The sequence below is a fragment of the Dreissena polymorpha genome, chromosome 5, assembly GCF_020536995.1.
Source record: "Dreissena polymorpha isolate Duluth1 chromosome 5, UMN_Dpol_1.0, whole genome shotgun sequence".
NCBI lineage: Eukaryota > Metazoa > Mollusca > Bivalvia > Myida > Dreissenidae > Dreissena > Dreissena polymorpha.
In genome coordinates, this window is record NC_068359.1 from 117494874 (window position 1) to 117566962 (window position 72089).

The 72089-nt window shown below is 34.9% G+C and overlaps 2 protein-coding genes and 1 pseudogene across 3 annotated transcripts; 2 read left to right on the plus strand and 1 right to left on the minus strand.

Moving 5' to 3' along the window:
* Positions 1 to 20611: 20611 nt before the first annotated feature.
* Positions 20612 to 23620, plus strand: LOC127832030 (uncharacterized). Its single transcript, XM_052357166.1, has 2 exons — positions 20612 to 21506; positions 22965 to 23620. Exons 1-2 carry the CDS (start codon positions 20930 to 20932, stop codon positions 23522 to 23524), a joined length of 1137 nt encoding a protein of 378 aa, XP_052213126.1. The 5' UTR covers positions 20612 to 20929; the 3' UTR covers positions 23525 to 23620.
* A 5117-nt stretch (positions 23621 to 28737) lies between these two features.
* LOC127881840 (uncharacterized) lies at positions 28738 to 51554 on the minus strand. 2 transcript variants are annotated; one of them, XR_008050309.1, is made up of 6 exons: positions 51467 to 51554; positions 40861 to 41048; positions 39719 to 40152; positions 35716 to 35835; positions 31156 to 34627; positions 28738 to 31067 (listed from the first exon to the last, which is right to left on the minus strand). XR_008050309.1 is itself a non-coding variant. In XM_052429988.1 (5 exons), the coding sequence occupies exons 2-5, from the start codon at positions 40973 to 40975 to the stop codon at positions 34088 to 34090; spliced, it is 1209 nt and encodes a 402-aa protein (XP_052285948.1). In that variant the 5' UTR covers positions 40976 to 41050; positions 51507 to 51549; the 3' UTR covers positions 28738 to 34087. The 2 variants fall into 2 exon arrangements, 1 of the variants encoding a protein (XP_052285948.1); XM_052429988.1 differs by having other exon boundaries at positions 28738 to 34627; positions 40861 to 41050; positions 51507 to 51549.
* A 5180-nt stretch (positions 51555 to 56734) lies between these two features.
* Positions 56735 to 72089, plus strand: part of LOC127881810 (endoglucanase E-4-like) — a 24022-nt pseudogene continuing 8667 nt past the window's right edge.

Sequence of the window (72089 nt, forward strand, 5' to 3'; positions counted from 1 at the left end):
GTAAAAATGTACATTTCACCGTTAAATCCGTGTGACCTCTATGCAATCAACAGCATGGCTTAAAAGGCTGACATTATATCATGATCAGAATGTTTCATCGCTTATTGTACATTTATTGATAAACATGTATTTACATATGCAACTTGCACTTTTTACGTCGGATGTTGTAATCGCTTTGCACATGCGCACTTGCATATTTTGCTGGTCTTATTTTACGCTACACCATAATACTTAACTGAAGCAATTTCTTTAAAGATGGATGCTTACACATATCATTAGGTCTTACACAACGAAATGATCATCATCTTCATCATCATCATCATCGTCATCGTAATCATAATCATCACCACCACCACCTACACCACCACCATCATCATAATCAATATCACAATCATTATCATTATTATCAACATTATCATAATCGTCATCATAAGCATCATCATAATCATCATCATCATCATCATCATCACCATCACCATCATCATTATCATCATCATCATCATCATCGTCATCATCATCATCATTATCATCATCATCATCAGTAACAGCAGCATCACCACCATCATCATCATCATCATAATTATCATCATCATCTTCTTTTTCTCCTTCTTCTTCTGCTTCTTCATCATCATCATAAGCATCATCACCACCACCACCATCATCATCATCATCATCCGCATCATCAACATCATCGGCATTATTATCATCAACAGCGCCACTATCACCATCATCATAATCATCATTATTTCAAACAGCAACATCAACGTCAACAACATAAGCAGCCCCAGCAGCAGCAACAATATAATCGTGATCATCATAATCATCATCAGCATCGCAATATTAGTCATCAGCAAATCAGCAGCAGCATTAGCATCCACCTCCTCATCCCTACAATTTTAATTACACCAACACCATTACCTGCACAATCCTAATTATAATCTTCATTTAACAACCATTTTTATCATCATCATTTATCAGCAGGAACATCGCCATTAATCGTATCACCATCATCTTCATTATCAACAACGTCGAAATTGTATACATCTTTATCATCACGTTCACATTACTGCAACACAATATCGTCACCTTAGTGTAAAACAGTGATAAGTCCATATTTCAAAATTTTACAGGAGAGTAAAAAAACTGATTGTTATAAAAGATTGAGCTTTGATTTTAACACTGTTAACATTTTTATACAGTTTTTTAACTAAAAATATATTAGATAAAATGTATTTCAGTATATTGCTTCCAAGTAATATTATATTTGATGAATTTGCAGATAACTTCATTTGACACTGAAATATTTTTAGTGCAATACTGTAACAAGTGCACTTATTACTATATTGCACTGGACATTCTTTGTGCAATAACTGAATAAGGTAAGTTATTATGGTTTAAAATCAAACAATTTACTGAATTTCTAGTAAAATTAAGAATAAAATGTTTAAGGATATTGAAAACAAAATAATGTTTACACCAATTTTGATGTAAGAAGCAAAATTATGAGCACTGGGGTTCTGCCATGCATAGCATTATGAATCTTCTTAAGATGAAATGAAAAAATTTTCATTTTAAAAGAAACATCTTGCATATTTATGAAAAAATACATGTATTGTTTGATAATTTATAAATCAACTTTAAACAATAATATTACACTGGTATTTCATTTAACATAATTATATTTGTAACAACAAGCATCGAAATTTAATTTGTAAACTTCAGAAAATAATTTCATTGGAACAGGCACAAATTGAGGAGTATGACAACATCACCATACAGTATACTTCGGCTAATATTATTTAATGCGAGTTAAATACAATTTGTCACATTTGAATGACAAAAAGTTTAACCAATAAGACAAACAAGACATCTTTTACTACATGGCTTTTTCTTCTATATTGATGAAACATTACAATTTCATGGCTTCACCTTGGCTGAAGTTTACAGTACTATCATCTTGAATTTTGCTGTCATACTCCCAGTATACAAGTTTTGATATATAAAAAGGTAACCGATAAGCCCACATACACTTTTAATAAAACTGGAGAATTTTGTTGCACTTTTTAACTTTAAGTAGATAAAAGTTCAAGTTTTCTTCTTAAATTTTGTTGCAAAATACCATGATTTCTTACAAAACACTACAGGAAAAAGTATCCAGCATAAATTTGATCATTATTGTAGCTGAGAGTAAAAACAACAGTAAAATTTGATTATCACTCACAGGGCAAATCTTTGTAGAATGCATCACTAGACTGTTATATTTAGGCTGAGGAATGGTCTGCTTGTAACCAGGTCTATAAGTCCTTTCAGGCAAGGCAATTGCAAATATTGTGAGCGGCAGTATCCTTAAGAAGTACAAATGTATTTCCACGCTAAGTAAATAAACAGGGATTTCGAGAAAAGTACTAAGACGGGCCACTGCAAAGGCATTGATGGCTATTCCAAAGAGAAGAAATTTCCTGGAAAGAGAAAGAATCAAAAGGGAGGCGATCAACTTCATGGAGCGACACGAGTTCTGTGCTGAAAACCCAAATACCAAAATATCAAAATCGTTTTTTTGTTGCCTGCATCCTGACTATATACTTTTGACAAAGCTGATAACCTAAAATACATGTTCATGCAGCAAACATAAAAATTTTGCTATGAAATTTAAAAGCATTCGCTCTGTAGGAATTGATATTTCACCAAACCAAGAAACGGTTAGCAAGAAAGTATCTGAACAGGACATGACAGATATGCTAACCAATAAAATACAGGATGACACAGAAGTCGAGTTTGAGGAGTTGAAACGCGTAGGAGAAGAGGGAAAGAAGAAAATGAAATAAGTTAAATCCAAGAACACAAAAGAAGAGTATAATCAAACATACACAACAGCAGTTCCGATATTTCTTACAGCATGTTTCTAGGGTGAAGACGCAATATACGGCCATAAGAAATCTAAAAGCCAACTTGCCAAAAAATGAAATATTGATCCATATGGATTTTGCAGAAAATTTCACATGCAGCAACGGCGATGAATTTCAAAGCGCTTATTGGAACAGTGGAGTTACACTGCACCCGGTAGTTGCTTACTATAAAGAAGAAGAAGAGCTGAAACACAAGAATTTGATTTTTGTTTCTGATGTCACAAACCATAATTCCACAGTGGTGGTCACGATCTTGAAAAAAAACTAGTCCCTGACATGAAAGCATCGAGTATGACTGTGTTTTATAATGAAACTGAGTATGAAACCACAGCAAAAGAACTCGAGATGAAAAAACCGAATTCTGTTTCGGGAACCATAAAGTTGCATGCATTATTTGCTGCACACAATCAGTTATATACCGCCAAGGTCTCATATTATTATGAATCCTGTTCAAAAGGCTGTGGACACTGGAAAATAGACACTGTACCAGAAAAACACAATGTAAGTAACGAAGCCAGCCTACGCGAATGTTCACTTAAACGGAAGTTGATAGATCATGAAGGAAATGTCGATGAAAACAGAAAAAAGTACAGAAGCTAAACATACCTGAAATGTGCGCAGACAGAAATGGCTCTTTACATACATGTATACATATCGCAGATGAAAATGTGTTGCCCAAAGTCTCAGATAAAAATGAATCCCCATTGATCAAACCAGTCAAAGACCAGTGCTCCAGCTAGGTCTTAATTGAAGGATTCCGAACCTCCGCCCTGCCCTTCCTAGGTGCCCCCCTCCCCCTGCCTTTATTTTTTAATTTTTTTTTAAAATTAAATTATGATAATTACCGGTAATGAATCTCTTATTACATTGTTATTTATTTATTCCTCATTGTAGACATTGAATGGTTTAATAATAATGGGAATAATATATTCTAACACTTATTAAAAACATATAAATGAACATGCAGCAGCAACGGGAAGCATTCCAGAGAAGCAAGCGCACTTCAAAGTGCACTTTTGACAAAATACTGCACGTTGAAAGTGTCCTTTTGACAAAAAGCCCTCCCTGCCCTTTTCAAATCCTAGCTGGAGCACTGAAGACGCATACTATCTTGTAAAGTTGGATGATATCGTGGAGGAAACTTAAGGGAAAGGAGATTTGTTTACGTGGCCGTTAAGAGATGACGTACAAGATGTTGAATTTGACCGGTTTGTACGTGAAATCCAAGAGCCAACTGCTTGCAGCAAAAGCAAAAGGCAGTTTAAACTTGAAGATGCCCATTACATGTTTTTTGACACCACTTTCAATAGCCAATGGCTTATAGCAAAAGCAAAAGGCAGTTTATGTAGTTTGTTTTGTGAAAATTGATTGTTTTGACAAAAAGTGTCAGGTATGTGGACTCGAAAATAGTTCTAAGAAGTTTGTATATAAACTACTGTAGAACTCATAAATGGTTGTGTTTATTAAATGTGAACGTTTTAATCATAATGTTTGTTATTTGAAAATGTAAACATAGTTGACTTGGTTGTTATTGCATGTTGTCTATAGGAACGAAATAGACTTGTCAAGCACGTTTAAGGTGCCATCCAACAGATTTTGGCATGTATTGAAGCTTGTCATTAAATGCTTTAAATGCTTTATATTGATAAATTTAAACATTTGAACTAAAAATCGCCTGTAAAAAAACAAGAATACAATTTTAAAAAAGTAAAAAAATAAACCTCAACAGGGCTCGAACCACTGACCCCTGGATTCCTGGAGTAAAAAGCCTCCAGCCTAAACCACTCAACCATCCACGCTCATGTTTTGAGCGGATGTATTTTATAGCTATATAAGCAATCCTCGTAGTTTCCCAAAATATCGTTTCGCGTCGATATGACGCTTTATCTGTTGGACTTTAAGAGTTCTTTAAATCTATGTTTTTCCATGTACATGTGTATTTAAAGATTTTTCAAGTTAAGCCATTAGATTTTTATCATTTTTGTATGAAACATGTGTATCAATGAAACGAATTAGGCATGCTTATAAAGATTCTTTGAATTATACGTATGTACGCTTGATGGTCAGGTACGTTAAAAATCCAAAGGTTGTTAATAACTTGATTTGAGCTGAGATATTATTTTTTTCTTTGTAAGAAAATATTTATGATGTTTTCGTAAAAATGTATGTTTGAATTTGATTTTTAAACCAACGTTGTTCAAATGTCATTTATATAATCATTTAAATGAACAGCATGATTTAACAAACACCCCTTGTGAAAACTTGTTAAGTAATTTTTAAAAAATGATGACATAAATTCAAATGATTAACAAAAAATGAAATAACAGTCAGGAATCTGTTTAGCACAAATTACCACATATAATGATAAATAATAATTGAATCTGTGCGAGTTGATTAAAATGTATTGATGTGTTAAAATGAATATAACGTACCTGACATTAGAATATCAGTGTGTCAATGATTATGCAAATATTATGAAAATTGGATATTTCTAGGTGACCCCGTTGTTATTTTATGTACAGTTTGGTGTTCAAGTTGATTTTAATTAAGTTTATGGTTCAATTGCTTTGTTTTAATTTTCCAACATTCCTCTATGTGTTAATGTCCCTTTAACTGGGATTAAATGCATAGTTTCTAGCTCTGATATCATCATTTGGCCTTGATATATTACACTTATCACTATATTACACCAAATAACTTTTCTGGAAATCAATCTTATTTTGGTGCAATAAGTGAACAAGTGCACTTGTGACTTTCTTGCACAATGCAAAGCAGTTTAAATGAAAAGAACATTGGTGCAGTAAGTAGACAAGTGCACTTATTTACTTACTGCACCAAACAAAATTATGTGTGCAAATATTACAGTATGACATTTTCTTAAAAAGTACCAATTAAACTGGAATACCATTCTGATATTTATTTAGGACATGTATGACATCATTTTAGATCATTTTAAGCAAAAAAGTCATTTTTGAAAAAAATGTCACTTATCACTGTTTTGCGCTAAGGTGACGATATACAAAATGAAAACACAATTTTAAAGCACCAACTGTTAATTTTGTTATTCCTCTCTTCAATAAAAAAAATCTTTATGTTTCATAATATTTGAACCAAACAAAGCTAAATCCCATTCTAAAATATATATGTTATTTTAATATCTTGTTAAAATGACATATTCCAAATAAAAACCCGTGATTAAAGCGACACCGTGTCAATAGAATGTATTCATAACGTATTAAAATTTGATATTTTGGGTGCATTTATTAATAATAAGTTTCGAGCGGAATAGGTTTTCTCAGTAGTGTCCGGTGGTTAACACTCTTGCGTGTTCACGAATGCAATCGGGTAAATTTAATAGAAGTGAGCACATCCATCAATCTCTTGCACGACGGTTACATTATGTGAGAGCAAGGAACGAAAATTCTGCGTGGAGATAGCACATCCATATGTAGATGAACACCAGCAAACAAAACTAACGAGCAATTTATGAAAAAAAGAAAAGTGCTTGAGGTAATTTTGTTTTTTGCTTTAATTGTTTTATATTTAATCAAAATAACAGCAATGATGTTTACCATAATTGGATGAGATATGGAGTAAAGAGTATGCAATGACCCGTAGCTAACACGTTTATATCAGATTTCGGCAGTAAACTTGCTGCAGTTTCGATTGTAACAGGTATGGCCTAGATTACGAAATGTTGAAGTGATATTATGCGCATCTAACAGTATATGCTATGTTTATAGGTGTCTGTCGCAACCGTTGTTTATTTTTGGTGTTTTCACTTCATCTACACTTATATTTGTTAATGCCGCATCAACATACTAAAACAACATCCCGGAAAGAGAAAAATAATGCATTTGAAAATCAACCGTACTTTCGTTTGACAACTGATCATGCATGTACGATGTTAATCTTAATTTAGTTTTAGTGCAGATTCGTTTATACGACACAAAGACACAATTTTTGACGATGCTGGAACAGCAGCGTCCAAGGTTTGATAACCAGTAAAAAAAATCTTCACAATGGCGCCCTATGTGAAAGACCGAGCCAGTCCGATTGAGATAACTCGATTTTTCAGTTACTTCCCTTGGCATTCGCCACTGCGTAGGAGATTGCTCGTTGATATTAATTGATAACATTCTCCTAGCAGAGTTGTCGTTCGTGTTGATAAAGGTAAATATTAATAGAACAGCATATCCTGGGGAAACAGATTCAATAAGTGTATCAGAACGTTAATTTCAAATTAGTAATCTTACATCCATTTTATTTTTATGGACCAATGAAACAACTATATATTTTCTCTATTTTGTTTGATATTTGTTCTCGATTTAGTAAATAAATTGCGAATAAAAACATGTAAAATTAACTTTTTACGTGATCACAAAACTAAAGAATGCGATCGATTTCGAACCTGCAAATTGTAAACGCTGCACTGCTATGATATATATAGATAAAACAACATTTCTTTGCGTAATTGTCCGTCCCGCTAACGCAGTAGTAAGGACGTTCGCTTTTTCACCTTTACGACACCGGTTCGATTTCCGCTCCCGGCGCAATGTTATATTTTGTATGTTTTGTGGTCACCATTCCTGACAGTTTTTTTTTTTCGGAAAATCTCATCCCACCCCCGCAGCATTTGACCATATAAAAAATTAAAAAGTATTTCAGTACAAAACAAATAGCTGGAAATTGCAGCTATCATTCAAAATTCGTCCCAACTGTCGTCGATTAAATCTTATTAGGTAGGAGTGCTGGACACACTCCGGGTCCCAACATTATGCAGCCTCAGCGCGGAGGTAACTCATTACCTTGGAAAAACACAAATACACACACTGGGTGCAGCCTAGGCGCGTATAGACTCTAACATGGCAACAAACTGATGTGCGGGCACAATCATTTAAAATTTACATATTGAATACGATATTCTAACAGAAATTACACAACCACCTAAGTGTACATACCATGTTTGATATTTCGTTCGATTGTTAGATTTCAGCATATACATGTATAAGGTCATTTCGCTATTAGTTAACTTATCCATATGTTCGTGGGCGAACTCGAATAGTCAAGTGCTCATACGATTGAGCTCACATGGTCCGGCTATGTGCTCATACCTACTTTCGAGAATCATCATGAATGTATTGCCATACTTAATGAACAAGAATGTGACCCGCCTCCCAGTTTCGCTCAATGGGTCAAGTTACCCACGGGTACTACTTCCCCGTACCCCTAAACTTTTTTCGTACCAAAAATGTTTCGTACCCACATTTTTTTCGTACCAAATTTTTTTTCGTACCCAAAATTTTCGTACCCAAATTTTTTATCGTACCCAAATATTCGTATCAACATACACAGTTCTGGTGATATAGATAAACTTAAATTGATGTTTTATATCCATCCTCTTCAAAAGCATCGTCACACCAGTACTGCCAGTACTTTGATTTATTTACGGATCATTTTAATTTCCTGCAACGATATCTATTCATACGACACTCCGATCCTAATTAAAATACAGTTCCGCTCGGCTTAGAGGACTGGGACAGTCATGTAAAATTTCGAATATAATATATTTCGTTTTATAAACACCTGGTAGCAAGATAAGTTTCAGATAATTGGTCAGTTACCACATTTTAACTTACTCTTTTGACCTGTTAATTCTTTCAGGTCAAAGCAACAGTGAAAAATGCGCGTAATATCACTTTAAGGAAAACTTGGTAAAATAATTTCCGCCATACTATAATAATAGTATTTTAAATCGGATAGCTTACAATATGGATTTTTTTTTAATTTAATATATTTTCAAATTTATAAATCGAAAACAAATCAAAACTATTAACATGGAGTTTCATTATTTTGACGTGATTCTTAAGTTAGCGTTGTATCATTTACGACATTGTAAATTTACCCATTTATGCCTAGTGGACTCTCCCATCCTTCTAAATTGAATCAATTTCTTTCCAAAATTAGGGATGTCTAGAATACTAATTTCTATATTTAAAATATTTATTACTGAAAATCCTTTTAGCAAACAGCGCAGACCAAGATAAGACGCCGCATCATGCGGCGTCTCATCTGGGTCTACGCTGTTTGCAGTGTCCTATTTTCAGGACGCTAGGCATAAATGGGTTAATGTTTGTCTTTGTTAATTACATTTTAATGTCCTACTGGTGGACATTTTCTAACCGCTAGAATGTTGATATTTATCACTGGATCTTGTTTGCATATTTAAACAATATTGACCATTCCATATTAAATAACAACTTAGTTTGTGTTGGCATGACACCTTCCAAACCTGAAGGCCATTAGGTTTCATTATTTTCTTAACCGTCCGCTAGCGGGTGAATTTCGTGCTCTTTCAGTCGAAAAAACAACAACATGTTGATTAATCTAAAATGAAAAGGCATCCGATCACTCGGAAAACCGATATGTATCTATAGAAAAGTAACCACTTTATTGTTATCCTTTTCTGTCAATGAAATACTTATTTAACAGAGAAGTGAATCGGCATGTGTTGGTAATTATCCTAAAAATATTTCGTATTATAGAAGTCTTCATTTGATCTCATATCGCAACGACTACGATTGATAAAATCTGACAGCGGTTATATCTACTCAGTCATGTGTATACCACACCATTAAAAATGTGCCCTCTAACCTGTGTTATGCTTCGCCTTTAATAAATGTATCCCAATCTTTCTTGTCTCATTTTATTTGTAAATATAGGAACGAACACGCAACTTTTTTTATTTATTTATCTCTAATCATTTTTTAGAGATACAAACAGACTACTTGGTATTAGCACAATATTGTTATATAAATACACGTATTTATATTGGAATGTGTGCTGAATGGATGCTCGTATATAAGTGAAAATAGAACAGTTAATTCAGTTTTAATGTACTCAGTTTACAAATCACAGATTTCCATCAAAGGGAGTACATGTCTTCTATGTTTAGGCCATTCACGCCCTTATCATTTGTGTAGGCTAGCTAAATGTATACAGCAAGCAAGGATTCAGAAATACGTGTTGGTTTTCTCTGTTAAACCTCTCGCTTAACTCCATTTACATGTTTTTCAGAAAATGACTATGTCAATACAAGGACTACGTGCAACACCTTATAGAACAACTTAAAATTCCTTGTAAAATGTATGTATACTTTTATATCAATTACAAAATAGTGAACACATATTGTGAGTTTGTGTATTATCATTTAAGTATAGGATAATTTCCGTTCACGTCCACGTTAAACGTTTTGTGTTGCATTTACACTCTATATATCAATATAAGTTTGTACAAACAATATGTTTCATACGACATGCATGTGCGTTTCTTTTATTGATGTATGATAATTATTCCCTTTTCTATTTTACTGTACTTAAATTAAATACTGATTTTTTCGAAAAATCAAATAAATTAAATCGACTGAATGATAATATAACATACATATTATACAATGTTTAATAAAGAAAGTCATATGATCTTAATATTGTATATGAATGTGCACGATACATATAAATGTGTGTTAAACACGGTATTATTGGAAAGGTGTTTAACGATTATATAGTCCTGATAACGTGTTTTAACACTTAAATACGCAAAGAGGGAACGCGCTTTTAAAATTCGCATTGTAGTTATTTCCATCTTAACAAAACGTGGACACACTACCATAACACAGTCCATGGAAAAATAAGAAAGATCCCTAAATAAAGTTAATAAAGCAAATGCTAAATTAAAAAAAGGATTATGAAACGCCAATCGATTATCACAGCGAAGAATTGTATCACATACTTCGTCTTAAAACGGACTGTCTAAAATAAAATAAAAATACTTTAGTTTGCGGAATTCTTTATTTGCAAACTTTTTTCAGACGGCCGTTATTAACGCCGAAGTTTCAAGATTGTGTGTTTTATTAGTGGTCATCCTACTGACATCAATACGCATTTGCGATGTCAACTGTAAATATCAACTTCAAACTGGCATGTTGTTTACTGAATTTTGAACCCTAGGGTAAACTAATTTACTGTATACGTTCATTATCCTGCCACTCGAGTGTATAACAATAACGTATACCCTTGCTCATGTTTGTACAATAAGTTCATTGCTTCATAAGGTTTCAGATTTCCCTACGTTGGTCATGGACCAGCCAATCGCAACATCGCCAGGTAGCAATCGTTAACAGTTCGTTAAAAACAATAATCGTTCAAAAGCAGATGACAAGGCTGCAAAACAGTCCTGCGGCGATGGTTCATGTGTATAAAAACGGCCAGTTTTCGTTTATTTTCAACATTCCAAACTTACTAGTCTATACTAGGTCCGATATTTATTTCAACAAGCTGCAAAATGAAACATACTGTTTACGCTGTTTTCATCGTTATTGCCACAACCGTTGTTGGTAAGTGATGTTTTGCTTTTAATTGTCAATTGATTATTTGGAATACTTTCGCTCTCGTCTTGTTTGGAAATAGAGATTTCAATTATGAACCCACCTTTGATAAATAACTTCGTTTACAGACAAAAAGAAAAAGTTTACAAATATTCCACATCTGGGTATTAACACACATATTGATGTATTATTTCAGTGAGCGTAAGCGCCCAATGTCCTGAAGGCGTTTTCATGGCCGGCTGTTCCGCCGATCCATGCAGTGGATACACCTGCGACAATCCACCAAATCTAACCTGCAGGTACGACACATTGGAAAATGTAGACTTAATATGCTGGTGGCAGTATTAGAACAATGTTTATAATTGTAAATTTAAATGAGTAATGTTATTGTTGTGTATGGTGATATTTGATTGTTGGAAGTGTATTTCTTAAGTTTAATGAATGTTAATACAAGCATTTTGATATAAATTAGTATAAATTTACAGTTGTTGTCATACACCAAGTTTAAGATCGTTTAAGTTACTTATGCTGTCGGAACAATAATATTGCATATTTTGTAAAGTATGTGTATCATTAGAATGTCCTCAATCCGTTTGTACAAGTATACAGTAAAACAGTTTTGAACACAAATTGCTAATCATAATACTACGTTCTTTACCGTTTTGACTATTTTAAGGTGACAGAAAACACTACGAAAAATTGCATAACAATTGTTTTGTGATGCGTTTACTATTGTAATACTTGTAATACATAGATAAAATGAAAAAAATAATGCCAAGTTTTACTAAAATATTTAAAGGATATTTTTTTATTCGATGGAATATCGATTTTATTTCACGAGTGATAATATATTTTATATATATATAATATATATATATATATTATATGTAATATTTTCACGAGTGGCGCAGCAGGTGAAACATCTGTTTAATTTCACTGATATTATAGATAAGTCTAACACAGAAGTAAAAAATACTACTTTCTGTTTGCCTCTTTTTTGTATAGGATCGGTTTCCTGAGAAGTCGATTAAGCACACACAATAGATTTATTCACCACCGTAATATATAACGTACTACGAGCCTACTTATTCACAGATTAATAACTATCAACTAAATCTTTATACAAACTACCGTAATTACTCTTAGTTTGAGTACACTTGAAACTATTTTTTTCACGTATCCGAAAAATTGGATACGAAAAATATTCAAAAATTAGAATATCCGAAAATTTAGAGACACAAATTAAGGTGTCCGAGAATTATATTTACAGTCCACTCTCGTTATGTCGACATCGGATATCTCGATATTCTCGATATGTCGAAGTAAGCTCAATGTCCCAACTTTTTTCCTTCTTTATCTATATAAATAAACATCGCATATCTCGATTTTCGTTATGTCGAATAATTCGATATGTCGATATAAAATTTTGTCCCGAGTCCCGATTTTACATGTATTTACTGTGGTTTATCTCGAAGTGCGAATAAATGTCCCAGTGTCGGCAAAAGGTGAGAAATTTTTTCTTTGATACTTCACCGCCCCGCTTCGCCCGGCTGCTCCCGATACTGTGCGGTAGGAAATCGATCCGTTGATTGCATCAATGATCACATGTGTGTAATGTCGTTATCAATTAAAACTTGAGTAAGGCCTGTCACTTTAACTGTCACTTTAACATCAATTAACTGCAATTAATGCACCGCCTGCCGAAAGGCCGAAAGACAAATTTTTTATTTTATAACCGAGTGAACTTTGCATTTCAAACTACAAAATGTTCAGTATTCTGGAACGTGATTTACGCATGTTCAGATGGAAAACCCTCGTCTTGATTGGACGTCAATTGCATCATAACTATAAATAGCAACATTACCGGATGTTTACTCGACAGTTTAGAAAAATTATAACCGCATGTGTTCATGCAATTATGTAATACTTAAAACGTCATTTTAAGCATTTAAATTTAATCATGCCTCGTAAAAACGCGTATACATGTATATCAGGTAGAGAGTATTCTGCCACACGGTGACGGCTTTAGTTAGACCACTTAGCAGGTATATTTATGTTAAAAACAAGGTAAATATTCGTCTTATTTTTTCTTTAAAAAAGCCAAATCGGATATCTCGAACTCTCGTTATCTCGATATATTTCCTTATTCCCGCCGACTTCGAGATAACGAGAGTGGACTGTATATTGGAATAAATGCAACAAATCAATGTTCAACAATTATCTTTGGATTAACTCTTCTTTTTCTGATTGAAAAATAAATACAATTTCACAGCTTTGCCTCTTTTGCCTTTTTACCTCTTGCTTGAAATGATAAAACACAAAAACGTTAATACAGAAAACATTCAAACGACACTGTTTCAAATGCTGTTGGGTGAACCCATTACTTTTCACCGATATACATGGTCATATACCCAATTACGCGAATGTAATGGTCCGTTGCCCTCAGGCATGAATCTGCAATGTTTTATTACCTAAATCCCGTTGTAAAAATGCACGATCGAAGTGTCACAAGAAAAGCGAAAACAGGGTCGAAGTCTGTAGCAAAGCCTGGTAAAATATACTGTCCGAAAATTAAGATACATTAATTATTGACGAAAACCCGTGTGTCCGAAAATTTAGAGCCACGAAAAATAAGTATTTTTGCTAAACAAGAGGGTGTCCGAAAACTAAGAGTGTCCGAAAACTTATAGTAATTTACGGTATGCTTCTTATATTATGTATCACAAACGGTTTTTGTAAGGGGGCGGTCATTTTTGTGAAAATATTTGTAATTCAGTTCGATAAATGGAAATACATGTAAACGTGTACTGTGTAAGACTATGTTTCGCGCTCCTATTAAAACACAACGTTTACATGACATTCATGTATAGTGAATGGTGCAGATGCGTACAAAGAAACTTAAATAAAATTATCACGAGGCTGTAGAATATGTGTTATTCAGTTCGATAAATGGAAATATACGTGCACTGTGCAAAGGGTATTGTTTTCACTTCTTACTCGTCATAAGTTATTGATTGCTCACCATTTGCATTTAACTTCTCATTAGGAACAATTGTTGTTTGAGTAACTGTTTACGGTAAGAAGGTGTGATGAGTATGCCCGACGTTTCATAGTTCTTGAAGCTGACACAGGGGGGCACTTACCCGCCCCTTGAGTTATTGTGAGGGGGCAGATATCCGCCAACTTCATTCTGGCAGTGTGGGCACTTAACCGCCCCTCCAGATTTGATGGGAGGGCACCTCTCTGCCCACTTTAAAATAAGGGGGCATCTCTCCGAGGCGGGGGGGGGGGGCACTTCTCCGGGGGGCGCCTCTCCGGATACAGCACGGTGGTTGATGATCTGTCTCGAGTCAATTTTAGAGGCTAACGTATTGACGCAACGTATTGTCTCGTTGATAGCAGACGCTATAATACGTTGTTGCTGATGTGTTTTCTTTCCATAGAATAGGCTTAACGGTTACGCAGCAGTGTTTTAAATGCTACTACGTTGTTGTAGATCTGTCTTGTCCAGTGTATAGGCGACGTAGTTGATGTTGATTTATCTGATGTATAGACCGTTCCATAATTTAGTAATTACCCAATTATCTCCCCTGAATACTCTCCGCGTCCGCCATTACACTACTGCCAAACAACCGGTAACATATATAAGAGAGCACCGATTATTCAACGGGTGAATTTCTTTCTTTTTGTAAAACTTGTTTGTTTGTCATGCAAATTGTATGAAATAAAGTTTTTCTGCTAGAGGAGATGTTAAGTTAGTGTTATAACATAAAAATGTTTGAAAAACGTGCATTTTTTAGGTATTTGTCTAGGAAAATAAACACGTTAACACATTAAAAAAAACATTTAATTAAACTAAATGCAATATTTATCATTTGATTATATGCATCAATCTTAAAATCGCGTAATCCTTTGCATTCCAGTGTTGAATTGCCCGTTTGTTCTGCATAATCCGATTATCTCGTTTTGATCAGATATTATCCAGACTTAACTAACAACATGGCGTCATCCCGGGGTGTCATAAACCACACTGGGTGGCAGATGACAGTCTGGTCATTAAACACAATTGATGATGCCACCATGTCTTCTCTTTCTGGTAGTATTAAGCAGTCATTTGGTTTAATATTTTACCTCCGACATACTTAACAGTTGCGTTCATTAGATATGTTACATATTGTACAAATTAAAAGTTATGTCCAATATAGAATATCAGAAATTGTACACCGTAAAGATACTAGCCCGTTTAATCCCTGGTTTAATTTATGAAAAAAAGTATTTGATAATTATAAAATTTACCTAAAAACATAACATTTAACGTATTTAGCGGGTATCGGTTAATTACACTACGTCATTTCGTATGAAGATTTAATGTTACGGCAATGCACGAACGACATCATTAAACAAGAAATTACATTTGACACGAACGGGGGTAAATATTGTTTAAAAAAAATATTAATATAGATATATGTGTGTTAAAATGTTAGATATTTGCCACTCATACTCACTAGTAACGAGTTTTCAATATACATGAATACACAGTTCAAATTGCATCATGTAAAGTTGTGTTTTTCAGTTGTATGTTTATATTCCTCAATAGCGTCATTCTCTGTACAAAACCCATCAAATTAAAATTACATGTTAATACTGTCATGCACTTCGCTTTTAATAGGGCTTTGTAGTACGTTTATTTTCAATGCACCCCTTATACTTTCTATTACTCACGTGTTTATCACACTAACGTACTCATGCCATTCATTATTATATTTTTATAATTAGATGTATTACTATTGTAATTTATTGAAGCAATTCTGCAAAAAATATTACGGCTTATGCATAGAGCTCTTTGTTGTGTCAAATTGTCGGCCTTTCAGTCTTCAGATAATCTTTAATTTGATGCTTATGCCGCGTTTTTAAAGTTGCAAATAAATGTATTAATAAATTCGTTTGGCGCTTAATAATATATTTTTGAAATATTATTTAGGTGTTTTTTTCGGAGTTTTTTGTGTGGATTAATTGACTAAACATTTGGTGTCGTTATCCATATGTTTTGCGTTACTTCAAAGACCTATAAAATACATTTTTTAGTATTTTTTATCTTTATAGCTGTTAAATGATTCACAGATGAAAATATAGATATATCACATAGATCACATTCTCTTCATCTATCGAATAATCACATAAAAGATCGTCAAGATCAATATCACTCTCTCATAATAAAAAGCTCGTTTTTTAACGTGACAAAATTCCATAATTAAATATAAATCCAAACCACAATTTTGTTATCTTTGATATCAGTTAGAACAAGAAAAATAAAGGACGGCGTATCAAAAATATCATACTTAATATAATATGTTATGATTTTGGAATGTAGATTTTACCACATGAGACCAATTACAAACAATTAGCGGTATTTAATTGCGCGAGAATCTTTAATAAGTATTAATTAAAATATAAATTGCTTGATGTTGCGGCTATTAAAATCAACACAACAATACATGCGTGAATTGTTTGTGAAACGTTAAAAGAAACAAGTCTAATCAAAGACATAGTATGAGCGACTGAACCGGCAAATTTTCGCCGATGATTACCACTTGATTACAGATATAAAAAAAAACAAATACACGAAAGCATTTTAAACATTTTATTTGTAACAATCAATCTCAACTTCAAACAATCATTTAAACAACAAAAATGTGATAATCGCCTCACATTAATTCATTAAGTAATTTATTTATCCGACAACGGTTAAGCGGGTATTCTCTACGTTTTTGGCTTTTGGAATCGCAGTCTCGCACCAGTTAGCAGCAGTGTAATGGCGGACAGTCACGTGACTGACAATATGGCGGCGGTCAATTTATCGATTATGGAACGGTCTATTGTAGAAGCATCTACGTTGGTATTGAATCTGCTTTGCCCATTATAGAGGCTACTGCGGTGTTGGTGATCTGCCTTCCCATTTTAGAGGCTACTACTGTTTTGATTGAATAAATACACAATTTGAATTTCATGCTTAGACGCTACTTCGTCGTTTCTTAAATTGTATGCAGACAGTATCGTCATTCTTAAATATCTACACATTTGCAGCTTCATTTACATACATGGTGCTCTGTCCATGTTTAAGAACTTGGTATATTACATTACTTGAAAAAAGTTGTAAAGTTTTCATATTTTCAGGGTATTCGGTCAAAAATGTTAATTGGTACAGGTACCAGGTAACTACCAGTTAACTATATATACAACGCAAGTAGATTGATCATCATCGTCGCGTGGTTAACCCATGAATGCAAATTGTGCATGCGTAGTGAATTGTATATATTTTATATATTAAATGATCAATATACTTAAGGTTTTTATAGTGTGTATATCGTTATGTCACCTATTTTCGCGATGTACTTTCGATTTCACATCGCGAAATGTTATTACCGAATATACTGAAAATATTAATTTTTTTCAAGTAATGTAATATACCAGTCGTGATATTTTAATCAATATAAACTAATAATTAAAAAATATAATACTGTATTTTAGAATTTTTCTTTTTTCGTCAATCCCGTTTGACGGTCCCTTTAATGTGCAAACTATGTTGTCAATGATTCATATATTGCTACTGTATTGTACTATGCTTGTTCAAAATGTAGTGTCCATGTTTCAAAGATTGATTTCGTAAAGAATTCGTATTCTGTATCCCAATAAAGTCTGTGCTATAGTTCTATATTTAGAGGAAATTTCTTTTTTGGTATATTTGTATACGTTCTGCATTGTCTACCTGTCAGAGGAGCTACTATCATGCTATATGTCTATAATAAAATAATTATGTTTAACCATGTTTCAGAGGCTGCAAATGCGTTATAGTTCTACAAAATTTGTATTGTGCATGTTTTAGACTACTCGACAAGACTACCACCGTGGAACTTTATTCCTATTTCATAGGGGTTTACGTTGTTGCTATATTTTTGTTAATCTTTGCTGTCCACTGTATTGATATGAGCCTTGCTCTGAGAAAACAGGTCTTAATGCATGTGCGTAAAGTGTCGTCCCAGATTAGCCTGTGCAGTCCGCACAGGCTAATCAGGGACGACACTTTCCGCCTATACTTGATTTTCGGTAAGGAGGATCTTCCTTGAAACTAAAAATACCATAAAAGCGAAAAGTATCGTCCCTGATTAGCCTGTGCGAACTGACAGGCTAATCTGGGACGACACTTTACGCACATGCATTAAGCAGAGTTTTCTCAGGACGCGGCTCATATATTCCTAAAAGAGCGTGTTGTCACCTTTCAGGGGCTACTACTGTGGTGGCTGCAAACGTAAATGGTACTTGGATGAACAAGAAGTGGAGTGTCTGAGGGAGGAAAAGTTCATGGCGTAAAACTTTGCAGAGGACATCTTAACCCATTTAATACTAGTGGACTCTCCAATCCTTCTAAATTGGACAATTTATTTCCAAAATTGGGGATGTCTAGTATAATTATTTCTATATTTAGAATATTTGTTACAAAAAATTTCTTTAAGCAAATAGCGCAGACCGTGATGAGACGCCGCATCATGCGGCGTCTCATCTGCGTCTACGCTGTTTGCAAAGGCTTTTTTTCTAGACGTTATTCATTAATGGGTTAAATACAAACTTTAATTGCATGCCCGTAACATGTATAGTTATCATTATTTTTGGATAACAACACAATACTTATCAAATGTGCTCTTCATACATGTGTGTGTGTAATTCTCAGTCGAGAACAGAAATGGTTGAATCAATTGATTTGCTAATGTCAAAATAAAGCAATCGAGTTTGAGTTATTGTACCTCCTAGTTGATCTCAAACTACGTCCATAACATGGGCGATTAGGGTGCGGCTAAGCTTATCGTACAGGTAATGACTGCTTTGTTCCACAGGTGGTTAGCGTGTGGCTATGATATTAATTATTGATAACATCGTTTTGAATGATAAATAATAATATTATAAAGAAAAATTAACTTTTCTGAAAAAAAAATTCACTAACAAATATATATATATAACAAGGTATGCAACTCAAAATCAGCCAAAACGGGGTGCATCGCTTTGAACAGCCATATCTTCATCAATTGTGCAGCGATTTTCACGATCTCGGTCTTATTCGACGCAGAAATGAATTTCCTTTCTGGAAATGTATATGTCTTGCAATATTTTTACAAATGCTGGGTCAACTGTTAAGAAATAACACAGCTAAATATTATCTGTCCAAAATATTTACTTTATAAGTACAAACCATTTAAACAAAAATATCAGTTTAATAAATAAGCAATGTAATAAGTACTTAAGCTTTGAAGTAATATTTCGTAGCGTCGCCCATTGATTATTATTCTGAATCGTTCGGGTGTTGATGGTGTTTATATAACTCCCCAAAAATCTTAATAATCAATTTGTATCCACAACACGTACTAACCTTTATTTGATTCTCTTTGAAAGTGTATTTGTGTTACAAGGATTAAATTTTTTATGATCGTATTTTGTCATGGTAACACATATAATTGGACAATACTAGTGTATTATCCGTGAAAAAGACCCTAAAAAGGCGGCTTAAGTTGTATGATCAATACACATATTGGATAGTAAATATTTGGATCACCTGGCGTTCGGCAGTAGCGCGATAAAAACATAAAATATTTTGTTTAAACTGTTAAGTTTAACTGCGAAGTACACAAGAGTATTATAAATGATGTTATGATTAGAATAGACTTACTGTTGTAATCTGTGAAAATTGGGTTAAATGCATGTGCGTAAAGTGTCGTCCCAGATTAGCCTGTGCAGTCCGCGAAGGCTAATTAGGGACGACAATTTCCGCTTTAATGGTATTTTTCGTTTAGAGGAAGTCCCTTTTTACCGAAAATCTAGTTTAAGCGGAAAGTGTCGTTCCTGATTAGCATGTGCGGACTGCACAGGCTAATCTGGGACGACACTTAACGCACATGCATTTTTCCCAGTTTTCTCAGAACGCGACTCACATTTAAACGTTTAATAATGCTGTCAAACAGTTTTTAGTATGTTTTCTACTTTTGTTTAATCGAATCATAAAATGTCCATAGTAACATGTCACGTGCACATTATTTACTTCCTAAATCAAATTTAAAAAATAACAATGGCAGTGTTATATAAATACAAATTAAAAAAAATGTTATTAAATGTAAGAATTGTTTGTAGAAATTCAATAAAAAATGCAATATGAAACGAGAAAGCTTCTCGATCTTCCTGTTCAACTGTGTAATTCAACAATTGATGTCCGAAACGAATAAAGCGCGTCGATCTCTTAAGCATGCTCAAGATAAATTTCCTGAACGCCCTATATCGCGCATCCGGAAAATAAAATAGTCGGCTGACAACGCAAGATATTTAATTGAAGCGCTCTAAACTGTTAATGCTTTAAGCAGTGTACTTATAAACGTGCAGCGGTTGATTAATGCATGGATTTATCACGAATAAACTAAAGATTCATTACACGTTATGTGGTTCCATTTCTGATAAGTGTTACACACAGGAAATACTAAATCATCGTTAATAATAAGTACGTTGCTTTTTTAAGTCAATCCAAAGACAGCCAATATCCATAAATTGACTTTGTAACTACGTTTAAGCAAAAAACTAGTTGTGAGTGATTGCTACACCAAGCATGGGTGGAAATGATAACGCAAGTGAAACGACAACAGATTTGATTGGTGTTTCAAATGTCTCGACACCTTTCACTACGCCGTCGACTGAAGCAACCGTTTCGTTACCTACTACCGCTGAGATCAATACTGAAGCAGCGCCCGAAACGTCTGCATTCATCGCTCCTGAATACTTAACCACGCAACAAACGGAAGTCACAACGGTTGAAGTGGTACCGGATTCTTCTGAGCCTACCGAAGTTACAACCACCCCAGAAACGAAAGCAACATCGGTTGAAGTGGTACCGATCTCTTCTGAGACCACTTCTGATGAATCTTCCAAATCAGTAACATCAGATACAACTTTGCCAACATCAGGTCTTACCGAGTTACCAACTGCAGAAATCACAATAAAATCAAGCTCGTCGTATGTGTCCACTTCAGAAATAAGTTCTGTGGAAACCATTACCTTTCCCGACACAATGTCAACTGAAGAGCATGGCTCGGTCACCTCGGAAATTAGCACTACAGCGCATACTGCCCTTATCACAGATACGTCTGGTTCAGTAACAACAGTAACATGTGAGAAAACATGTATAGGTATGCTTTGGGTTTGCTATTCAATATTTTTGTATATGACGTGTGTATTATTGTTTACTAGTATTTACGTTTTGTCATCAATTTGGATCTCGTCGCGGTTCTGGCATCGCGTCATACCATGAATATAAATTGGCCCCATAATTGATACATCAGAAGATTTATCTGGTTACAATTTCGAAGACTGGTTTGATAATTTGTTTTCACTGTATCTTTGTATACCATATGGGTATTTAAAGTTGATAATTCGACGTTACTGCAGTACAAGTACACGGTTACAACACGAACCTTGTTAACCGATGTATGCCTAGCGTCTAGAAAAAAAGGCCTTTGCAAACAGCGAAGACCCAAATGAGACGCCGCATGATGCGGCGTCTCATCAGAGCCTGCGCTATTTGCTTAAATGAATTTCTGTAAGAAATATTCTAAATATATAAATAAATATACTAGACATCCCTAATTTTGGAAATAAATTGACCCAATTTAGAAGGATGGGAGAGTCCACTAGCCATAAATAGGTTAAAAAAGATGACTTATTCGATAGTTTAAAGATCCTAACAGTTACGAACAATTAATTCTCAGTCAGTGTTTGATACGAGGAAGTCCGGTTCTAAAGTCCCTCAATCCAACAACGTGCTACTTAAGTTGATACATAGACCTGTAATATAACTCTTTATCTAGTTTCCCATAAACAACAACGTGGTTGCTTTTAATCTGCGTCAACAAACTTCGAATTGTTTTGTGTGAATAGGTTCATATAAAGTTCATAATAGACTTACGTGAAGTTTGTTCTCGAAGGTGAAAATAGGTGGAAAGCCCTGATAAGTTTAATACAGGTTTGACAGACATTTACACACAAACGGACGGTTTTACAGTACCAGTTGGAAAGCGCAATAACGATCATTAACGCGAAGCAAGATTAAAGGGCGTTGAATTAATATATAAACTTAACGAATCACACTTACGCTAGCAGTAATCTCAACTTCTGGGAAAGCAACCGTCTGAAGACTTACTAAGCGTTCTTTCATGTAACCATATTAGTGTAAATTATTTATTTTAGCTCGATTGCACCGAAATCCTGAGGCTTATTAATACGCTCTCGAGTCCGTTTCCTAGATATAGCAACCAGTACTTGTCGTCTTTGGGAGAAATCTTATGAACGCTCCCACAGTGGCATGTGAAATCATGACCTCTCGGTAGATAGGCGTTTGCCATATTGTGTTAAATATGAATAAATTATATAATGAGCATTACATGCGTGAACAATTATTTTAATGTACTAATACTGTTTAGCTTATAAGTAAAAAAAACGTTACACCGTTGGTAACAGCCCATTGAGCAAAATAACGTATTATACTGACACAACCATGCAATGCAACGTACAATTACCTCTGCTATTACATACCGTTTGCATGTTTACAACAAGAATACTTATTATGTTTTAACGAAAACTCTTTTCAGGCGTCGTTATTGGCTTGTCAGCAGGCGTTATAGTGCTAGTAATACTCATATCCCTACTCTGCTACTACCGGCATCGTAAACGCTGGATTCAAAAGATCAAAGCCGAACAAAGCAAGGCCGACCTTTGGGCGGTATCCGCGTGCGGTAATGGCCTTGGAAACACCATTGTCAACGACAGCTTCATGGACTTCCGGCTCGCTTCGCCCGCGCCCCAAACAGGCCAAGAAAGCTCCGCCTCACAATTCCATCGGGGTGGTTCAAAGGCCTGCAATCCAGCACCAGACATATTCACATTTGATTCAGAAACATTGCGTAGGAATACATTCAGTGCTCCGGAAAATATTATTACCGCGCGTATGCAGGTGATGCTTAACTCCGATGAGCACGCGCGGACTATGTCGGACTACCGCGGAAGGGGGCGCACAGTTGCCGCTGGAAGAAAACCGAAGGGCAGACTCGATGAACATGTTTTGCTGAGCCATGAGGAAATATTTGACGACAATATCGATCCAAATATATTGCGCGATCAGGGCGTCAGTAGCTTTACGACTGAGCTCTAGCCATATAAACCGATTGCCGGAAAAGAATGCCATTGAATATACATGTATATGAGTGTTAAACAAAAATCGTATTAAAGATGTTTATTATGATTTGAACCGTATTGCTGTGTATTGTAATAACGGATGAAAACAAGAAAACGTCGGAGACGGGGGACGATCCCCAAAAAGTTTTTTTGTCATAATATTGCACTACAATATATACTACTGTATATATTCAGGTAAGAGGAAACGTCTTGAGGGCACCGTAATTGGGGGGACAATAATTTTTTATAGAAAATTTAAAAGGGCCATAACTCTGTGAAAAATCATCCGACCAGAACCCGTTGATAATATGCACATTGGTAGTGAAGCTTCCATAAAGTTTCATTGAATTCCGGTCATTAGTTGCTGAGAAATAGCCCGGACAAGAAATGCACTATATGTACAGTTAATGGAAAATTTCAAAGGGCCATTACTCTGTGAAAAATCATCCGACCAGAACCGGCTGATAATATGCACATCTCCTCTTGGTAGTGAAGCTTCCCATAAAGTTTTATTGAATTCCGGTCATTAATTGCTGAGAAATAGCCCGGACAAAAATTGTGCACGGACGGACAGACGAAGCGGCGGCAATTTTTTGGCGGAGCATAAAAACTGTATGCATACACTTTGTGTACTTTTCTAAAATAGTTAGTTACAATTACTAACAGACATGGAAGGATATTATATAAGCTTGTAACTGAACCCTAAAAACAATAGTTAACAAGGCGTAAGCATTCTCGAGTTATCATCCAGAAACAATTTTACTTTTTCGAGTCACTGTGACCTTGACCTTTGACCTAGTGACCTGAAAATCAATAGGGGTCATCTGCCAGTCATGATCAATGTACCTATGGAGTTTCATGATCCTAGGCCTAAGCGTTCTTGAGTTATCATCCAGAAACCATTTGGTGGATGGACCGACGGACGGACGGACCGACCGACATGAGCAAAACAATATACCCCTTCTTCTTCGAAGGGGGGCATAACAAGCAAATTCATTGAATTGATGTCCCCCGCCAACATGCTTCTGGACACAAACGTGTTATATTTGACACTTAAAAAAGCATTCTTTCAAGATACAAAGGGCCATAACTCTGTTATAAAGAGATGGTGTACAATGCCATTTTGGCGTGCATCATCCTCTTACCCATATATCTACTCATACCAAGTTTCAATTAAAAATCCACCAAAGCACTTCCAAGATATGGCTCCGGACACAAAAGTGTCGAACGGACGGACGGACAGACGGACGGACAACGCCAAAACAATATTTATGGCGGGCTTTAACTATTTAATGCAATAAACATGTGCAACATGCAAAATGTCCCCATTTTATCTGGTTCAAAACAAATTCAACACATTCAATTACCATTATAGTTTCCTGCTTACATTAAGTTTGTTAATATAATTTAAAGCAATTACTGTAAATGCCGTTTTTGTGAAAGATAAATAGTGCTCGTTAATGTAGGGGTTCATTAGTCTCAACATTTGGCCAGCGAGATCTTCAACCTCTGGTTTCAACCACAACATCACACACCTGTCTTGTCTAAAATGTATTGGGCACCGTACGTTGGTTGTTATTGACGAATTGCGAACAAACGTGATGAAAAACAAACAAGGGACAAAATTGTCACAAAACCAGGTTTTCAGTTGAAAAAAGTCTGATAAAGGGAGACAATTCAAAATGTGTATTGTTAACCCCCTTGTGTAAAATTGACCTTGATTTCAATTAGAAATAAAGAGAGATGTGTTCGTCAGAAACACAATGCCCCCTATTGCGCCGCTTTGAAATAAAAAAAAAAATATTTTTGTTTGTTTTGACCTTTGACCTTGAAGGATGACCTTGACCTTGAACATCCACCACTTAAAATGTGCAGCTTCATGAGATACACATGCATGCCAAATATCAAGTTTCTATCTTCAATAATGCAAAAAGTTATGGCCAACGTTAAAGTGTTTTTTTTCGGACGGACGGACGGACAGACTGACATACACACATACTGACATACTGACGGACAGTTCAACTGCTATATGCCACCCTACCGGTGGCATAACGAGTCTGATAAAGAGAGACAACTCAAAATCAAAATGTGCATTGTTACTGAATGTTCATAGTTACATAGTAGTTTCAAAATCTATTTTTAGTTGTGGCGACCTTGACCTTGGAGATATTGACGTAATTCTTTTGCACGATAAACCGTCCAATAATGGTGAACAAATGTGTCAAATGATTTTAAAACGTCACAATGAATGACATAGTAATGGTCCAGACAAGCTCATTTATGGCCATTTTTGACCTACAAACTCAAATTGTGACCTTGACCTTGAAGAAATCGACGTAATTCTTTCGCGCGACACACTGTCTAATGATGGTGAACAAATGTGCCAAATGATTTTAAAATCTGACGATTAACGACAAAGTTATGGACCGGACAAGCTTGTTCCGCCCGCCCGCACGCTGCCATTCGCAAATCTTATAACCAGTTTTTTTCCTTCGATAAACCTGGTTAAAAACCCATATGTTGTTTATTCAACAATGTTTAGGGTATGATAATAATAACAAATAATAATAACAAGAGGGCCAAGATGGCCCTAGTTCGCTCACCTGAGAGGAGTCGGTTCATTCAATCTTTACCAAATATCAAACTTGACCTAGATATTGTCCAGACAAACATCCTGGTCAAGTTTCATCATTATTTCATCTGCGAGTCATGATCAATATACCTATGAAGTTTCATGATCCTAGGCGTAAGCATTCTTGAGTTATCATCCAGAAACCATTTTTCTAAGTTGAGTCACCATGACCTTGACAGCCATTGTGTGAACACGTTATTTGACACTGTGACCTTGACCTTGTGACCTGATAATCAATAGGGGTCATCTGCGAGTCATGTTCAATATACCTATGAAGTTTCATGAACCTAGGCATAAGCGTTCTTGAGTTATCATCCAGAAACCATTTTACTATTTCAGGTCACCGTGACCTTGACCTTTGACCTGAAAATCAATAGGGGTTATCTGCGGGTCATGATCATTGTACCTATGAAGTTTCATGATCCTAGGCATAAGCGTTCTTGAGTTATCATACAGAAACCATTTTAATATTTCGGGTCACCGTGACCTTGACCTTTGACCTAGTGACCTGAAAATCAATAGGGGTCATCTTCGAGTCATGATTAATGTACCTATGAAGTTTCATGATAATAGGCATAAGCGTTCTTGAGTTATCATCTGGAAACCATTTTACTATTTTGGGTCACCGTGACCTTGACCTTTGACCTAGTGACCTAAAAATCTTTAGGGGTCATCTACGAGTTATGATCAATGTAACTATGAAGTTTCATGATCCTAGGCCTAAGCGTTCTTGAGTTATCATCCGGAAACCATTTTACTAATTCGGGTCATCGTGACCTTGACCTTTGACCCAGTGACCTTAAAATCAATGGGGGTTATCTGTGAGTCATGATCAATGCAGCTATGAAGTTTCATGATCCTAGGCATAAACGTTCTTGAGTTATCATCCGGAAACCATTTTACTGCTTTGGGTCACCGTGACCTTGACCTTTGACCAAGTGACCTAAAAATCAATAGGGGTCATCTACGAGTTATGATCAATGTACCTATGAAGTTTCATGATCCTAGGCCTAAGCGTTCTTCAGTTATCATCCGGAAACCATTTTACTAATTCGGGTCATCGTGACCTTGACCTTTGACCCAGTGACCTCGAAATCAATAGGGGTTATCTGTGAGTCATGATCAATGTAGCTATGAAGTTTCATGATCCTAGGCATAAACGTTCTTGAGTTATCATCCGGAAACCATTTTACTGCTTTTGGTCACTGTGACCTTGACCTTTGACCAAGTGACCTAAAAATCAATAGGGGTCATCTGCGAGTTATGATCAATGTATCTATGAAGTTTCATGATCCTAGGCATAAGTGTTCTTGAGTTATCATCCGGAAACCATTTTACTATTTCGGGTCATCGTGACCTTGACCTTTGACCTAGTGACCTAAAAATCAATAGGAGTCATCTGCGAGTCATGATCAATGTACCTATGAAGTTTCGTGATTCTTGGCATAAGCACTCTTGAGTTATCATCCACAAACCATCTGGTGGACGGACGGACCGACATGAGCAGAACAATATACCCCCTCTTCTTCGAATAATGAGAAAACTGCCCCCCCTCCCAGCAGCCATGTTATTCAACTGACCGGAACCATTTTTGAACTCAACTCTTGTATCAAGGAAACAAATGTTCTGAGCAAATTTCATGAAAATTGGGCCAAAAATGTGACTTCTACTGTGTTCACATGTTTTCACTATATACATATAGAGTAAAATGCCCCGCCCACTGGCAGCCATGTTTTTTCCCCAATCTCGACCATTTTCAAACACGTCCGAGACATCAATAAAACCAATATTTTGACCAACTTTCATGATGATTGGGCAAAAATTGTGACTTCTAGAGTTTTTACAAGGTTTCTCTATAGCCAAATAGGGAAAACTGCCAGTATATACATATAGAGAAAAATGCCCCGCCCACTGGCGACCATGTTTTTCACTGTTTTTCGACCATTTTCGAACTCGTCCGAGACATCGCATGAACCAATGTTTTGACCAAATTTCATGATGATTGGGCAAAAATTGTGACTTCTAGAGTGTTTACAATGTTTCTCTATTATAGCCAAATAAGGAAAACTTCCCCGCCCACTGGCGGCCAGGTTTTTCAACGGATCGGAACCACTTTTTAACTCAACAAAGATATCATTAAGACAAACATTTTGACAAAGTTACAGGGAGATTGGGCATAAAATGTGACTTCTACAGTGTTTACAAGGTTTTTCTTTTTTTTGACCTAGTGACCAAGTTTTTGACCCGGCACAACCGGCCGCGGGTGCAGTTTTGAATAAATGAAAGCTTGTCAATTTTTTTTTTAGAGGTCACAGTGACCTTGACCTTTGACCTAGTGAACCAAAAAGGGGTGTGACATGTAGAACTCATCAAGGTGCAGATACATATGAAGTTTCAAAGTTGTAGGTTGAAGCACTTTGATTTAAGAGCCAATGTTCAATACCTTATTTTGTTAAGGGTTTAGCACGACGTGGACGGCGAGCTGGCTATGACAATACCTCGAGTTTTCTCCGAAAAACAGCCGAGCTTATAATAATAATAATACGCAAACAGTAAAACAGCTTTAACATATTTATTACATGATTCAATAATAAAATATCGCACTCTTATAAATATACCAGAATAGACTTAAGCACAAAAAGACCTGTGTAACATAGAACTAGAAAATAAATGCATGTATGTTATGTCAATGAATGTTTGTTCCATCACGCACATGTAGAAATCATTTGAGTAGATAAACAATAAGTTGGCTTGGAAATTTTGCTAATGAAATGCTCCCCATTTATTATAAGATCTATTGGTTAGCGGTGAGCACTTACCGATTAAATTTGCAATTGACGAGCAGAAACGTTTATACCAATAATTGTTTCTGGTATGACATCCACAAATTTGTATTTATATATATCATCTCCTAATATTTAAGTTCAATATTCCGTAAAATCAGGTATGTGTATACTTATACACATACCTGGTAAAACACAGAGAGAGATACTGTTTCACTTAATGACATCATATTTAAACAGTATTTATTAAACATATCAGTAACATAGATGTCTGTGAATCATACAGAAAATCTAATACAAGTTACTTTAATGTAACCGTTTAAAAAAAAGAAGCTGCCTTAAAACATTTAAAATACACAAAGATGTTTGCTATTCAGTTAATTTTTATTTTTAACCCTTTCCCACTCAGACGCAAAGTGAAAATTGCTATGTGCAAACAGCATAAAACCAGAATAGCCTGTGAGTGACTCTCAGTCTGTTTAGGTTTTATGCTGTTCGCTGCTTATCAGTATATAAGAGTTGGAAATTTAGCCTTTTAAACTTGAGTCTAGTAAGAAAGGTCTTTAATTATATGTAACTTTTTAAGAGACTTCAAACACGTCAAAATACATATCCAAGTGTGAAAGGGATAAATATTGGTTTGTCGTAGAGGGAGGTATGGTTTGGGAAAAGGGATAATTGTATACATACTTATATATACAACAGTACTCTGGTGCTCATCAATATAAGACAACTTAAGCTCAAGCTTAGCAATGTCTTTATCAAGGTTAAAACTAAACAAGAGATGTGTTTCTCAGAAACACAATGCCCCCTATTGCACCGCTTCGAAGTAAAATTTCAATATATCATTTGGCACGCTAAGAAATTATCTTCCTTTTAAAGCTTATTACTTCCCTTGGATTGTATTTTTTGACTTTTGTCCTTGAAGGATGACCTTGACCTTTCACCACTCCAAATGTGCAGCTTCATGAGATACACATGCATGCCAAATATCAAGTTGCTATCTTTAGTATTGCATAAGTTATGGCCAATGTTAACGTTTTTGGACGGACGGACGGACAGACAGACAGTTCAACTGCTATATGCCACCCTACTGGGCGCATAAAAACATACAAATCATAATAAAAAACTTGAACAGTTCAGCTTCTTAAACATATGTCTTGTACTCATAAAAAATATATACATACAAAAGCTAACAAAAAATTGCTCATGGGGATCAGGCATTATCTAATCGCTTATTTAAGTGCTTATTTTAGTTCTAGTGCCCGCATTTAAAAACAACTTTATAAAATGTCAAGAGTCTATGTTGGATAGTATGTTGTTCTTTTATATCAACATGATTTAAAATGGTATAAATTGATGAAGAACTTTTATACTCATAACATTCTGCAAACAAATAATTGGACAATCTATGGAACTATTTTTCATAAATGTTCACTAATTTTTAAATCAAGTTAACTATAGATTTCCCTTAAAAACTTTGCAAAAACTGACCACAGACTTAAAGCATTGGTATAAAATATTCAAATACATCTTAAATCATGGTTCAATTATGAATTATATGAAACTAGCAATTATTGTGAACAAATGACATTTCTATAGTGTATTTGCATTTCATCGATATAATAATTTTTTTTGTTTAAAGAAAGTATTAATATGTTTAAATGATCTATTCAATTAAAATTTTTCAAGTATCAACTGAATATTAAACAAGAGATGTGTTCGTCAGAAACACAATGCCCCCTATTGCGCCGCTTTGAATTTTGTTTTTACCTTTAACCTTGAAGGATGACCTTGACCTTGAACCTACACCACTCAAAATGTGCAGCTTCATGAGAACGGCACATTGAATTTATTTTTTTTACCTTTGACCTTGAAGGATGACCTTGACCTTGAAGGATGACCTTGACCTAGAACTTCCAGCACTCAAAATGTGCAGCTTCATGATAAAGCCGCTTTGAAATTATTATTTTTTAAACCTTTGACTTTAAAGGATGACCTTGACCTTGAAGGATGACCTTGAACTTCCACCACTAAAATGTGCAGCTTCATGAGAACGCTGCTTTGAATTTTTTTTACCTTTGACCTTGAAGGATAACCTTGACCTTGAAGGATGACCTTGACCTTCCACAACTCAAAATGTGCAGCTTCATGAGAACGCCATTTTGATTATTATTTTTTTTAACCTTTGACCTTGAAGGATGACCTTGACCTTCCACAACTCAAAATGTGCAGCTTCATGAGAACGCCATTTTGATTATTATTTTTTTTAACCTTTGACCTTGAAGGATGACCTTGACCTTAAACTTTCACCACTCAAAATGTGCAGCTTCATGAGATACACATGCATGCCAAATATCAAGTTGCTATCTTCAATATTGAAAAAGTAATGGCCAATGATAAAGTTTTCATACAGACAGATGCCATATAATTGACATTTGACCTTGAAGGATGACCTTGACCTTCACCTTTCATCACTCAAAATGTTCAGCTCCATGAGATACACATGCATGCCAAATATCAAGTTGCTATCTTCAATAGTGAAAAAGTTATGGCCAATGTTAAAGTTTTTTTCGGACGGACGGACAGACGGACAGACTGACATACACACATACTGACATACTGACTGACGGACAGTTCAACTGCTATAAGCAACCCTACCGGGGGCATAAAAACATAAAACAATGTTTGATTTTCGCTTATGCAAAATGGCATGCCTTCCCCATTTCCATGTTTATGTCCTTTTTTGTCACTTTGTCGTTAGACAATTTGTAGAAATTACAGTCTCTCCCAACTAGTTTTTATTGAATTTAGATTATTTTATAGAATAGCATAGATATAACTTGATATTAACATAAAATGATTTAAATAAAGACTATGCTGAATCCCTAGCTTTATACTCAACATGCTTGAGAATAAGTATACTGAATCACACTTTGTTTATACCACCAGACTATGATGGAAGACACCTTAACCCTCACAACTAGAGAGATTAAGAGCAAACATACATTCAAACAATTTTTCAAGTTAAATCAACAGTGGCTAAGGTATTGCTCATCATGAATACTCATTATAATTAAAAAATGCTTCAGACAATGTATAAATTAGCCTGCTGAAGCAAATCATTACATACAGTGCAATAATAACAAAAATAATCTTTATATATAACACACTATTAAACGTATCACGACAGATAATATAACAAACAGATAATACACCTAAATAGTCAATGCTCGATTACTATAACCATAAGTTCTAACCATGGAAAAGTGTTTACCAGTCATTAAAAAACTAAAAGGATTTGATGAAACATGTACATGTATCCTTAAAGGAAATTATAACTGCTAATAACATGTATAGCAATACAAAAAATATTTTTGTTTACTATTTTAAAAGCAAATGAGCTACAAAAATGCACAATATGTATTTAAATAACAATCAAAACATGAAATAGCATCATTTCTTAAAATGCTTGGACATATGTGGCAATCTCAGGATTATCTTAAAACAATTGAATAGTCATGCATTTTCAAGTAAAAACTTGCAACATTCAAGACCTAAATTTGATTAAACAATTGTTGTACATTTTAAAACAATATACTCCTACGCAAGTTTAAATTACCACAGACTAAAACAGTTGTAACGTTTGAATAACATATTCAATCTATAAACAGGAATTCACAACAGTTTCAATACATGCCGGTATAACTGAAAATGGGTAAGCTTGAGACACCAAGGGACTCACATGTAACTGTTCTAAGCGGAAAGTTTTTTACTTTAGCCAGACATGGAAAACTGCCACCCCCCCCCCCCTCTAAGATGAGCATGCATGTATTTCAACAGACCAGACATTTCTACACCATCATCATTATAAGAACAAATGTTCCAAGAAATTGTTAAATCTTGTTTGAAAAAAAAGTAATTTCTAGATTGTTCATAAGTTTTTAATCAAGCCATATAATGAAAAGTGCCTCGCCTCCTTGCATCTAAGATTTAAAAATGCGTGAAGCCATTTTCAAAATGCTGCTAAATAATCATAAGAACCAATGATCTTAGCAAATTTTATGAAGATTGGGCAAACAAATTTAGATTGGCCACAAGGTTTCATTACAGCTGTATAAGAAAAACCGCCCAGCACCATGGCAACCACTTTAGCAAAAGACTGGAACCATTTCAAAACTTGACCGATATTTTATAAAAACAATGTTCTTAGCAAGTTTCATGTAGATTGGGGAAAATGTATTACTTCTAGAGTGATCACCAGGTTCCACTTTATTGGTGTACAATTAAAATTGTAGGACCCCATGGAGGTAATATTGCGTAAGGGAGAAGAACCATTTTCAAAAACTCAGAAATCACTAAAACCAAATATTCTTTGGAGACTTTTATCATGATTTTTCTATAATTATGACTTCAAAAGTATTCACAAGGTTTCATGTTAGCCACATATAAGATAAGCTTTAAGCCCACATGACTCAGTTTAAATATGAGTCGCGTTCTGAGAAAACTGGGCTTAATGCATGAGCGTAAAGTGTTGTCCCAGATTAGCCTGTGCAGTCCGCACAGGCTAATCAGGAACGACACTTACCGCTTTTATGACATTTTTTCATTTAAATGAAGTCTCTTCTTAGAAAAAAACCAATTTAGGCGGAAAGTGTCCTCCCTGATTAGCCTTGCAGACTGCACAGGCTAATCTGGGTCTACACTTTACGCACATGCATTATGCCCAGTTTTCTCAGAACATGACTTTTATGTTCCATGAAGATTGAGCAATACATGTGACTCATGCAGTATTCACTGGGTCAATGTTGACAATGCACAGTTGAAGACAGATGAGCTAAAAAGATAGCTACCATTTTACAAAAATTTGACACTTATCATTTTACAAAAATTGTAAAGGTACCATTTTTGCGTTCAAAGGACTTTACTTCAAAGTTTCTAACATTTATTTTATGTGTCAACAATAATTCTGGCTTGAAAACCTTGTCAGCCGCTTTGTAACCAAAGTATGTTATTTAAATATTTTGTGTACCATAAATCACAATTGAACATTTTAAGATACATTTTTCGCCATGAAATAAATAAACATATATATATGTATGAATAAAGTATAAATTACAAATTGTTAGCTTGTGTCAAGTTCTTCACTTGATATTGGTGTCTGAATTTCTGAAGTGACCGTTTTGTTCATCTTCTCTTCACCAAATATTTTATCAGTTACCACATAGGGGCTCTCGTCAAATTTAAAAGATTTGCCGAGAATTAGATTCAGTGCAGACTGTTCGTAATTGTGACATCCTGAATACAAATATCGAGGCTTTCTTTCAATACAATATCCACCAGAATTTTGAGAACCAGTGGGACTTATGCACTCTTCAACAAGGGCACACTTAACCCAAGGTAGCATGACATCTTTTTTTATAAACTCTGTATTAAACACCACTAAATGTGATGTCTTTATTGCTCTATGAAAATAGTACTGCTCAGGTGTGACGTCGAAGTAAGTGAACATTTTGAAGTAGGTGATGCTGGAGGTGGCATCTTTAATAGTCCACGCAGCAATCCCAGTCTCGCGTGCTTTCGCTACAACGCCAGATATATCCTTCGTGATGAAATACTCCTTGGGGTTGGACCAAATAATTACATTGAAGAGGCTCAAACTCTCCTGAAACAAAATGATTGAGGAATATTTCACTTCTTTACCATACATGTATCAACATCATCATTTATTTGTTCTTAAATTTGAATATAAACTTACATATGAGTATACAGACGGCAAACAACTGTGTGAAGAAGGACGTGGGAGGGTACTTACCTGTATACATCAGGGTACATAATTTCCTAAGTTGTGAGAAAAGATGTGGGGAGGGGGAGGGAGGGTACTTACCTGTATACATATGATAAGGGCACATTACTGCCTAGCTTGTGAGAAAGGATGTGTTGGAGGGGGGTGTACTTACCTGTATACATCAGGGCAAATAACTGCCTAGGTTGTGAGAAAGGATGTGTTGGAGGGGGGTGTACTTACCTGTATACATCAGGGCAAATAACTGCCTAGGTTGTGAGAAAGGATGTGTTGGAGGGGGGTGTACTTACCTGTATACATCAGGGTACATAACTGCCAATGTTGTGAGAAAGGATGTGTTGGAGGGGGGTGTACTTACCTGTATACATCAGGGTACATAACTGCCAATGTTGTGAGAAAGGATGTGTTGGAGGGGGGTGTACTTACCTGTATACATCAGGGCAAATAACTGCCTAGGTTGTGAGAAAGGATGTGTTGGAGGGGGGTGTACTTACCTGTATACATCAGGGCAAATAACTGCCTAGGTTGTGAGAAAGGATGTGTTGGAGGGGGGTGTACTTACCTGTATACATCAGGGCAAATAACTGCCAATGTTGTGAGAAAGGATGTGTTGGAGGGGGTGGGGGTGTACATACCTGTATACATCAGGGCAAATAACTGCCAATGTTGTGAGAAAGGATGTGTTGGAGGGGGTGGGGGTGTACATACCTGTATACATCAGGGCACATAACTTCCAAGATTGTGAGAAAGGATGTGTTGGAGAGGGGAGGAAGGAGGGTACTTACCTGTATACATCAGGGGCACATAACTGCCTAAGTTGTGAGAAAGGATGTGTTGGAGAGGGGAGGGGGGGGGATGGTACTTACCTGTATACATCAGGGCACATAACTTCCAAGGTTGTGAGAAAGGATGTGTTGGAGAGGGGAGGGGGTAGGGATGGTACTTACTTGTATACACAGAGGCACATAACTACCCAGGTTGTGTGACTGTACGTGGGAGGGATACTTGTTATAGGCAAACATCTTCACATTGCAGTTGAACACTGTGCCATTGCAAACCTTCCGCAGCTGAAATAAACAATCGTTAAACAATAAATAAATTGGCTATGATCATGCTAAAATCACTATTTTAACATCATAAGTTACTAATAATTTGTGACTTGCAATGATTTTGAATCCTCTTAAACCCACATAGTTATTTCAACAGAAGAATGGGAAATGAGAAATTTGCAAAGTTTATGTAAAATTACTTATGATTATGAATTGATGAAATAATAAAAAGATTGCCATCAACATTCTGACCAAGTTTATCATGATTGGTTCATGTGTGTGGCATTTAGAGTTTTAACAGGATTTTTCAAGGGTACTCAGATTTTAACTGGTGACCAAGTTTTTGGACCAGCTTCTGTTCTAAAGCAGCTTCACCTAAGTTACCAGTCGCCAAATTAATGCTCCGCCCACATAGTCACGTGGTCTAGTGATTAGAAAACTCCGACAAGCAGATCGCAATTATAGCGCATTACGTGATTGAAATACTATACTTGTAACAATGTATCATGCTCTTTTTAAAGAGCACTAAACTAAACTGCTTTGTACAACTTTAATACAATCATAAATGCTTTAGAGAGAAATGGTGTAATCAAAATAAATGAGTTAACTATCAGAAACGTTTCTTATACATATTATAGGAAGTTGATGAAAAATCAGTGGTAAAAATGAGCATTTATTTCATATTGATTTTGAACTTGTATTAAAACCGTCTGGCAGTGAATCTGGTTGCTATTCATATATAATTTTTAAAATATTTTTATTAAATGCAAATGACACATCAATATCATGATGGGTTTTTTGTTTAATAAAAATGTTTAGATCTTTGTTTTATTGTGTTATTTTTAAAAATACACCGATTTTTTAAATTTAGATATAAATTAAATTTTGATTGTAACCATAATATAATACAGGCCTAATTTCGTGGTTTCATTAACAGATCTAATATGCATTTTATTTCATTTATGTTTAATGGGAACCTGCTACATTTCACTATCGAGAAATGAAATTTTGGTATTACGGTGCTGTTCACGAACATTCAAATTGAATACATTTAGCATATTATGCATTTGTTTATTTATAGCAAGATGGCCCTTAGTTGTTAATTGCAATTTTCACATTTCTCCCCGTATCAATATATGTTGCATTAGAAATGTTGTTGTTGTATTATAAGCCTTACATTTTACACTTGAAGTCGCTTTAAGCTAGCTAACCCGCTTTGAAATCACCTTTTTGTTGTTTTAACTATAGTTAAAACAATATTTAAGTTAACAATTTATATTGATTTCCATTGTTTATGATCCACAGAAAATAAATATATAATTGGAAATCATTTAAGTAATTAAATATTTCTTTTCTTGTGTACAGTACCTAGCAATGCATTAATGTTCCTTCATTCTGAGATCCACGCAACATACTGTCATTTATTAATCATCGACAATTACGCTGAGATTAATAAGCACGTGTGGCAATTATTATGTCGCCAGAATTGCTTAATAATATTGTGCATCAAATGGTATACATGTAACACGTTTTATAGAACACACAACTGGTGTGGTTACATTATTTATTGTGTTTGTTTTCTCATTACTCGTTCATATGTTCAAGAAATAAAGATAAAATAATAACCTTTTATAAAGTATGTATAGCACCTACAATTTTGAATAATGATCGAACAGTAATGATCATGCATTTGATATAAAATCTGTGTAAACCCTTAACAAGGGACAAAATTGTCACAAAACGAGGTTTTCATTGTGAAAAAAAATCTGATTAAGGGAGACAACTCAAACTGAACTTTTGAAATGAACAAACAAAATTAACCCCCTTTGTAAGTTTGTTTCAAAATAAATCTATTTTAAGTTGTGGTGACCTTGACATTGGAGATATTGACGTGATTCTTTCGTGCGACACACCGTCCCATGATGGTGAACAAATGTGCCAAATAATTGTAAAATGTCACAATGAATGACATAGTTATGGCCCAGACAATTCATTTATTGCCAATTTTGACCTTTGAACTCAAAGTGTGACCTTGACCTTGGAGATATCGACGTAATTATTTCGCGCGACACACCGTCCAATGATGGTGAACAAATGTGCCAAATGATTTTTAAATATGACAATGAACGACATAGTTATGGCCTGGACAAGCTTTTCCGGCCGCCCGCCAGCCCGCCAGCCAGCCAGCCCGCCCGCATTCGCCAATCTAATAACCAGTTTTTTCCTTCGGAAAACCTGGTTAAAAATTACGTCCATTCCATATGTACGATACGCTTTGTTTGTCGGACAAAATGGCGGCCAGATAAGCGTTGCTGAGGGATGTGTGAAAAATTGATATTTGATTGGCTGATCGAAGAATGTGGGCGGAGCAATCGATACTTTGGCAACTGGTCAATTCTAATCTTAATCTACATCAGGATAGACAATTCTGATTATATATGTGAACAAGGACAGCAAGGTTTCTCTATGATTTCACCTGGTGACCAAGTTTCTGAACGCATGTGACCCAGATTCAACCTGTCCAAGATATTGTGGAGATAAAGTTTGAGTCACATACATGTATCGACTTAGATTATGTCAAAACAAACATTCCAAACAAGTTTATAAAATATTATGTCAGAAATATAGCCTCTAGAGTGGTAGCTACATGTAGGTAAGCCAAAGATTTGATCTGGTGAACTAGTTTTTGGATCTTAGTGACCAACATTTCTTCCGAAGTTTCTTCATGAAGTCTCCAGAGTGATAACATTGGAAGTGTGACCAACATTCAAACTTAGCCTAGACATTGTCAAGATAAACAAAATGACCAAGTTCCATAAAGATATGATGAAAAATCTGTCCTCTGAGGCAATAGCAACCAATAGTTCATAAGTTTGACACACTGGGGACAAATACCAATGCCAGACATAGGGTCACCACTCTTGCACTTCTTGCTCAGGTGAGCTAAATATTACAGAATTGTATTTTTTGGCCTCGGCACACCAGAGAAGAATATTGTTCAGACAAGAATGCTCACACTTTGTGTATTACATGGACATTATTCAAACTAAATAATTTTCCCGATATCATATAAGTGCTTCAAATAGTTTTTTAAACAACTAATTTTTAACTTCCCAGTGCCCCAGCTAGGATTTGAAAAGGGTATGGGGGCTATTTGGTCAAAAGGACAATTGCAACGCACAGTATTAACTATTTTGTCAAAAGGGCACTTTTGAGAGCGTGGGCATATCTGGAATGCTCCCTGTTGCATTGTAATGTATATGTCATTAATAATTGTTAGAAAATTTTTCCCATTATTATTAAACTATTCAAATAAAATGTCTACAATGAGGAATCAATTGATAACAAATGTAATAAAAAAATTATAAATTATCATGTCAAAAAAATAATTTAATACATTCTTGGATTCCTTTTGAGAAGAAGACATTTACCACATTAAAATATAACAGATATTTCAATAGCTTAAATAAACCAGGGTCCCTGTAGTCAAATGCTTAAATGTTTAGGTGTCTAATGAAATTTGTATTATTCAAAATACTGAAGTCTAGATATTTTGTTTCTATAAACATTGTATTTGTTGATTGCTCTACAATTATTGCTTTGCCTAAATTTTAAAACAGAAAAGTCAAAATGGTCAATTAAAGACAGTTATGTAGAATCGCTAATTTATTTATTTTTCAGTTTGGAACTACAATATTTCAAACTTAAGTAAATAAAATAAAAAAAGTTATTTTCTCCTATTCTACGACCTAAATAAACTTTTTTAATAATTAATTTTGAAAAACGAACAGATTAGAGAGAATTTTAGTAAATTTTCACAAAAAATACTGTTCATCAAAAAATGCATATATTTGTTTGGCCCATTTTTGGTAAACATTACTTTCACCAGTCCAGAACTCACCATATTATTTTCTTTTCCGCTCAATCCTAGATCCCAAAACACGACCAATTTCCCCGGTAGAAACTTTTTTACGGATGCCAGGAATGTTCTCGCCTCATCGTAAGCTCCAGGCAACACTGGCACCACTATGACTGGCTCAGTTTTCAGGACCACCTCCTTAGAAACGTTCACAATGAGCCTGGCAGGGTCGGATTTTGAGAACACCATTCCCAGAGCATCGAGATACTTCTGGTTGACGTCAAGCATCTCGTTCTTGTCTTGACGGATCTTTGTGGGGATGTGAATGTTGGATATCTGACGATGTGTCTCTGAGACGATGGTGTGAAGGTTTGGGGAGGGGTCAATGAGGATCCATAGTGATGTGAGCGTAGCCAGTAGAAACAGGACAAGAACGTAGAAATTCTTGGTCTTCATTTGTTCCGAAAGTGTCTTTCCTGGAATACAAAAATGTGTGACCTTCCTATGTTTCAAAATAAAAATAACACTGTTATTTATAGATAAATATAAACAAAGCAGGTGATTAGGAACTCTTGCTTTCAAGTTTGTGCCCATGAAGACAGCACTAGGCCACTAGGTAAATGGGGACAACATAGAAACTAAGCATGGTTTCCCTTTAAAATCCCAAATTGTATTTTTTTCCAATATATGGACATAAATAAAAATTTCAAAATGTTGTTGTTTGACAGCTGAAACTTCTTATTTTGAAGTAATTGGAATCAGTTAAAATATAAACATCATTTCTTAATTTAACATCCCTTAGTTACTTTAATGGGTGAAAATGATAGTGCTCCAGTGAAGTGTTGGATTAGAAAGATGGAGTAAATTGTTGAAACAATCTATGACTTTGTTAATCTCAATTTGCTTTCCTTTATTATTTACATGACTCTTTTTGTTCACCAAGTTTGACATGTTTATATAAACATAAAATTAGCATTTAAAATTAAGAAGAAACAAATCATTACTTTCAAAGGTGAAATAATAACGAATTCTAATAACACTATTAAAATAGGTGTGAGGGGAAATACAGTTACTGTTAAGTTATTCCATTATTTCACTACTGCGAGAGTAATGATAAATTGATAAGATAACATTGAATTCAGCCCTCAATCATCAATGTGATCAATCATATTTAGGCTACTTGCCTCTAAATGCACTGAAGAACGACGCCACTTTGCGCCACATGAAGGTCACACCGTGCCTTATGTGTGACAGGTCTCCCTCATCATAACCTGAGTTGACTTGGTCCCCAGCTTTCATGAAAACTCACCACATACATGTCTCAGTCAGCGTTAACAAAGGAACAGCTATGAACAGCAATGTGGTGGGGTCTCTCTGGAAGCAGGTTTTTCATACTATTATTATAATAGCAAGTCTTGATTGCAACAATTCAACAATAGATTGAATCCAACAAACATTTTGCTTTCAATTTTGGCATGATATTATATAGCTTCATATTTAAGGTTAAACTATTTTCAATATTTTTATGGAAATAAAGTTTTTTTTTGTCACAATATTGCACTATATATTCAGATAAAAGGAAACGTCTTGAGGGGCATAACTTTGGACAAACTAATAAAATGGATGGTTTAGCAACTTAAAAATTTCAAAGGGCCATAACTCTCTAAATAAATCATCTAACCAGAACCCACAAATAACATGCGCATCCCCTCAAGGTAGTTAAACTTCCCATAAAGCATCATTGAATTCCAGTCAGTAGTTGGGGGGACAAGAATTGCAATATATGTACAGTTTATAGAAAATATCAAAGAGCCATTACTCTGTGAAAAATTATCCAACCATAACCGGCTGATAATATGCACATCTTTGTTGGTAGTGAAGCTTCCCATAAAGTTTCACTGAATTCCGGTCATTAAGGAGAAATAGCCCAGACAAAAATTGTGCACGGACGGACACACGGACAGACGAATCGGCGACTATATGCTCCCCCAAAAATTTTGGGGGAGCATAAAAATATATACCGTGATTTTAATTATTTCATAGTTACTAAGTGCCATAAAAAAGAAATATATTGCTTTAATATAGTTTGTATTAGTCATCATATAAGCAATTGGTAATGAACACATTCAACCATCTAGAGTAAAATAGACGGGTGCTGCACCCTACTTCTAAGTGTTTTTTTTTGGTAAAAATTGGGTCCAGATGCATCCGCCCAAATCCCAATGGAAATAAGTATATATTTTTCTGAAATGGGACCTTAAAATTCCCAATTGAAGGTTTAAAAAAAAAAAAATGTTTTTTAAATCAACATTTGGTTAATTAATCTACAATCAAGCTCTACAAGTTACATGTACACTTTATTAAATTGAATATATATAACACTTTAATAATCTCATTCTTGAAGCATTTGCTAGCTAACACGTATTTCCAAATTTTATTTCAAACGTTTTTTCCCAATCCAAAGGGACCCGGCCCCATTCCCATAATGATGAAAAATCACTGCTTTTTTTTGTTTCCCCCTCCTGCCCTTCTTTGTTGATCAACACCAAAAATAAGTGAAAATATGTTATCCTATTTCTCATGTAAAGTGTTGCAATACACCTATTGACATCGGGATAGTGAATTTTTCGCACGGAAAGTCCAGTTATGGGAAAATATTTAATAAAAACACTTTTAAACAAGAGGGCCTGAAAGGCCCAAAGTCGCTCACCTGAGATAACAAGATATTATTGGGACAAATCTTCTGACCAAGTTTCACGAAGATCGGAAAATAAATAAGGCCTCTAGAGTGATAACAAGGTTTTACTATAGCCATATAAGGAAAAATGCCCCGCCCCCTGCCAGCCATGTTTTTCAACCAACTGGCATCATTTTTGAACTCATCCTAGATCTTATCGGGATGAATCTTCTAACCAAGTTTCATGAAGATCGGACAGTAAATTTGGCCCTTAGAGTGTTAACAAGATTTTACTATCATAGCCATATAAGGAAAAATGCCCCGCCCCTTGGAAGCCATTTTTTCAAGCAAACATAATTATTTTCGATCTAATCCAAGATATCGTTGAGACCAATCTTCTGACCAAATTTCATGAAGATTGGACAATAAATGTGGCCTCTAGAGGGTTAACAAGGTTTTACTACAGCCATATATAGCCATATAAGGAAAAATGCCCTGCCCCTGGTGGCCATGTTTTTTAAGTAACCAAAACCATTTTCAAACTCATCCAAGATATAATTGGGACGAATCTTCTGACCAAGTTTCATGATGATCGGAAAATAAATGTGACCTCTAGAGTGTTAACAAGGTTTTACTATAGCCATAGAAGGAAAATAGCCCCGCCCCTGTGGTGGCCATGTTTTTCAACCAACGGGCATCATTTTTGAACTCGTCCAAGATATTATTGGAATGAATCTTCTGACCGAGTTTCATGAAGATCGGACTATAAATAAGGCCTCTAGAGTGTTAACAAGATTTTACTATAGCCTTATATAGCCATATAAGGAAAAATGCCCCGCCCCTTGGCGGCCATTTTATTCAAGCAAACGTAACCATTTTCGAACTCATCCAAGATATCATTAAGACAAATCTTCTGACCAAATTTCATCAAAGTTGGACAATAAATGTGGCATCTAGAGTGTTAACAAGATTTTACTATAGCCATATAAGGAAAAACGCCCCGCCCCTTGGCAGCCATGTTTTTCAAGCAAAGGTTACCATTTTTGAACTCATCAATGATATTATTGGGATGAATCTTCTGAGCATGTTTCATTAAGATTGGACAATAAATGTGGCCTCTAGAGTGTTAACAAGATTTTACTAAAGCCATATAAGGAAAAACGCCCCTGCCCTTGGCAGCCATGTTATTCAAGCAAAGGTTACCATTTTTGAACTCGTCCAAGATATTATTGGGATGAATCTTCTAACCAAGTTTCATGAAGATCAGACAATAAATGTGGCCTCTAGAGTGTTAACAAGATTTTACTATAGCCATATATACAAAATGTAGCCATATAAGGAAAAATGCCCCGCCCCTTGGCAGCCATGTTTTTCAAGCAAACGTAACCATTTTCGAACTCATCCATGATATCATTGAAACCAATCTTCTGACCAAATTTCATGAAGATTGGACAATAAATGTGGCCTCTAGAGAGTGAACAAGGCAAATGTTGACGTTGCACAACGGACAACACACGACGGACAAAAGGCGATCACAAAAGCTCACCATGAGCACGTTGTGCTCAGGTGAGCTAATAATTCATATTATAAGAGCAAAATCATATAAATAATACCCGGTGTAAACATAATAGTTATATACTTACTTGGGTGTAATAGAAACAAAATTGAGATAAATTTATCATAAAACAATTCTTGAAAAACAAATCAAAGTGGGATGTATTGTTATCACATTGGGAATATTTTTATATATTTCGCTTTGGGAATGGTTCTGTTTAACACACTAAATAGGGAACAAGTACTGATTCCCTGCCAATTGTGACAAATTAGTGTGAAAAAATATGAAATTGGAAAATGCTCTTCATGAAATTATGAAACTTTCAGATGAGGAATTATTGGTGTTTTAAATTGATTGGTGGTAATTAGATTAAATCTTATTTTTATTTCACATGCATATTTTGTTGAAATCTTTTAGTGCTCATCGGGGACAGATACATCCTTCAATTAAGTGAGATCCTTAATTATGCTATTTTTGGGACTTGTTTACAGGGGTTTCGATGCCAATTGCCATTGTTCCAACTTGTGACACATTTTTTGAAAGTGGAGACAATTTTTTCATAGTTGCAAATTTCATGACTGGCACTATAATTGTAGTCTGTGCTAATCTTTATAGCAAGAAATCTGGTCTGGTACATTACTGAAGCATATAAAATCATCAGATTAGGTTAACACAAGTCATTGATGGTTAATTACCTCTTTGCTCATCATTGATGGTTAATTACCTCTTTGCTCAAGATAAGAGTGACATCCTGTGAAAGATTATCTTTAAAGTAACAGCATCTGTTTCAAACTTGGTTGGGCACAAACACACAATGATAAAATCAAAATCAGCATTATTTGTTTTTAATCTTCTGATGTCTTTGGAATGAATTTATTGAAAATAGTGATTTTTATTCTAAACAGTTTAGCACTGACTCAGTCAGGCCATCATCAACAGTTTTAGTTTTCTTGTGCATACTTTGTCAACAGCAGCATCTTATTTAGCCTCATGATTTCATTGAGCAAGGTACTCATGGTTACACACACAGGGCTCGAATTTAACTTTTCTTTCCACTAGCAAAACATTGCGAGCAGCTTAAATACCAGCTCGCAAAATCAAAAACATTCTCGCAAACTTTGCTGGAAACATAAATAAAAGCAAGTTTGGACATAAGTTTAGTACTATTAAAACTAAATAAAATATGACATCAACCACAAGTTTTGGTGTTATATATGAAGTTCTTTTTCCCACTTTTTCACTGTTTTCATGGAAAAATTTAATTTCCGTTGTTTTTTTTCTCAACTCAACGTTTAACTTTGCTTTATATTTCTTATTGTTATTTCAATCTGTGGGCAAAAAGAAACTAGTTATTTTTCGCATCGACAACATGACTGTTCGGGTTTTTTGTCTTTTATAGTGAACATGTGTGGATAATCGACTGTTTCATGTTCTTTGTACCAATACCATCCGCATATATGTACTGTAAGTATACCAGTCTACATACAAGGTGCGAGCTCCCGCATATGGGTATTCGGACGTTCTATTAATTGACCTGCAGTTTAGCATTCACAACGTCGAGCGCATTTAGCAATATAACTCTTTTTTTTAAACTATTTCTTCACTCGCAAAAAAATTCAAGTGGCTTAAAACTTAACTCGCAACCGGTATTTTTCACTCGCATTTTGCGAGTGTGCGAGTGTTAATTTCGAGCCCTGACACAACCAATCACTCTTATTTGCTCGCTTGACTATAATGTGTTTTTACACTAAAATTGACATATTTATAGAGGGAATTGGGAAAGTGCTGCTGACTGATACATTTGAAAGAAGAAAAACTATAAATTTACCTCTATTCTCAGAGCTTTGTATCATGCTAAAGCTGCAGTCAAATGAAGGATACATCCTTTCAGAAAATGTCTAAAAATGTATGCAGTTTTCCTCAAAAACAATCTAGTATAATAACAAATTCCTTTTTCAAAACAAAATTTAACCAATGTTGAATATGAATGTGCTAAAGAATTTCATGAACACATACAATGATACATGTACATCGGCCATTAAATGCAAGTGAAAACACAAACCAAATTGTGAGATGTGCGAGCATTTAGCACCACTTATAAACGACTGAATTTTATGTTTCATGTACCTCTTTTTATAAAATGTTGCAAACCAGTGAAAGTGAACTTCTGAGGAAAAAAGTGTCTTCCTGTAAATTGTACCAAGCATTATACTCACAACAGTTCCTGATCGAGGAAAACTTTATTTTTCCTTGAGGATATCATGGACATTCATATTTGATGTCTGGATAAAAAATTCACAGCACATAGAACCATAAGATCTTTTCTTTTGATTAAAAAAATAATCATAGTGCATAAATTTTGTTTAATGTGGAAAGTTTTTCCTACCTATAAACAAGTTGTTATCTACAGAGCTACAGTCATTGAGATAGGTCAGTATTGACCTCAGACATGTACACTTATTGTATACACATTAACATGGGGTCATTGTGTATTTGACTGCCTGGGCGCTGATTGACTGATGCGATTACCAACAAGAATTTGAAAGACAGTTGGAATAATCAATATTGGTCTCTTGCTGAGAAATTCATGAAATGCAGTATGGGCCCTCAATCCATTTTAGGGGAAGCAGGTCGCTACCCTCACGAGGGGGAATTTTCGCGGCGTTTCCCTTTTTGGGGGATTTTTTTACTTACTCTCTCATTATTACATTTGTACATGTTTGCACTTTATTCATTTTTTTTCATAATTAAGTATGTTTGACAAGCTTAAATTGAAATAGAATTGAGATAAAATAATCATGACTCACATCTTTTTTTTTAATCAGGGGGGATTTTTCCCACCAAAAGGGGAAAAAAGTATACTTTTCAGGTGGCGACTGAGGCCGAAATTTGCCGCAAATTTGATAGATTGAAGCCATCCTTAAAAAATTGTTTGTTTGGCATAACCTGACCTTGGTAAATTTGGGTGGGTCGGTAGGTAGGGATTTTATTTTTTTTTAGTAATTTTTTTTTGTGACATTGAACTACATATACCAAACTGAAAGGTAATTATCAAATAAAGCTCCAAGTCTTTTGCCTCATGAAAGGAAAAGGTAAAGATTTTCTGCACCGTCCGTATCACCGCAGGTGTATTCGTAAGTTAGTCTATTTTTTCTATAAAGAACTTCGAAAATATAATATAATCGACAAAAAATACTTTATCTGAAAACGACAGTCGAAAAATTGTACGCATTTTGCACATGAAATTAAATGTGCATATCGTTTGACTACAGAAAATGAAAAAAAGTTACAGGGCAAATACGTAATTAATATACTATGTGGTTGACATTTACCTTACAATAGCATACTTTGTGAGTAAAAAACAACAAAGTAATTATCACATTTTAATTTCAATCAAGAACAGAAAAGTGCAACATCTTCGACATGTAAATTATTTAATTATCATCCTTTAATTCAGATCGATAGTCAGTAGAAGTTTGTAAAGTGATCAGCTTACAAATAATTTATTGCGTGTTACGCTTCTTTTCATTTGCTTATTTTTTATACCACTTTTGCCATCAGCCGTTATATTGTAGGCAGACGACAATATCAACTGTGTTTTCCATTATCTTCGCATGAATGACCCAATATTACCTGATAGCGAACTCAATTTTGATTGGCCAGCTACCATATGCACTTCAAATCGTTCATAGAAACAAAAAGAAAAATAGTTAAAAAAACACTCCAGATTAAAATGGCGGATGTTTTCAATGAAATTTAACGAGATTTAAGCATATTCGCAAATTATATTTTTCTTGAGCCAAATTAGCTATACTTTCGCAGATGGCAAACGACAGCGCGAGCCCTGTAATAGTGAGCATTTATTCCAATAATAACACTTCGCAATGCTCGCGCTGTCGTTCGCCATTTGAGTCATTTGCGAAACTATTGAGAATTTGGCTCAAGAAAACTCTAAATTGCGAAAATGCTAAAATCTAGTAAAATTTTGTTGAAAACATCCACCATTTTAATCCGAACTAGTTTTCTATATTTGTCTCTTTGTTTCAATGAAAGTGTTCGCAATTTGAACAGTAAATTAAACTTGGTCTGTACCCGATTAGACATTGCTTGACCTTGTTGTTAATAAAGTGCACATGGTAGCTGGTCAATCAGCATTGAGCTCGCTTACACATGACATGACGTTGTCGAATGAAACGTGAGAACTGGTGGAGCTATCGGATAATATTGGGTTATTAATGCGCAGATGTTGTATAATTTGAATACACATTTAATATCGCCGTCTGACTCTAAAATAGTGACCGGTCAGAAAGTCGTATAAAGAGATAAGCAAATGAAACAAAAACGTGACAATACCCGTCAATAAATATTTCTAAGCTGACCACTTTTTATCTTTCTACCGAATTTTTACCGATCTGAATTAAAGAGTGATAATTAAATAATTAGTTATATGGCGATAATATTACACATCTCTGCTGATTGCCAAATTGAATTAAACGGTGATAATTAATTACTTTGCATACATGCCAGAATTTTTCAGGTCCAAATCGGGACTTTCCTTAAAAATTGTCGGGACATTTGACCAAAGCGGGACACCTAAAACGATCAATCATTTCACCTTTTCTTTAGTCAGTAGTCAGTATATTACTTACAAAAACTCTTAATTTCTGCCCAATATTGATGATAAATGTGTGTTCAGAATTTCGTGAACACATACGTTCTCCATTTTCCAGAAGTAAACACACTCCATGAACTGAAATGTGGGGTGTCCCTGTTTGCCTCGATTTGACATCCAATTGCTGCAGGGATACCCCTTTGAACCTATGTAAATCGTGTGACACGATGTGAGCGCACCGAGCACTATTCTTATTCAACCAATCGTAAAATAACTCTAATTTTAGATTCAGGGCTTCCCCTGGCTCAAAAATTTCTTTAGCCAACATTTTAGCCAATTGGATTTTTTTGTAGCCAAATTTTAGAAAACTGTAGCCAAAGTTTTAGCCAAGCATTTGGGACCGCCTCGTGAAAGTCTATGGGTATAAGAACACAAATAAGTACAATATGAAGCTTAAATATATTTATTACTATAATCATCCTTTTAAAATATTGTACATAACAGAATATCAGTTTATAACAAAAACATTTATAGATATGTATACATCTAGGTATACATACATCAATGTAATAATCATACTTTTATTCTACATAACAGAATATCAGTTTATACATACATCATAAGCACATGTTCAGTTCACATTGTTTACAAAATAAGCACATTTTCATTACATTAAAGATATTCATTCATGAGCACATATTTCAATCTTTGCAAAACATAACAGTTGATCAAGACTAAAGATGCTTTATTTTCAAAGCCTCTCACTTCATATTGTTAAACAGTTATATTTGGTCATTTGGATATGATATACATCAGCTTTGACAGCTGCTGTTGTTAAAACATTTTCTGTAAATGGTGGATGATTTCTAGGCTCAAATAAATGAATGTTTTTCACGCATATTTCTTGTCAGAAAGGCCCAGATAATTGCCATCCATCCATTCTAGTTGCCTGAAATATGATAAAATATAGTTTTACAAACTATCAACACGAAACAAACACATAAATGTCCGCATCTTAAAATGTCCGAATTTTTTACATATCCGAAATATATTACAACGAGTAAATGGTATCCTTTTTATTTCCGAAATTGTTGGTTTCTTAATCAAACTTTACCTTTCCCAAAATATTAAAATAATGAAACTATTAAACAGAAATGCTCTCAAATTCCTGTTGAAACAAGATTTCATGTGTTTTTGTGAAGAAATAGTTTTTGTTTAATGCTTTTGCCAGGCCCGTGGTATTGACATAATGTTCAATAACACCTTTTGTTTTCACACCAGCAAGCGTTCTATACATAGATGGTGACGTCACTGCCAGTACACAATGCACCAGCAAGTTTCCTTTGTTTCGATGACCGGTTCTGACCGGTGTTGCTGCAGACTGCGTATCAAATTTTCTGGTTAATAACACGATGATGTATTGACGCACAGTCAACGGTTTAAAGAGTTTACTGTCTGTGATGGTACTTGACAGGCAAAAAACGTTTCGCCGAGCATTTGCGCCAACCGAAAATTTTATTCGCCGAATTTTAAAAACGTTTCGCCGAGCATTTTCGCCAACCGAGAATTTTATTCGCCGAATTTGCGAAATTTTCGCCAACGGCGAATTTGGCGAACGACAGCGGAAGCCCTGAGATTGATGCAATATGTACATACTATTTTCTGAAAATCTGTCGAAAACGAAAGGTAATTTGTGAGAAACATCAATGTGTATTGGTCAGCATTCAATTTGTTTGATGTACAAAATCGGTGTATAATACACAGGATAATATTATTGCTTTACTTGATTGGACCATGAAATACAAACGCAGGCGGCGGTTATTTCTGTATGACACATCTTCGGATAGCAAATTAGCGACTCCTATCATAAAAACATCATGGTGTGAATGCTGATTAAATCAATAAGTTGCCAATAAATCGCTGATAAGGTTTCAAAAACAACACTGGTGCACTTGAGTAGTAGCAGTGGGTTGTTAATTGGGGGCAAAAAAGGGATAAGCGATGGTAAGTTTTAGCCAGAAAGAGCTTGAAAAGCAAATTTTATTGGGAACTTATAGACCTTACATCGTTTTTAACGAATGTCAGGACAAATCCCCTCATATCGGGATGCCGGGACAAAGAGACCAAAAGCAGGACTGTCCCGCCGAGATCGGCACGTCTGGCATGTATGTATTTGTTTTTTTACTCCCAAACTATCCTGAACGACAGCAGCGTATTTTAATTTAAGGGATTCAAGAAAAACAGGAGCGGTTTAATTGTATTTTATGTCTTATTAATCGCATATGCATATGTGGTTTTACGTTTTAACCAGAATGGAGAAATTTAGCGGAAAGAAGTTTTGGCGAGCAAAAAAAAAGTTTTCTTTGAAAGTTACAAAAAAAATTCAGTCGGGCAAATTTTAGTGGGCCTGGTCGGGTTATGCCAAACAAAAGAATTTTTCAGGATGGCCTGAGGGCCCTGGCAGTAACTCCAAGACTGATGTAATGATATGAATAACGGGATATACCGTTAAAATTTGTGCTGTGTATTAGAAAACACCGTACATGCAGACTCTCAGATGTCCTAGGGACTTCCATCATTTGTAAAATGGAGTTATGACTGCTGTTTTGGGGCGTAATTTACACCAAGACGTTCACTAAAAGAAGCGCTGGTTAAAATGACAAACAAATCACTTCCATATTTAGAAATATCAGTATACAGCCTTACAAAATGAAATGAACTTTGAGATGTTTTTCGTTATACTGTGTTGTATTGTTGTGTTTTATTTTATCTAGGTGTGTTAAATATTCACAAGTACGACTATCCGAAAACAAACATACCCTAAAACTATGCTAATTTTGATTGCAAAGTATTTGACGTTAAATTATGCAACATCTGTCCAACAAAAAATGGCATAGTTAAACAAAACATATACTACAAGCTGGGATGCTTAAATATTATCACTACCTGAGCATATGCTGTTAAAACGTGACTTTTCATCACATACCAATTTTCTTAGAAACCGGAAGTGAATCGACGGCAAATCAAACCGGGCATCAGGTAAAGCTTCGTCAGGTCAAACCGGCCTACAAAAGTCAAACCAGCAGTAAAAAACCCAGAAGAACTAGCATCATTAAAACACATTAAAACCGGACACAAAAAGTTAAACCGATCATTCAATCAAATAGCAATTATATTATGTAAAATGATACCATCAATATTTGATGTGTTTGGCCGAACTGCGATTTATATAGGAAGATTTAAGATTTCAGTCCGGGAACTACGCATTCTGCCATTACTAAAAAAGGTTTTATTGTAAGGTAAAAGACACCTTTGCTGAACAAACTTTCGAAATGTCTGTTTTTTATATGTTTTTTTTTTCAAGACAAGCATTTACACCATGACCTGTCGACTTCAAGTATGAAAACAAACTATGTAATCAAGCGGAATAGTATAGTACATTTCTTATTGGGACGCGTGCACATAACACTAATTGTTTAAATGCCTGACGATGTATTGTTCAAAAACTCAGTTTCTTAATTAAAAACAAAAGATACGGCGATAATTGCCATAGAGGTTTTGGAATGCTCGGTGCTCCTCTGTAGACATGATTATCATTGAACAAAAATTCATAGTTTATGTTAGTTTTCAACAAATTATACACTAAGGTATATAATTATCGTTATCCCATGATTCATAAGCACCTGTTGAAATAAAGATACACCAAACGTGCCGAATGGAGATAAATTTGGAATTGTGTGTTTCCGGTGTACCGTGCGGCCGTTTAATTTGTGGCGGCTTGTAATCGAACCTAAGTCAAATTAATCTGTTCGTCCAAAAACTTTAAGAACTTTTCGGCGTTATCTCTGTTTATTGTTTGAAATATTATGCGTTAGAAAGTGTGGTGTAGGATGGATTTTCTAAGTGTAGGATGGATTTTCTAACACTTGTATTCACAACCGTTATCAGAGAGAAACTAACAACCAATACACGCCTACAGAACGCTGCCAGATGTGCAGTAGACGGGGCTTATTAAGTGTATTGACCAAATACGGCCCTTAATACCGTAAACATACTTTCGCAAAAATTCAAGATTATATTTTGAAATCTATTATTGCAATAAGACATTTCAAACATTTATTATTTATATCTACAAGATAAGTATTGATGCAAAGCATCAAAGGGAGTCAGGAATTTCATTGTAAAAGGCACTCGATGAAGTTACATGGAACGATTTTTTTCTACTGTAAAATTTGTAAATATTAATATTTTGGCCGATTATTTTAAACAAAATAGAAAAAGATACTGGTATAACCATTGTCTATAATTTTGTGTTATAACCCCCAAATAACCATTATTTACGATGTTGTGTTATAACCCCCAAATAACCATTATCTATTATTGTGTATTGTAACTCCCACATATTTCATAGTTCATTTTATTTACATTGGTTTTCTTTTTTACTGGCATCCGTGTGCAGTTTTCATTAATGGAACAGAACTGTGTAGGTTAAAAAATCTGCTGCATCTTGTAAGCGTAATTTCATATTTTTCTCAGCTTTAAGGGGAGATGATTCTGAACTTATTCTTACGTCTTAGGGGTTGAGTACTCATTGATATGAAAACACTGTAAAAGTTTGAAAAAAAAACAAACAAACTGTAAATTGCATAAAGAAGCTGCATTTCATAATACTTTGAAATTCAGTAAAAGATCATAATAGATTTATTGCTCCGATATTCATCATTTTCAATGAATGTGTATCGGGGTTTGCAGAATTGATTATAGAAGTGTGGTTTCATAATCCCAATCTGGTTTGGCCATAGAGAACATATGTTTATATGGTCGAGTATGCTTATTTAAACGAGGTCTCCTGTTTCCAAAGGTTATTATCTGCACTTGTTCATCACGAACATATTGGTCAAACGTGATAACTGTGTATTGCGCTTTTCTGCTGTGACGTGTGCTAATGCATGAGCATCCATCCAATCAACAAGAGTTAATCATGGGTGGGTTTTAGTGGATCAAGGGGAAAGTACAGTCAACCAATCAAGAATGGAATAGGAAATATCTAAATTTTATGTTTATTTTCCTCAGAATAAAATGCTGTGAATTTGTTGTAAGAATGATTCTGCGGTTAGATTTTAAAGTCTGCGGTGAGAGTTGTCACGTTTTCTTGACGGGGCGACCGTGTTGGCCTCCGCGCTGTAAAATTGTACTTCATGAACATTTGAAGCACTGTGTTAGAAATTATTTAACAAAAATAAATCTCGATGAAAACAGAAATGAACTTTGGCTGTAACTGTGTGTTATCCACGAACGATACGTAATTACGTGACATAAATGAGGTAAAAATGCTCATTAATATGAAGACACTGTAAGTTTGGAAAGAATCTGATGAAAAATGTTGACATAATCACCTAACCAAGCAGTTTTTCACTTTTATTTTTAAATTCAAAGAGACATAATTCTGGACTTATGGTCCGATATTGCTCATATAGAGTTTGGGTTGGGTCCTCATTTATAAAAAACCTGTGCAAGTTTGGGAACAATCGGGTGAAAATTTACGACTTCGAACAACGATTTCAAAATTTCTAAAATTCTAAGGAAGATAACTATGGACGTAATGGTCGGATAATGCTAAAGGGCCCATACCACCTGGATAGTAATACGTGTCGCGCTTCGCGCTCTATATGTGGTTCTTAAAAAATGTTGTGTATAGCGATCGTTATTATATGTCTATTAATAAACCAATACATTGTACGTTTTCGAACCACTACGCCTTCCAAAAAAACTTGCTAGCGCGATAAGTCGTCAAATATCGTACTACATTTATTCTCTACTAAATAAGCAAATTAGAAAAAAACACAAAATAAATATATTTTGATTATGTTTTGTTTTTATACAAAAACAGAAAGTTTCGCGTTTTTGCCCAGTCCCTGTGATCTTTCCCTGTGATCAGTTGTGGATCAGTTATTATTTAAAACAATTAGCTTTGCATTATTGGCAATAAATGTTGTACTAAATGTAATAGGCACAAATGCAGTACTTATTTAAACTAGTTAACACAAAAAATCACCACTATGCAAGATATCCTTAAAACAAAAATATATACATTGATCCGTAAAATAACTTCTCCTCCCATAAGCGAAAAAAATGCATTACATACTAGTCGCCGCTCTCAAGAGCAACGCCAATAAAATGACGTTATTTATTTTTATAAAATGACGTTAAAAACAACTGTTAAATTTAAATTTGAGCACACGTTTCTATATGTTACCACTCTCATCTTCTGTATCGTTTAACGGATAAGCTTACGAAATATGATAAGTTTCACCTTATTAATACAAAATGGTTCATGTATGATTTACTCGATCACAGCTGCACAAATAGCCGCTCTAGTTAAGACCAATTACCAATTGCCTATATCCTCAAGAACAAGATAAAACATGAAACATACAAATTATATTAACCGCGCAATGTGCGTAAATTGTCATCCCAGATTAGCCCGTTCATTCCGTACATGCTAATCAGGGACAATACTTTTCGCCTTAATTTGATTTTTGCAAATAAGAGACTTTCTTTAAACGAAAAAACATCATAAAAGCGGAAAGTGTCGTTTCTGATTAGCGTGTGCGGACTGCACAGGATAATATGGGACGACACTTTACGCACATGCATTAAACTTCACACGCGCTTAGCCTATAATTAATCACACGATGCAAATGCTCGTATGAATACTAAAAAACATTATAGCATTAATTGTCATTCAAATAAAACAACTAAAAGGGAATTTAATTCGATTTAATTGCAATTCAATTACTCAGTGGTTCACTGGTTGCTACGAAATTCAACATATAAACAGAATAACAACTTTCTAAAAAACTAACACCATTACATGAACATGTTTAATACATCCAGATTCTATCCCTCCATTTCAATCAGTCACAAGAACATCATCAAATGTTTTGCGAATTTCGTCTTCGCCCGACATATGTCACGTATTTTGTGCAACACAATGCAAGTTTCGATTTTTGTATTCGATGAAAAATGTTTGCAAAATACACAAATGGGAAACTTACTGTAAATATACAATGTAACTGACGTGTAAAAGTCCAACCAAGAAGACGTGACGGAAAATTACAGTCAAAGAAAATGGTCAAATGTGTAACAGCTAAACGTAAAACGTGGCTTATCAAGCTGAACGACCGTTGCAATTCTGTAACATTTAATTATTATGAATTAAATAATATGTAAAGTTATACTGTTTCTCTTTGTCAATTAATTTAATTAAGTAAAACATCAGTTTAACTATTATGTAAGCATGGTTAGTTTTTCTCGTCGCTTGATACGCACATTTCAGCAGTACATCATTTACAAAGAAGTCACATCACATTAATCTGTATAAAATGAATGTAACAATGAGTGAAAATGTTGTAATCGGAACAGGAATTCTATACCCGGGAAAAAAGTAGAAAATCCTCGAAACAATAGTCACGAAATATTACGCAATTTAAAAACAGACGTTTTAAATAAACATGCATTGTTAAATGAATTTTTGTAACACAATCAAAGCAAATGCGTATAAAATGTTTGTTTTGAAAGAAGCCTAGCTGTAATGTAATTTGTTTTAGTATCTTAAAAAGCTATCTCTATTAGTAGAATGAAACTGACCATGACTGTTAATTACAACGGGCTTCGAACATTTGACATCGGGTATAGAAGTACACGATAAAAATGAAATACAAATTAATAAAAAAAAAGTTTGCTTCCACTAATACGCCGGTGTCTAGCTGGTTATGCGACTCGTTTGTGTTATATTTCCAATGTGGAGTTTTTCATCAGGGTTTAGATTAATTCGATCATTATTCATATATAAAAAAACTTGTTTTCTGTGGTCCTGTAACCTATTGATCATTCTTACTATTCGATCATTATTCATATATAAAAAAACTTGTTTTCTGTGGTCCTGTAACCTATTGATCATTCTTACTTATATAATTATATCACTATATAAGATACTATCTTTCTTTTTTTTCTATTTTTGGACAAAATGTTCTTACAATTGGAAATGTAACTACAGGTACATGTGCCCTGATCAGACCTTTATCTTAAAGGACCCTGACACACGAGCGTCAGACGGCAGGTCTAATTAGTTAGTTAGGACAAGATAAGACATTTGAGTGCAAATACGGAGTGCGGAGTGAAAAACAAGATCATTCCGTTAGTGTGGACGCAATGGTATGTACGTTTCAAATAGGTTTTAACTCATATCATTCTGCTTATTTGAGTGAGACTTATGTTTGTGTACGTAAGTTGAGTCTTTAACTGCATTTTTGTTTTTGTTTTGTCAAGATACATGGCGTTTTGAGTAACATGAGCTTGAATGACTTATAACAGGATAGAGTAATTCTGAATATGCCACCGTTTTACAGCGACTAATATATATATATGGTCATATTACTCGGAATATTCTATAAAGTAATCATCTTAATTGAAATTGAATCAGATTCAACAAGCATAACTATTAGATCCAAAGAGGCATGTTCACTCGAAATTGTAAGTTATATTTTCGATCTCGTTGCCAATTACAATTGCTGCTAATGGAAGAATGCTTTCAGACTGGCGATTGATTATTCGAATGGACAAAAAGCAATGGCCTAAATGTTTTTTTACTGCTTTACCAGAAAGGAAACCGGCGTTATTACTTGTAAATCGGCGCACAGCTATATAGGTGATGCGGAAAGAATTAACAATATCTAAATATAATTGGTGTCTACCCAGCCGTTGTTTAAAAACAAATTGTTATCTCATCCAAAGCGTTGGCTGTTACTGGTCTGCTTGATCGCCTGGCAACGCCAAGGTTGCCATGGCGCCCAGACAATCAACATGCAGCTCCTCCAGCACTGGGACAACAACTGGGAGGGGCAGTTTTCCGTGCCTTTAACCTCTGATGTTCTGGGTTGGGAGCTGCGCATTCACTTCAGTACCCCCGTCAGCGGCATTCAGGTAAAACTTCAGTACCCCCGTAAGCGGCATTCAGGTAACACTTCAGTACCCCCGTCAGCGGCGTTCAGGTAACGATAGAAGTGATTTGACGACACTTGCGTAGATGTGACTGTCTGTCAGTTGAATGTCGATTGTGATGACGGAATAATATTTACGAATGTATATTCTAGTTATTTTTTTCACACATTATATTCAGGTTATTTATCTTCAAACAAAAATCATTCACTGCCAACACAGGCCGTCACATTAGGTAGCGTAAATTTTCACATTTACATGGACGATATGATTGATGGAATAGTCCTACTTTACTGTACGATACTTACATAGAGGGGTAATCACGTGAGAAACAAGATGGCGATGTTCATGCCGAGACAGTTTATTTTCCTCGTTTTATACCCTTCATTACTTATATATATATATATATATATATATATATATATATATATATATATATATATATATATATATATATATATATATATAAAATACCGTTCACTTTCCAGCAATGTCAGCACTGATGTAATAAGCGTTTATTATGTATTAAAATTCGCTCTTTATCTTGACTTTACTCGCTGCGATTTTTTTAGTGGAGCTGTAATAACGTCATTTTGCTTTTAAATATTTCAGCAAATAAAGTCGAGATATACAGCGAATTTTAATATTAAATAAACGCTAATCACTTTTTAACTGATATGGCTGGGAAGTGAGCGTCATTAAAAAAACAATAAAAGTAATTAAGGGTATAAAACGGCAAAAAATACCCGTACCGACATTGACGACGCCATCTTGAATACGCGATTACCCATTATGTTACATAACGATCTCAACAACGTTAGCATAAATTGTGAACAATCGGAACAGAAGATTAAACGATGCCTCCCAAAGACTCTTGGATGCCCGAAATGCGCAATTTAATCCTTATTACAAATAAACCGCCTTTTGTCATGTTGCACCGTAGTGGTAATCCTATTAGTTAGCCTAATATAGATATATACTCAACTACAAATAGATGTACATGATAGTACACATAATTATGTAAGGATACTAATATAAACATGACATAGAATTTGGCCCAAATCGTTTAGCAATGGGACGGCACATGGCTGCAAACTGGCGGTACAAGTGGTCAAGACTACGTCCTTCTCAACCTCGTTGATAAAGGCTACCACAAGGCCGGCACTACGATGACTATACGGATGATGGGAAAGTTTACAGGGGGAACGGCTCCCACTGCCACCGCTGAGTACATCGACCTCACTGGCGACTCCCAGACCGTGCCACCACTGGCCATTATGACAGGTGTGTTTAGCATATTTATTAAACCGTTTTATTGTGAAGGATTCTGTAAGAAGACATGAACAATAAACAGTGTGCAATGAAATGCGTAGTCAATCGATGATTGCATTTTGTTGTCTTTTTGGTGCCTGAGATCTGGTAAACATTATTGTATTTATTTATACCAGTATAAGTAACGTGCATTCATCACGCTGCGATAGAAAAGTAAAACGAAGAATATTTCGTTCTTTTTAACATTTTTAATGAAAACACATGAACGGAATATAACCATTTACAAAGTCATTGTCCCATTTTAACAGACATTCTAGTTCGAATATACAATTTCATGATTTTCAAGCGACACTTGTTGGATAAAAATAGTTTTTGGTAATTTGTGTGTATTCGAGAGTTTATTTACAGGTCGTCCAGGGCTGCATATTCACGACGTCATTAAGTACCGATCTAAATTTTTGGTAATTTAGATTCAAAACATTTTATGTACACCTAGGTGTGCAGGCTACAAAATACAATTACGAAGAGGTTCTTGTCAAGTCGCTGTTATTTTACGAGGCGCAACGTTCCGGTAAACTTCCGGCGAATAACCGCGTACCTTGGCGAAACGATTCGGCCCTAAACGACAAGGGAAGTAATAACGAAGACCTTACTGGCGGATACTATGATGGTGAGTAACGCCCCGTTTCATGCATGCACATTCCATGCAGCATTATTGGATTCGAAATAATATATTAAACGACAGACAACCCGTATCTTAAATATGTGCATTGTTTAAAGAAAAGATTTGCATGCAAACGTTAAAATGATATAAATGCGTTTCTACAATACATGCGCATATGAGTATATTACAAGAAATTTTAAAATGAAACACCACAACTCGGACTTAAATTAAACTTATATAATATGTATTTAAAGGGATCTTTTCACGCTTTGGTAAATTGACAAAATTGAAAAAAGTTGTTTCAGATTCGCAAATTTTCGTTTTAGTTATGATATTTGTGAGGAAACAGTAATACTGAACATTTACCATGGTCTAATATAGCCATTATATGCATCTTTTGAAGATTTTAAAACCTAAAAATTATAAAGCGTTGCAACGCGAAACGATTGAATAATTTGGAGAGTTCTGTTTTTGTCGTTAGATTTTGTGAAACTACGAAGATTGCTTATATAAGGTTTAAAATACATCGAGTAAGTGTACTCGGCGGATTAGCTCAGTAGGCTAAAGCGTTTTTACTTCAGGACTCAGGCAGGACTCCAGGGGTCACTGGTTCGAAACCTGGTCCGGGCAATGTTCTTTTCCTTTTTTTAATTTTATTCTTGATTTTTTACTGGAGCTTTTACGATCCAATGTTTTCATTTATCGATATAAAGCATTTAATGAATAAGTAAAAAAATGCCAAAATCTGTGAAAAGGCACCTTTAAGATATGTTGTGCAAATGCACGTATGAAGTTGATTAGTTAAAACAACAGTGCATACTTTCAACAAAATAACTAAACAAATAAAAATACATACTAAAGCTAATGTAACGACTGCCAAAGTACATAATTCCCTTGTATGCAACAGCCGGCGACCATGTCAAATTCAATTTCCCGATGGCTTACACAACGACGATGCTGGCGTGGGGCTATCTTGAGTGGAAAGACGCGTATACCCAGGCGGGACAGCACCAGCAGATCCTGGACGCCATCAAATGGCCGCTGGATTACTTCATCAAATGTCACGTTGCTCCCCACGAGCTATACGTGCAGGTAAGTTCAACTGGAATTCATATAAAAATGCACGTGTACTTTATACGTGTATAATTGTGGCACATGTGCATGTAGCCGAACCCATACGCTATATTAGACTCATCGTTATTACTAGAAATCAATGTTACAATACATCCGATGATTTCAAACGTGTTGGATTCGGACATGCTCTGATATAGGTTACAGAGGTTGATGATTTAAATAAACATTTCCGGTGGTGTTTAGGTCCAGGTAAGGTATATGCCTAGCTAGGTCAGGTCCAACATTCATGTTAGTGAGCTTCATCATGGAGCTTCACATACAAGAATAATTGACTTTGTGTGCACATCGTAGAAAATGCCTGGTCAGGTCGATTGCTCGTCGACGACATAATGTCTGTATTTGCAAACCATGGATATCAATAAAATGAAACATTATGTCGGAAAGTAAACACAGCCGTTCGCACAATATACAGCATAATTGTTGTTATTCGAGAAGAAACCGGACATTAAAAAAGTAATCGAGAAGAAACCGGTCATTTAAAAATAGAATTACATGTAAACGCTTTCAGTTTAAGAATGAATGACTTGATTGTTTAGTTCTACCCTTTTGTACTGATGGTATTCCATTTACGACGTTATGCCATTTATTTGGTTTAGGGTCCGCTTACTCGAACGATTATTGCGCTTAAAGCGCCTTAGTGTTCACGATGACTTATATTTTTTCTCCGCAAAACACGAATTGGTGTTTCCACTTTCTATCTAATACAAACCATATATGTTGTGATTCATTTCATAAGTTTATATAACGTTAATAAAATTAAACACCATATCTCAAAGCATGATCCATGAGAGAACATACTCACCTATATGCATATTCATGTACCAGTAAATCTTATATTTCACTGCATCCAGGCCCGGGTTCACTTTCGTTTTCCAATTTGCAAATATTCACCTATATATATTTATTCTTCAAACGAGACCACACTGTACGCCTAATAATAGAACACAGATCAATAGGCGAGCAATGAAGATAACAGTTTAATAATAGACATTCATACTTTCCGCGATTGAACGCTTTTATATTATTTAAGATGACTTTACTTTTTATTTGTTAATATCCTACGTGCAATAAAGGCTAATATTAGCGTTAATTACTTATTATAAAACATATTCTTGGTTTATATTGCGATTAAATAATATTTACGTTTTTGGAAAAAAAGTATCGATGCTAACCTGGTAAGTGAATCATGAGGGAAAACCTTGCTATATAAAACATTGAAAACTTCACATATATGAGGTCCGAGGTACAATGATGATTAAACACGGAATGTGAGGTTGATAAGGAGGTAGATGTATGAATAGTAGCTTCAGTAGCTTGAGCTTATTCACAACACTTGCGTGCGTAAGGGATTGGCGGGGATTAAACAGGTAGCCTCCAAACCTGATCAATAGTCCCCATAGTCACATTGACCATAATTGACCTCGTTTGTAAAACTTTTAAATTCATTTTACGAGATCTTTTTTTAAACCCACTTTGGCTAATTTGACTATATTCCTTTTACGCCGAATTCTTTCATTTTCACGTTATTACCAAATTGATGTTATTATACCATTCTTATTACAGCATTCCAAAAATCGACCTTTACACTGAGATATTAAGTGCTTTTGATAAGTGTAGTCCGTCGAGAGTGTTCCATCATTTCATTTGTGAACACTGTAGAGGAAACGTGTATTGTCCAATCTGCATGAATCTTGTTCATATCTTGTTTCATGCTATCTCTGCTAAATGTCGAAAATGGGATACGTAGAATTGAAAGCTGGGTCTTTAGGCCAAATAGAATACTCAACAAGTCACGTTTATGTTAAGCGGATCTGATTAAACATGCTCAGACATTTGTCCGCGCGATAATCGGTCGAGGTAAAGAAATGGATGATCACATTCTTTTAGGGGTTGGAACAATTTCATTTTATGAATATAGTAAAAATAATATGAACACTCTTAACATAACATTCTTATTTATCATTTATCAGAACATTCGGCCAAAACAATTGCTCGGAGTTCGAAAACGGTTCCGACCGTTGTTCAACATGGTTGGTGGATGGCGGGGCGGTTTTCGGACATGCGTTCTAAAGCTGCTTTAATAATATTAGAAGCAATATCATCAAATGAAGATAACATGGCTAGAATATAGATTTTTTAATTAAAAATTAACATCCGGTATTATAATTAAATAACTCACAAAGAAGGTTAACATTTGATAAACTTATTCGAAAACAGGCCCTCGACTTATTGAGAAATTAATTGCATTGTGTTTCTGTTCGACCGCGCGTAGCATGGATAAATTAAACATATACTCCACTCAACGCTTAATAAGAATAATATGAAACAACCAATAGTACACAGAAACACCTGATGCTTGTGTATGTATAGAAAACTTATTCCTTATTTAATGATAAACTCATTATTTGACGGAGTAATTTATATATCAGTGCTTATTTTGGTCGTAGAGATGGCAATCAAAAACGATTTATGATGCGTCTATTTATTTTTTCCGAAGAATTTATGAGCTTTGGCTTAAAAAATCGGCCCTGAATACTACAGGTCGGAGACGGAGGTCCTGACCATGGCTTCTGGGGTCGCCCTGAGGACATGACGATGGCCCGCCCGGCGTTTAAAATAACGGAATCACGGCCCGGAAGTGACGTCGCCGGAGAAACAGCAGCTGCAATGGCGGCCGGCTCTCTGGTCTTTAAACACATCAGTAGGTTGTCTGTTAATACCGTATACTGTAAAGAATGGTTAATTTATTGATTCTGAACATATTTGTCACACAGTGTAGCACATCAACTATTGGGGATCTTCTTTCAAGATCTGTCCAAGAAACGAACTGGTAAACTTAAATAAAGGCGACAGCTTAAACTTGATATTGGCTAAGAACTAACTTCATTTCGACGAAAAATGTAAAAGCGGAAAGTACGTACCTGATTAGCCTTTGCTGACACTTCTCGTACGACACTTCACGTACGACACTTCACGTACGACACTTCTCGTACGACAATTCTCATACGACACTTCACGTACGACACTTCTCGTACGACACTTCTCGTACGACACTTCACGCACATGCATTAAGACACGTTTTCACAGAGCGTTGCTCATATGTACAAAAACTAAACTACTACATGATTAAAAAGTGGAGATACTTTTTTAATATGGGAGTTGATTTCCTTAATAATAATACAAATTTTATATTCGTTCTGGATCGAGGTCAGTAGATTTCTTAAATGTATATGGGATGGTAGCAATAATGTCTTTCCTAAAAATGCTTCTGGATTTTTATTTCTACCCAAGAGATATTGCGTACATTAGGATCACACTGTTTGTTTTAAATTGTCGAATATCCCCATGGACTATTTTTTATAACATGTAGTGTGGTTATTGATCTCACTGCAAACCCATTTACACATTACTTTTATCGAAGAATGTGTGTACAGTCCAATATGTGATACGCACATTTATTTAATTACATTGACCTTAACACCCATATGTGACTTACGATATTGTACAATGATGTATACACTATGAAGGTGAACTATTGAAACTAGGATTGCCAATTTCAATGATTGATGTTCTGGAATTGAGCTTTTAACGTTACAGTCCCAAATAACATAGGACAATGAATTTACACTATCTACTTATTTCGTAAATATCTTTATCCGACATAATGGCTTTTCCCCTTATCACATATTCTAAAGAAAATTACTATGGTATTTAGGTTATTATTATTACATTCGTCAGTCTGAAATCGTGCGGGGCTTTAGGAGTGCGTGTTGGTAGAATTTTATTGCTTTAATCGGTTGTAATACATGTAATACATAATAAAAACTGCTCATAAGTACGGAGATTTAGCGACAAAAATAAAAAATATTTTGATGACTTCCCATTTTAGGATAACCAGAATAACATACAAAATAAAGTGTTCAATAATATACATGTACTGTTTCATGTGTTTCGAATAACACTTCTTTCTATGTACATGTGTGAATAGTTTAAAGTATAATGAATGAATCATGCTCCTTGGTGCAAAGTTGAATCAGTTAGTGATATCGTTATCAGTTAGTGATATCGTCATCAGTTAGTGATATCGTTTCTCAGTTAGTGATATCGTTTTTTTCAAATTAAAAACAACAACACATCTTAATAAGATACAGGTTATGTGTGTAATAGTATTAATATCTAATTAATATTAATATTGATATTCAATCACAAAGCTTATGTATGTGATCGCTATTTAGGGATGTTATATATCTATTTCCTGTAGAAGTCACGAACTACATAAAAACATTATATACCCTTTATATAACATCACAAATGTGGTTTGATATCTTTGTATCTGAAATACGCAAGTCACACATTTTCTGTTTAATAATGATAATTCATAATATTCAACATAAAAAACTTTTGCACAGTCGACTTTGCTTTGGGCGGAATTGATCAGAAAGGTTAAGTTTTCTTTTGTACTCAATTAATTGCCTTTTAAGGTTAGAATTAAATATATATGAAACTTATATCTGAGACGGTTTTGTAACGTTCGCACGTTGGATGTTTTGAAATCACATCTAAATAGAACTCAATGGAATTAAAATGAAAATAAAATAAAACTGTATAATTGTGTTTCAATTTATGCGTTGATTGAAGATATTCTACCTGTTCCAATAAGCCCAGATTTCCATTGTCCGATTTTAATAACAATCCTTTCGTATAATTGTGCACACAATATCTTCGTACTTGTGTTGTACTTTTGTTCAACTTAAGATTCCACGTATTCGGCCACCCTTCTGACACACGCCAGACAGCTGTACGACTTTGCCACTAAATACAAGGGGAAGTACAGTGACAGCGTAAATCAGGCTGCAGCATATTACAGGTATGTGTATGTAAATTAAATTAATAATTTGGTATTTTTTTTAAAGCTTGAACAATAATGTTTGAGTATTTATCACCAAAATATATATTTAATAGGTTCATGTTTGATCACTTTTTTACTATAAAAAGTGGAAAGATACGTTGACGATTATGAAAAATTGTTTATATCAATTGTTTAAAAGTTAAAACAAACCGAGGTTATATAGATTGAAATTAGATCGAGACTGGATTATTGGTCGTTTATTGCAACGTAACTCCGTACAATTTGGGAAAGGTTCATAATTGTTTTAGTCAACACTAAATAGTTATTTTTTAAGAACCAAAAATCATTGGGTCATCGTGTAACCATTATACACTGTATTACTACAACTACAACTAACTTGTAACATTAGATATCTTCTTTTTTTTAAATTCTTTCTAAGTTGTTTGATTACTCTGGAAACATGAAGCGTCCTCAAGGATTGGTAGTCCATGTCTTTACGGATTTTGAAAGTCTACATAATTATATTTAAAAACCATATCAAATGGAACAATCTAATTTGAGTCGCAAAGTGCAATTTTGTGATATGTATAATCCTATACATATCTTTTAATTGACGAAAACGACAACATGATTTTATTACACATACCGAACGAGTTCTATCTTGGTCTAAATAGTTGCGGAAATTAGATAAGGCTAACTTTATGCAAAACTCCCTACCGATTTAATTTTATTTAAGTGTCAGTGTTACCCTGTAGGTTAAAACATCTCTGGAAGCGACCTTTAACATGACACATAATACATGTTGAGAAATAGGTCTGAAAATAATTTGTTTTACTTAAAATTATACTGCTGATAAATATGAAATAAGAAAAAAACATTATCAACACGAAAAAGAAAAACAACCTCATATTCACCGTGCTACACATATACGATTGTGCGTTTAAATACGTAAATAAGTATTGTTTCAAGATTGTTTCTATGGTTTGCAACAATGGTCAATGGGAAAACTTAGTGATATGTATATTAATTTTAATCACTTTTTTGTAGTTATACGCAGTTTATTTATGTCAAATCCGGTCATAACATGAAACTTACTGGAAAACAACATAATGCCCGTAATATGATTTAGCATATCAATAACTATTATACTCTTCATAATCATAACCATCATTCACCTTCTGATCATAATCGATCGTTCTTCCTCCTTACTATGTTATACTAGTTCTTTTAAGTGCATGCACTCTATACAAATACAAACCAAGTCAAACGTCAGCTGCAACATCAGTAGGTGAATATTATTATAGTATATGTATTGATGTACCATATGTATGACAAGGAATCACTTGCCAGACATGGTTACACACACAAATGTAGTAGATACACATACATTTTATGCATTCGAAAATATATAACCATAACAAGACTTATATACATTTTATTATATAATTATTATGCCCCCACCCGAAGAAAAGGGGGTATATTGCTTTGCAGATGTCGGTCGGTCTGTCGGTCTGTCGGTCCTTCCACCAGGTGGTTTCTGGATAATCACTCAAACACGCTTATACCTAGGATAATAAAACTTAATAGGAACATTGATCATGATTCGCAGATGAACCCTATTGATTTTGAGGTCACTAGGTCAAAGGTCAAGGTCACGGTGACCCGAAATTGTAAAATGGTTTCCGGATGAAAATTCAAGAACGCTTAGGCCTAGGATCATGAAACTTGACTAGATAGATTGAACATGACTCGCAAATGACCCCTATTGATTTTCAGGTCACTATATCAAAGGTCAAGGTCACGGTGACCTGAAATAGTAAAATGGTTTCCGGATGATAACTCAAGAACGCTAATGGCTACGATCATGAAACTTCATAGATACATTAATCATGACTGGCAGATGACCCCTATTGATTTTGAGGTCACTAGGTCAAAGGTCAAGGTCATGGTGACCCGAAATATTAAAATGGTTTCCGGATGATAACTCAAGAACGCTTATGCCTAGGATCATGAAACTTCATAGTTACATTGACCATTACTTGCAGATGACCCCTATCGATTTTGAGGTCACTAGGTCAAAGGTCAAGGTCACGGTGACCCGAAATAGTAAAATGGTTTCCGGATGATAACTCAAGAACGCTTATGCCTAGGATCATGAAACTTCATAGTTACATTGACCATTACTTGCAGATGACCCCTATCGATTTTGAGGTCACTAGGTCAAAGGTCAAGGTCACGGTGACCCGAAATAGTAAAATGGTTTCCGGATGATAACTCAAGAACGCTTATGGCTAGGATCATGAAACTTCATAGGTACGTTGATAATGACTGGCAGATGACCCCTATTGATTTTCAGGTCACTAGGTCAAAGGTCAAGGTCATAGTGACAAAAAAACATATTCACACATTGGCTGTCACTACAACGGAGAGCCCATATGGGGGCATGCATGTTTTACAAATAGCCTTGTTATTATTATTTTTATTCAATAAAAGACATACAATGTATACATGTATATGATCATAATTATAACAAAGTGATACCATGTAACAGCAATAATGTTCATACATGTTATACAAGATATGCTAATATATACTTGCTTGACTATGTTGTTTCCAAAAAAAAGTTAATATGTATTGTTTTCTTTGGTCGTTTGTGATTTGTAAGAAAAAAAAACAACGAAATAATTATGTATAAAGATGAGTTGCATAAAGTGGAGAGAAAGCATACATGACTTGTTTATGAAAGTTTAATGTGTTTCCATTTTTGTTCAAATATATGAAGTGCATCATTGTTTAGGGCTATCTCTTTTTCAATTTGAATCTTGAGTTTTAAATAATTGATAAAATAGTTCATTGAAGGTTTTTGTTTTCTGTATTTCATACTGAATATAAAATATTTTATTAATATAATTATGTAATTCACAGCGTTATTAACATCTTGTATTTGGAAGGTGTTTACCCCTAAACAGATGTTTACGAGAGAAAGTTAAACATTTTATTGTTGTTTCTCTAGAATGGTTGTCAATTGATTCCATAGTCAAGTAAGTCAAGTAAATTTTATTTAAAGTCGGCAAGAGTGCATAACATGTAAACATAGGCTATAATTAGCTTTTGAACCGACGTTATTAAAAATTAATAGTAATAAATAATAACTGAGAGATTTGCGCTAATCTTAACCGTATGCTTACCAATTAATGAAGACAATTTACGACATAAAATAAGTATGGCAAAGAGGTTATTAAGCACATAGTAGTATACAAATATATGACATAGAGCAATAACCAAGACCAGCCTAGCCATATAAGCAAAACAAAACAAAAGAAAAAGCAAAATAATAAGCAAAAGCCAGCATAACTAGAAAAACATGTCAGGTTTGCATGTATATGACATTGAGCATAAAAAAGACCAGCCTAGCCAAATAAGCACAACAAAACAAAAGTTAAAGCAAGATAATAAGCAAAAGCCAACATAACTAGAAAAACATGTTAGGTTTGCAGTCCCAGCCTGCGGACTCCCTCCCTGATAAGTTGGAATGAAGATATGGACAGCCATGTCTGATTTAGGAGTGCAAACGTTTTTAACACGGTGTTTTTCCTATTAGTGTTAGTTTACGATGATGCAATGATTTTAAACAATTTAAAAAAATATATAATTGAGGCAATTTTTAGAATTGTTTCATTTTCATTGTTTGTAAAGGTTATTCGTAACGTTCTTGTTTCATCTGATGTCCAGTTGAATTTCATTTCTTTATTAATATGAATATTACTTTGTTTAAATTTACCTACGCGTAGCACAGTGCATTTACTGTTGTTTAGTTTAAGACCCGATGCCATTCCAAAAATGGTTAGCGATTCTATAAGATTAGCAAATAGAGACTGTTTAATTTCTTCTTCAGGGTCTAGCGATATTCCCTTTATATGTTTATTTGATTGGATATAGTGTGATAGATACTCGATGCATGTAATAAATAGCGAGAATGAAAGTGGACATCCTTGTTTTACCCCTCGTTCTATGTTAAAACTGTTTGAGAAGAAGCCATTGTTAATAATTATGCTGTTAATATCGGTATAAAATAGTTTAACCCATTGTATTAGACTTTCACCGAAATTCATATTTTTTAAGCAAGAGAACATGAACGAATGGTCTAGTGAATCGAAAGCCTTTTCGAAGTCTGCAAAGAAAATAAGGCAAAAATTGTTTGGTTGATTGAAATAATTTATGCATTCTGGTATCAGACGTACATTTTCACCAATGTTAATCCTTTAATGAAGCCAGATTGAGATCTTGAAATGATTGATGGTAATATTTTTTAAAATTCTGTTTGATATACTTTTAGTTGCAATTTTATAATCATTGTTTAGTAAACTAATTGGGCGCCAGTTTGATAATGATTCTAGGTTTTTTCCAGGTTTTGGGATGAGTGATATAATACCTTGTTTTTATAGCGTAGTTAAGTTTTCGTTGTTAAAAGTGAATTAATGAAATGTGTTTAAATATCATTCCAAAATATTTGATAAATTCGATGATGATGCCATTATTATTATATAATTATACTAACAAAGTTATGTGTGTGAATACGATTTCTATTTTGCTTGTCTTGAGTAATTAAATTTGTACGAGGTGCACTTAACAAAACATTAGACAACATTGTGTAGCAATTCAAGTTCATGACACTATTTTAATTTTATGTTAATTTCCTTTTTATATGGCAATACTATTTTATTACCATTAACTAACTCCCTCACATCAGATCCGGCGCCTACGAGGACGAGCTGGGCTGGGCGGGGGTATGGTTGTTCCAGGCGACGGGAGATAGGCGCTACTTGACAGAGGCTGAGGCCATCCGGCCCACTGGTGCCGGCTGGGGGGACTCCTGGGACGACAAGACAACATACACGGACGTAAGAACTGAGCATGTTATATCAAAACGATTAATTGCACTGTTATTGTGATAAGAATATGTCTATTCCAATTCCCATTCAAATAATTGTTCTTTTCTTTCATATCAAATATTGCAAACCTGGTTCAGTTTTAAGACCGATATTTCCTTTTCCAATAATTGTAATGAAAGAGATAACTTATCAAAGCTTCTAAGAAAGACAATCGCCACTAAAAGCAGACATATTGGAAAACAGTAGTTTGGAAAGGAAGCCCTTTTTTCGATAAAAAACCTCATAAAACAGACCAAACAAAAGTTCATCTTATAAGTTAGCCTACAATCCAAGGTATCAAGTATCCACATACACATTTGAACTATTAGAAATATCCACTTAGGACATGTCTCAGATTGTTAAATAGTTTTATTCAAAAACAGAATTGCATAATTATGAATGATGAAGATATTTTCGCTTTGAACAGACAAACTTAAAGATCAAAATACGCTCAAAATCAACGAATACTTCATAACATAAAGTTAAACCATGCAAGAATAAGAATTTCTTATAGCAATAGCCAACATTGTAACGCTAGAAGTGGAATGGTAATATAAATTGAATATATTTATATATTTTTGTTGGCGAAAAAATACCCGCGACGAAATCGGAGAATATACGAGCGAACGCGAGATTGGCTTTGGTCAGCATCGACACCATGACGTAATTATCATGAATAATCATTATTTAATTAACTAGCGGCGCTCTAGCGAGGCCATCCTGACCATAGCAATTCAGCTCGAACACACAAAAAACAGAGCGTACACAAATGAAAGTGTATGGGCGGCAAAACATAACTGAATGCATCTGCATCATTAAACAATGGGGGTTACACATGATTTTATCGTTACCTTTATCTATTATAATAGCGCGCGGACTTTATAGAAAGCACAGGAAAGTGAAAAAAATATGCAAATTAAAGAAAAACGAATTAATTTAAGCCTGAATCTTGATCATCCGTAAAACGGAACAAGATAGCATCGTCGAACGACTTTTAGATGCTAAACAATTGCAGATTGTTTTTTCGGCGTAGCTGTATATGCCAGCTTTTCACCTTACCTGACCTTTGTAACTGTCTAATAAAATTCAAATACATTTTCCCACGGCTAGGTCAGAATGAATACACTTCATTTATCCCATAGGCTGATTTGAGCATACGACCAGAACATTGGAAACATGTCCGCGTCTTTGTAACACTGTCTTACTGCATGTTCAGCATGAAACAACTTTATCTCTAATGAAAAGGCTTAATAGATAGAACAGTTTTACACTCAATCTCGACATCAATACAGTTTGTGCGTGCACCTTTTATTTTCAGAGGATTGCCAGCGCGAGTACGTTTTTACTTAAAGGCTATGTTCTCATATTTAGTACTAACTTCCATATTCCTGTCAACATGTTATCATGTAAAAGTATAAAGAGCAGTGAAAGAGAGGCCTCACTTTAATGCATTGCATTTCAACCAGCGAGGTATCAGGGTCAGTTCGCGGCCAGTGTGTGTGAATGTCAGAGTTTATATTCAGGTCATCGCTGCGTCTTCACGACTACCTTATGTGCTGACCGGAGTTGGCGGCCAGCAAAATAAGCGTTATATAATATTATTGCATAAACTCTATCTTTAATGCCCTCTGGTTGGGTGCAGAAACTTGGCAAAATGAGGGCTTGAACGGAAGAAATCGTGCATTAACAAGGCGATTCACGTGCCGTTCAAGCCGTGTT

Coding starts and splice junctions, on each gene's coding strand:
- LOC127832030 (XM_052357166.1), top strand. CDS start 20,930: ATGGGTGGAAATGATAACGCAAGTGAAACGACAACAGATTTGATTGGT. Junction 21,507..22,964: donor ATGTGAGAAAACATGTATAG/GTATGCTTTGGG, acceptor AACTCTTTTCAG/GCGTCGTTATTGGCTTGTCA.
- LOC127881840 (XM_052429988.1), bottom strand. CDS start 40,975: ATGAAAGCTGGGGACCAAGTCAACTCAGGTTATGATGAGGGAGACCTG. Junction 40,153..40,860: donor GTTCTTCAGTGCATTTAGAG/GCAAGTAGCCTA, acceptor TTTGTATTCCAG/GAAAGACACTTTCGGAACAA. Junction 35,836..39,718: donor GCGGAAAAGAAAATAATATG/GTGAGTTCTGGA, acceptor TGTTTATTTCAG/CTGCGGAAGGTTTGCAATGG.